This window comes from Amblyomma mixtum, chromosome 2 (genome assembly GCF_055824585.1).
Source record: "Amblyomma mixtum isolate Tamu chromosome 2, ASM5582458v1, whole genome shotgun sequence".
Classification (NCBI taxonomy): Eukaryota; Metazoa; Arthropoda; class Arachnida; order Ixodida; family Ixodidae; genus Amblyomma; species Amblyomma mixtum.
This window is the reverse complement of record NC_143013.1, coordinates 280,506,480-280,574,257: the sequence shown is the minus strand read 5'-3', so window position 1 is coordinate 280,574,257 and position 67,778 is coordinate 280,506,480. Positions and strand designations below refer to the sequence as shown.

At 45.7% G+C, this 67,778-nt stretch overlaps 3 protein-coding genes across 4 annotated transcripts in view; all 3 read right to left on the bottom strand.

Annotated features, from left to right (window-relative positions):
• LOC149364152 (ribosomal RNA small subunit methyltransferase NEP1) overlaps window positions 1-14,182 on the bottom strand; it is an 18,217-nt gene extending 4,035 nt beyond the window's left edge. The window contains exons 1-5 of the mRNA XM_089574144.1: window positions 14,032-14,182; window positions 13,815-13,916; window positions 13,176-13,317; window positions 8,216-8,274; window positions 2,338-2,490 (exon numbers count right to left, since the gene is read on the bottom strand). Of these exons, the coding sequence (XP_089430270.1) occupies window positions 2,338-2,490; window positions 8,216-8,274; window positions 13,176-13,317; window positions 13,815-13,916; window positions 14,032-14,166 (591 nt within the window). The 5' untranslated portion in view covers window positions 14,167-14,182. The remainder of the gene's footprint in view (window positions 1-2,337; window positions 2,491-8,215; window positions 8,275-13,175; window positions 13,318-13,814; window positions 13,917-14,031) is intronic.
• Window positions 14,183-26,490: 12,308 nt separating this feature from the next.
• LOC149364151 (uncharacterized) lies at window positions 26,491-35,309 on the bottom strand. Its single transcript, XM_089570038.1, has 4 exons — window positions 35,176-35,309; window positions 31,640-31,707; window positions 27,618-27,750; window positions 26,491-26,873 (listed from the first exon to the last, which is right to left on the bottom strand). Exons 1-4 carry the CDS (start codon window positions 35,264-35,266, stop codon window positions 26,677-26,679), a joined length of 489 nt encoding a protein of 162 aa, XP_089426164.1. The 5' UTR covers window positions 35,267-35,309; the 3' UTR covers window positions 26,491-26,676.
• Window positions 35,310-40,021: 4,712 nt separating this feature from the next.
• Window positions 40,022-67,293, bottom strand: LOC149364150 (proclotting enzyme-like). 2 transcript variants are annotated; one of them, XM_089574142.1, is made up of 9 exons: window positions 67,083-67,293; window positions 52,291-52,380; window positions 49,736-50,494; window positions 46,619-47,161; window positions 45,837-45,946; window positions 44,334-44,449; window positions 43,744-43,994; window positions 42,524-42,687; window positions 40,022-40,602 (listed from the first exon to the last, which is right to left on the bottom strand). In XM_089574142.1, exons 2-9 carry the CDS (start codon window positions 52,376-52,378, stop codon window positions 40,435-40,437), a joined length of 2,199 nt encoding a protein of 732 aa, XP_089430268.1. In that variant the 5' UTR covers window positions 52,379-52,380; window positions 67,083-67,293; the 3' UTR covers window positions 40,022-40,434. The 2 variants fall into 2 exon arrangements, with proteins under 2 accessions (XP_089430268.1, XP_089430269.1); XM_089574143.1 differs by having other exon boundaries at window positions 50,378-50,494; window positions 67,083-67,285.
• Between the last annotated feature and the right edge of the window lie 485 nt (window positions 67,294-67,778).

The following is a 67,778-nucleotide window of genomic DNA, read 5'->3' as shown; positions in this document are numbered from 1 at the left end:
TGTCAATGAGTAATTACTTCAAGCAGAGTCTCTGGTAACCATGGCTATAGATGCATTGGTGGTCCTGGACACTGCCTAAGAGTGGTCCTATGTCGAGTTAAACTGTTGCGTTTCTGAGTATGTAAACTCTAAATTATAAGAAATCCACCAACTGACACTAACAGCATTCTGCCATAGTACTAGCATTATTTTGATAAGGAGACTAATAATAAAACTGCAAGTGCCATATTACATTCTCAATAAAAAAAGGCTTTCAAGTGTGATGGCAAAAATAAATTGTTCACAAATTGGTCGTTCATCACAATCACGAAAGGGCTCGGGCAGTGTGAGTGCCTGGCTTGCGTTGTGCTGAAGAGAACATTTTGATATACGGTACTGCATTTACTAGAATGCAAAGCGAGTTCTTTAACCAAAAATCAAAATTAAATATTCCATTTTATAACCTAATAGTACACAGACACAAAGGCGCACTATTCACTTGCATATTGGTTGATGTCTTGCCACATGGCCAACTTAACTGCAAGAAGAAACAGAGACTAAGGGGAACTCCAAACCTCAAACATTCAACTAAGGCGATTGGCATGGCACATCACATTAGAGCTGTGCACGGGCTCGGGCCAACCCGAAAGCCCGTACCCGGCCCGGGCCGGGCTCGGGCCACGGTATATTTGTCTCGAACGGGCCGGCCGGGCTTCGCGATCGCTCCTGCGTGGCTCCAGCCGCCCTACTGTTGCAAGGTTCGAAACTAATCTGCAGGAGTGCCGCACTTGCCTCAAGCCGTCATCAATGGACGATTTGTTGTTTTTACATAACTTGGAGTGATAACTGTCTCACCAATTTTCATCATACTCACCAATTTTCATCTAGACCATGAGAGCTGAGCATTTTAAAAACATTGAAATAAACGGATTTTTCTTAAATTATCTCTTTCTGTTTCATCGTCACTTCAATTTCAGTTTTGCAGGTCGGGCCGGGCCCGGGCCGGGCCTTAACTCGGGCCGGGCCCGGGCGGGCTTAGGTTTCTTCAGTGTCGGGCTGGGCCGGGCCTCCGTCAGTAGTGTAGGGCTCGGGCCAGGCACGGGCTGAAATTTGCGGCCCGTGCACAGCTCTACATCACATGTCAGAGAAGTGGTGAAGCAGTGAGAAACTTGTAACCGGAAGCGGCACATTTGAGCTCCAACCACTAATTCGATGCTTGATTCCAATGAAAGTACGACAGGACACGCAAGTTGTAAACACCTTCATTTCATTCTGTGGAAGTTTGGCAGAGACTTCTCGAGGCTCTCCTCTGTATCGGAAAGGTGCTCTCAATGCTTTCCTTACTATTGTTATCTTTGGAAACACTGCACTTCAGTGCTGCCCCGCAATTTTTATACGGCTCCGTGTGTAAGACAATGGCATGACTCACCAAAGGGTTGAGCGAATGGGAGAAGTTTCAGTTTTACGACGAGGAAGTGTGCAGTTAAAGCAGTCATGGCGGCAACGATGGCATGGCAGGACTCTGCAGTTATTTTCGCACTGGTCTTATCTGAGATCCTTTTGCGCGACTCTCGTCTCATCTTCCCCATCTTCCGAAGAAAACAAGCCACAGGAAGGCCATTTTCCTAACCAACTTTCCACATGCTGCAGCCTCGTTCCTCCCGTTACTTTCATGTACTTTTCATTTTTCTCTATTTGCGCCCGATTACGTCACATTCGTGTGCTGTATTTTTGTCCCTGTTTGCATTTTCAATGTCGATCCTTGTGGCAGAATTGCGGTTGCATTACTTTCGGGTAATACAGTATGTCACGAAGGGTTTGAAATCCCAAAGCTGCGCACGAGCTATGAGAGGCGGTGTAGCGGAGGGCTCCAGAATAATTTAGAGCACCTGGGGTTTTTTAATATGCAGTGACATCGAAAAGCACATTGTCGTATTGTGCATTTAGCTGCCATCGAAACGTGGCCACCTCGAGCAGGATTCAATACCACCTTGGGCTCAGCAGCCATACACCACCGCCACTAAGCTGCAGAATACTTTGTGATTAGTACCTTGCAGAAGGTCTTGCACAACGAGGGACAGGTTTCTGCAGTCAATGCATTTCACTTGCATATGCCATAGCTGCATTAATGCATTATCACAGAATGATTACTTACAAGCTTCTGTCATACCTGCTGAAAACAGTATAATCTTTCCTTTTTCCAGCTCATAGGACAGACTTGCACAAAAAAAAATAATTTCAATGACTAGTAATTCTATATCAGTGGTAGATAGAATGTATAATAAGAAGGTGAAATCAACCCGGAGAAGAAAATGGCTACAAAATAGGACAAACACAGAAACTACCAAACCGACTTACCGAACCATGAGCCATGGCACCAATGACCACAACGATTGGCTCATCTGTTTCAGGAACAAGCTCTCGTGGCCTGACTAGTTTATCTGCATGTAGAGACATGGATATCTTCCGACAGCCCACAGGAAGCCAGTCTGTGACGGGGTTCTTGATTACCTGCAGTTGCGGCAAGGAAACAGTAACCATCCATTAAAAAATTTACACTCCCTCGTCTCACCAACTGCAACACACCCTTGACTGCTTATGATACATGGATAGACACCAGGCTTTGAGAAACATATAACTTAAAATACTGCCAGCAACATTTTCAACCTGCTGCTGCAGCCCATGTATCAAGATGAATACAAGAAAACTAAATCATTTACAAAATTACATAAATGGTCACGCCTTACCAAGTCATTCACTCAGCTGTAGGGAAGAAGAACTTGAATGCGTGATTCAATATAGTTCCCAACATCAGCAGTAACAACATGACCTCTGGGCTGAATACCACAGTGCAATTATTGAGGTTAAGTGCAACAAGCTTTTACACTGTGCATGGCAGTTTTATGAACATTGCAATGTGCAAAACTGTGGGGACTAGTTTAAACTTGTTATCCTGTTCCAATTTACCACCATGGCTGGCTACTTCTCCTGCAACCAGAGCACACAGAGAGCCGTGGCATTTTTACCACCCTTGAAGCTATGAGTGGCACCAAACTCAGGTAATGCCCAGCTCCAAGTCTTCACCCCTTCGATCTGAACTCTACCCTTTGGAATAGCTAAGTGGTTCTCTACACTACTCACAAAAACGCTGTTCCTTAGTCTCGAAGTCCCCAGCAAGTTTTATCATGTTTCTTAGAGTAAACTTAGCTTTGTTGCCTCTTTTCCCAGCCTGAACTACTGGTGTGCATTAATCAGCAAGACAACAGTGCCCTAAGGCAAACTAAGCGTAGATCCAAAACACAGACCACACTGACATGTGAATGCACCAGTAACTTGAATCATATTAGGCTCTCAGTGTCCCCAGCATGTAACTCTAATTTCAGCTTCCAGAACAACACCAAAACAAGATATTACAGTGAGAGGATGTACACAAAGATTTTGAAGCAGGACATCCTAACTTACAAGCAGGGGAAGACTAAGCTCAACACAAAAGAGCAGCTTCCTATACATGCAATAATCATTTCCTACAACAAAGCCGTATAAATTCAACTGCAAGGCGCGGCAATATGCCGAATACAGTTTAAAAATAAACTATAAGCTTGCACTGCTGATTGCATATCTTGTTCTTGTAGTGATACTGCCTAAAAATATTTCCTACAACTGGATGGCAAGGCTGACATGGCAGCTAACTAAAATTACCCACCTCTGCCCCTTTTGGACAGACGAGGATCCAGTTTCACGCAAATTCTAAGAGTGATGTTTCCAGTTCACTGCTCTGGCAGGTGAATTAGCACAGGCACCATATTCTGTAACATTTTTATTTGCTTTTCATTTTGTTTATTCTTCACTAAAATGAGAGCAACAGGAGATGGGAAAGCAAAAGACAATTCAAGTGGTCCATGCTCCAGTTTTTCATGTCAAATGCATGGCTGTGCTCGTGCATTTTACTGTACCATTACAGTTTGACCAGCACAGCACTCACAAAAATAATGCTACCACAGCCACCATGACAGAGGTAGCCTACCGAACGCTGCAGTTTTCAGTCTTTTCAAACAAAGTTACCCATCATCAAACTGGGAAACCCATTTCGATTTCCAGTAACCATGCCTAATAAAATTCCAGCATGGGTGTGGTCATGCAAACATCAGCATGATGTCATGCTCCACATCCTACATCATTGGGAAGCACTAACAGAGTCCTTCAATGGCCTCCTGGTCATGAAGCTTCCACGCAACACTTTGTGCACTGCCAGGAGTGGGCGCATTGCAATGCCAGCGGGGAAGGCGGCGGCTGCCATTGGCAGCATTGTGACGAATTGACATAGAATTTCTCCACTTCATTCTGTGTACAGTGTGCGAAAAGCTGCGTGGGATCGCGATGGCCAATGCCAAAGATGTGCTGAGCACCACGCTGCCGGGTTCGGCAGTAGGTTCAGCCGCAGGAGAATGTACGAAGATGTGTCACTGTTTGCTTTGCTGTATGACTGTGAGCTGCGTGCCGTGCTGTAATGGGCCACGCCACGGCAGGAAACCGTGGTTGTTTTTTTCGACACTCTGAACATCCACGACCACAGAAACCATCCTGACATCAGAAATATCATTCATGATCCAGGCTGCCATCTGTAGTAGTGCGAAAGCAGGTGGAACCCACTGCTCCAATTAAGAATTTAGGATGGACACACATTGTCCTGACTGCTCTAACTCATAATCAGTGTGCCCTCCCGGTGTGCTCCTCGAAGTCAGGATTAATATCCTGGCCGTTGACGTGCCAGCAACTCGAAGAATCCGTCTAGATCTGTCACCTGAACAGGATACAGCGAAAAGTAGTGCCTATTACGTGCTTGAATGTCCCCAGCGCAGCTGATGTAAACGATGACTAGCACCTAGCAGAGCAATAGCAGGAGCGTGCTTCGTTTCCCACTCGCTTATTTAATTATTAGGTTGGCGCTGTCGACACAGGAGTTGTTTGTGCTTGAGCTTGCTTTTTATTGCTGTGAAAGTGTACAGGTGAGTACAAAAAGAGATGTCGGTGCGGAGTGCCACGGCACTGCATAAATGCACAATGCAGCTTTACTGTGTAAACAGCGATTTCAACTCTGTCAAGTGTAGTGTTGTTCTAAAAAATAACAGTGTCATAATGTGAACACGGCAAAGTAGCACATCTACAGCTATGACCATCGTGGAAGACTGACAAGTGTGAAATTTTTTTATAACTCGTGAACGCTTTGCAACATGACATGGGGTGACAATAAACGAATCAGTAGAATTTGGAGCATACATGCTTGCTTGTTTTGTAACGTATCAGTATATATTGAATACATCTGCATTTCGGGGATAATTATTTATTTACAATTGTATAAAAACTCAATTCCTTCATATCTGCTGTCAAAGTTCACCTTAGAATGGTCGTACAGTACTGCGGCAATTTTGCTCAGGATTTCAAATCTCTGTGGCAAATTTTATGTTCCTTACGTCCGTTCAGTCAGGTTCTGCGAAACTTGTTTTTCTTAGAAATATTGCTTAAATTTAAAAAGCATGCCAAGTAGTGACCACGGCACTTCATAGCAGCACTGAGTTATGCAAAGAGTCTATTATGCATTGCTTGAATGCACACTTGTCTCCCATATTTCATTTCCAGACAAAGTACAATAAAATATTGTTCTGCAGATGTGGCTTTCCTATATTCACATGACAAAAGTTTAAGATATTAGTCATATATGAATACAAGCACCTTTTATAGCAGTAGCTTGAGCCATAACTCTTCAGTGCTGACGCCACTTCACTGCTTACTGACTTGCCATTTCGCACCTAGCAGCAGCTTCTGTCCCCACATCAAACTTCCTCGGAAGCTTCATGACCAGTAAAAAGGTACTAAAGGACTCTGGCATTACTGCACGATGCATTACTGCATCAATGTTAGATGCAGTAATGACGAGAAATTTTCAGCAGGCTTTGTAGGAGGCAAAAATTCAATCAGGAGCATCTTATTCATGTTTTGTGGCAGGAGACCAACAGTGAGATAGGAAAAATGCAACTGCAGTCAGAGTTTGAACTAACTTGTGCAACGGTTTAAAAAATGCAAACATGCAGCCTGACGATTTCAATAGCGCAGAGCTCTAGGTGGCCGCCTTGACCAGGTATCCGCATTTTTTTGGTTTGGTTTAGTTTATGGGGTTTAACGTCCCAAAGCGACTAAGGCTATGAGAGACGCCGTAGTGAAGGGCTCCGGAAATTTCGACCACCTGGGGTTCTTTAACGTGCGCTGACATCGCACAGTACACGGGCCTCTAGAATTTCTCCTCCAAAGAAATTCTAGCCGCCGCGGCCGGGATCGAACCCGCGTCTTTTGGGTCAGCAGCCGAGCACCATAGCCGCTGAGCCACCGCGGCGGCCGCATTTTTTTACTAGCACAAATTTTTCTTGGCAGAAGTTGCAGAGAATGTTGAAAAACGTCCACCTAAGTTGTTTTCTTCGATATCACTTTAGCCTGGTTTCTTTTTAAAAGGTTAAATAAAGCCTGCAAGATTTAAAAATTAATGCGTGACTGCGCTGGTGTGTCTCAATGTTAGACCTCTTAAACATGCTTCAACTGAAGGAACTCGATTAGGGAAAGCCACAATGAATAAACAACCAGCAATCATTTCAGGATGAGTGCGACCACTTTGCTTCTTTAGAGTTATGATCCCGAAGCAGGAGCACAACCACACCTTCGCCATCCAACAAGGCTGCACTTCTTGCAGCGAAGCATTCTGTCATGTATGTTCAGTTCTCGTCTCAAAAAGCGCCACTAATTTCCTCCACTGATGGGTTCGCAATTGCCGTGTACTTTCCATGAGCTCCACTGTTTCCTGCTCTAGTGGTTGCAACGAAAGGACTCTGTTGGGACTTTCTTGCCCTGAACTATAATTCAAGCTGGTGTGGCAGAAGATACCCTGCAACAACATAAGCTCGAGATCACGCGTGCATGTGTGCATTCATGATCTGATCATCATATGCCAGTCCGTGCAGAATGCCACCTAATCATTGGAAAGTGACTCAGTTTAGCTAGAACTCCTATTAATCAACTTTTTATGCTCAAGGTTCGTATCAACGTGATTCTACTGCACAAACAAACCAGAAGCAGAGGTGCTGACGGCACTTTTACAGCGAGTGCAAATGGGGGTCCAAGGATCATGGAGGTCCATGGAAAGCGTCCGAAACATTTATCGAGGCCTTACACTGATCTTAAGGGGCACGTGACAGTGCTGTGCAAAAGCCCCATAAATCTAGAAGGACTCAAATTTAGCAACATTTGAGCCTTTCAAAAGCAATATTAATGAAATAGCATTGAAAGCCACACTGAAGTAAAAACCCAGCGGCGGTCAGTGCCATCTCTCATAAAATTCACTGGTTGGTGGACAAGTGTGGGATGTAATGAGGCCTCATGACATGGCCGAGTTGACAGATGCACTGGCTACATGAGACGGCCGAGCGCGATGGCGGGCACGGCTTCAGTTGGCAGGTGTGCTTGGTAGTGTGCAAAGGTGTCCAGGCAACAATGGCACATGAGTGTATCGTAGTGCAAAATTCCCACGCAGAGAGGGCAACCGTAGAAATATGTTGCTGAAAATGGAGTATCAGTGGTTGTACAAGCTCAGCACATGTGGCGAACAGCAGCAACGAAGCAGAAGCAGGCCGAACTGACTTCAGACTTTAATGCTATCGCATTCTCAACAGGCAATGTAATTAAGAGCCCACTAAATGTTTTTTCATTGCATCTGCATTCGCACTGTTCATATGGGGCAATGTAGGTGGTGCCGCCAAAGCAGATGTGCAAGATGCACGCACATTATGTATTAATAGTGTACGGCAAAGGGCTAGAAAGTGAAACGGCACAAAGTCGGTTCCGTTGGCTATCTTTCTCGTCACACATCGAGAGAAGGAACCAGAGTCATGACTGTGCACATTAGACAGTAGCCTCAGTCTCTTTGCATTCACCACGGCTCTCTTGGTTGCTGGAATAAAATTTTGGCAGAGCCTTGGCGCAATTTCACCAAAAACCGTCAATCTGAAGCAGTATATAGCAGGCTTAATGCAATGGCGCAGGCTGGCACAATTGGCAGCCTTCCCACCGTTGTGACACACAAAAGAAAAGGAAATGATGTGCAACATTGCAACCAAATATTCAGCCAAATACCACTGCTGCTAAGTACAGAGTGACAAGGCTACAGTGGTTAAATGGAGTGGTGATTACTCACTTTGAGGAGCTTCACAGATCCATTTCCAGCCCGGATGCAAAGCTTGTGCAGGAGTTGAACTGAAAAAGCAGCAACAATACTCATGTAAGACTCTAGTGCATGTACATAGTCAATGCAGGCAAGGTGAAAAATAAACAGCTGTTAACATGTTAAAGAAATTCCTTTCCTCTTTGCCCTCAATGTTCCAACAAGTCGTAGATATAGCTGTATTATCTGAGAAAAATGTCTTTACAGTCTGCCAGCCATTTCTGACAGCCCTGGTGCCAAAGCAATTCTGCACATGGGTGATACCACAGCGTGTGTACATGGTTGAAGGCCCCCACTGTAATATGTGACAGAATTCGAGATCACGAAAGCGTGGAACTTCATTCTTAACTCTTTAAGCATAAAACATATAAACATACTGTCATTATAAACCATACTGTGCACATTACTATCAAAACAGCTCCAAATAAAGCAGTTGGATACAAAAAGGGAAACTCAGTGGCCGTTAGCCTTCGCAGCAACTCTGTCACCTCCAACTGCACGTTAAATAGAATGCTGTATGTCTGGTCACAGCTTTCTGCACAAATTTTTTTCAACCATGACAGCCTTCTTGACATGTGCAGTCTGTCTTTGCATCTGCAAGTGGCCTATCTCTAGAACAACTCACAGGGCTTGTCTACTTCCTTACAGATGCTGCCTGCCCCATCATTTCAAGATGAGCAGCCTTCCTTGCGAAGCCGCACCCAACAAAGATTCATTTTCAGGAATCAAGTGCAAGAAATATCCAAGAATCAAACTGCAAACCTTTATTCTAAAGCCAGCACTGTGCGGACTGAACCATGAGCCAATCAGTACCAGCATGCGCTATAAGAGAAGCTAACGATCCTCGCCAATAAAGTTTTAAGAATGTGCAGTAAGAAAGGTTGTAACAATGACATCAGTCAGTGCAGAAATAAGACCTCTACAGCAATTCTCAGCCAATCCAGTGCTCGAGTTCCGGCTATGGAATAGGCTGCAAACCTTTTGTCAAATCTATGGAACTGGACTGTTTGCACTTCACACAGAAAAATACAATTAGTGCATTTTCTTGCTGACATTGGCTCAGAGGTCATAGTCGTTCGTTCAATCAAAATGCTACCAACACCCCGCCAAGTAGAAACAATTTTCAAGTTTCGAAGAATAATACGCCCACAGAAAACTTGTCGATCGTTCTGAACCACTACCTTGAAGTCATTCCAACCCTCCTTCCTTCTTTTATCTAGGACACACTGCACTTTCTTCGAATAACAGAATCACACAATGATGCAGCCATTATCCCAGTGGATAGCATACTGGTCGCACTTGATGTCGCCACTTCATACACAAATATTGCCATAAATGAACAGATCAACGTGCTCTCGAACGCTCTAACTTAAAATCCGCACCTGCATGAAAATGAAGATTATCTCTCACTATACTTCAGTTGGTACTCACGCTCACCTATTTTGAGGTCGATTTTTATTGTTACCTTTAAGCACTATTTGGAACAAGTGTGGACACTTTCTTTGCACCGACCAATGCAAACATGTTTATGAGGTTAAGAAGTCTAAACTTTGAAATTCATTCTTTGAAATATTGCTCACATACCTTCGCTACATAGATGACATTTTCATGATATGGCAACATGAGTCTAAGACCGTAAAAGCATTCATCACGCATCTTAATTCATTCCACTCTAGCATTAAATTTATCTTCCCCCATTTTCTTGACACTGATGTTCGTTTAGAAAATCATCAGTTTAGAACCACACTCTACAGGCAGCGTACAGACAGACAGTAATACTTAGATTCCACTAGCCATCATCCAAGACACTGTAAGCAAAGCATATTTGCAAGACAGGGAGCGCGCCTTAGAAGAATATGTACCGACACCGACGACTACTTGAAACATCTCCACTCATTAAAAACGCACTCATTAATAGAAACCATTCCCAGAACTCCCTTAATAATGCTTTATGATCAACCAGTCTAAAAAAAGCGATGTAATTAAAGAAAGCCAAAAGTTAACTTATAATGAAATACTTGAACACCCTCATAACATAAATAATGTTCTGCAGAAATATCACCTTATTTTAATTAGCAGCAACCGTCTCAAAAGAATATTTGCCGAGAAACCAAGGGTGACATACATATGCAACACAAACCTGAGATATATCCTAGTACATGCTAGGCTTCAATATAAAAACTAGTTTTAACTTCGCATTGTCTAAAGTTATCTACATGCTTCAATGCCCCTCCTGTCAGCAACAATACATTGGAGAAATCAGACAATCAATGAGTGCGGGGCTAAATGGATGTCATGTTGACACAGAAAAGAATGTCCAAAATGCAGTTTTGGAACATTTTGATCACAGAGGTCACAACTTTGATGAACCTAGGCGACTGATTGTCTAATCAGGCTTCAAATCTGCAAGAGATAAAGAATACAGAGAGGCATTTCTAATCCACAAATTTAAAACCTTACAGACAGCAGAGATCAACATCTCCGAAAAGAATTTAGAATCTCTTAAGGCTGGTTCACATGCAAGGGACTGAGCAATCTGAGCGGCACATCATGGCGAAAAATTTCCAACTTGTTGGAACCTCGCTGCTCTTGCCGCTCGAGCCACTGCAATTGCAACAGTGTTTGCACCGTGGCAGCAGACATCGCAATCGTTTTCACTTGCATGTGAAACCGGCTCCAGGTATATTCCAGCACTGACGTAATTCTTTAAAAAGGTCTTGCACCTGGCCAGAGAAAAAATAACACCAAAAGATAAAAGCACATTACTCCGACCTTCCTAGTACTTCATATTGCCTCATTATTGTTCTTGTAGTCAGCTAGTTACAGTGTCTGTCTTGCCTACTGTCTCTATTTTTCGCTTGTGCTGTTCCTTACCTTTGATAGACCAATAGTGCAACCTATGGCAAGTAACCCTTTACAACCCCCACGGAGCCCGGAGAATTACCTTTAACATGTTTCCAGTCACTCACACCACTTGTTCAAATGCACTACCCTTACTTTCTTGCTGAAATGTAATGACAAGCAACTTAATGAAATCAACAAATCTTTAAGCCCAAGGCATACCATATCCATGCTTGGCTGCTTTGCATATCAGCACACTACCGTCTTCCACTCACAAGCACACTTGTGCTAATTTCTTTTCCTTGCTGCAGTCTATGAACTTAATGCTCTTGTAGCATGACTGGTCCACTCATCCTTTCAATGCCATCCCCATGTATCAAAATGGCTTAAACTGCTCAAACATGTGCTCAATCTCAGGATCAAGCAATTTTCAAGTGCTTGGCTTTTGGTTGTATGGTGCTTAACGTCCCAAAGTGACTGAGCCTGAGAGGGTTGCCACAGTGAGGGCTTCGGATCATTTCGACTACCTGGGGTTGTTTAACGTACACTGACACTTCACTGTATATGGGTCTCTACATTTCGTCACCATCGAAATGCGACCGCCATGGTCACGTTCGAACTCGCGTCTTTCAGGTCAGCAGCAGAGCACCATAACCATTGAGCCACCGTGTGATAGCTTCAAGTGCTTGGCCCTGTTGTACTTATATGACCATCAAGAGGCCACTCGGTGGCTGGCACTGTAATCGCTACTACTAGCACTTAACAATGACATTGTACCTAATCAGTAATGCCTCAACACAACACGAACTTTCCAAAGATATGGGCATAGCAACAGACACAGCTACACAACCTCAGGAGACAGATGTGCCACAGGGCAACGTCTCTCATGCTAAATGCCCTAGGGGATCATGAACTCAACAGTGCAAAAAATACTCATGAGGACATTGGCCTTATGGGAGAGTAGGATATGAAATTTTGCAGCTTTTGCAACTTCTGAAGACCCGAACCTACCTCACTGTTGCTCCTCTGCCCTGTTCCCTGCCCGAACCACCTGACATGACAAATTGGAACCTACGCAATTACCCGGCCTACCGATCCCACCAACCCGAGACGCACTTGCATGTGAAGACATCGTACTCCTACCCATGCCGTTCAGCACATCCAAGGGCCTAGGCCATCGGCTCCTGGCGACCTGCGGCCTGAAAGCTTCGTGGGCCAGGACACCTTCGCTCATCTTTTTCATTGTGAAGCCCAGCAATACACCACCTTGCCATTTCTGCATTTTTGTTGTACCGTCATCTCCAGCCCATCACCATTTTGCACGTCTTTCAGTGACTTTCATTCACTGTCAGGATGATCGCTCAATAGCTCAGTGTAGCATCACGAAGACGACGAAGCTGGCAGTGGCACAAGACAGAGCACTCGTACTAGGCCAGAGGCCATTAAATCATCTCTTTGCAATCGCTCATCATGTCAATCTTCAGTTGACTGCTATGTAACAATATTACAATTTTTTCCATGCCTCACATGCCCTGTACTCAGACGTCAGAGCCACCATTCAGCTGTTGAAACCAAAACAGCAAGGCAGAAAAAATTCCATCATAAATTGTTTGCCAGTCATAAGTAAATACCATGTGATGATCCAGTGGTCTCTGTACGCTAATGTCTTCTGCGTCATTAAAAAAAAGTAAACGCACAGCCATATCTGGTGGCCGCTCTCCTTTAAAGACTAACCTGTCAGGATCCACCACTGAATAAAGGCCAAAAATTGCACACGCTTGAGACGCAAAACCATAACGTCTGACCTTTTTGAGTGCAATCGCATAACATTTTGCACCCTCAGTTGCTTCCAGGCCAACCTAACTTTAGAACATTTCATCAACACTCTAACCTTTTCGATATTTTCGCATTCCGTTCAAGTATTACACCCATGAACATGGAATATCAAACTCCGAGACCTGTATATATATATATATATATATATATAAAAAGATTTCTGCCTGCGCTCTGGTGAACACAGCCCTGTACACTTGAAACGGCGACATTTTTCTTTTTTTTTTTTTGGGGGGGGGGGGGGGGGGGGGGTACTTGCCCATCAATCCGGAGAACCGCTTGAAGGTTCTTGGTATCCGCGTCTGAGGATTAATTTCAATGAGCACATTCTTCTCTGTGCGGACGTAGACCTGAAGAAGCCCAGCTCTGTTCAGTGGACTGTCAAACAGCATCAGCAGGCACTGCGAAGAGAAAATCAACGTCAGTGGCTGTCAAGCACAAAAAATGTTACGATAGTCCGTAATGCGAAATCTGAGTGCAGCTCTTCACGTATATTGAGCGTGTTACGCTGCTAGCCAACCTCCGGGATATTTCCGTGGCAGCCACCTTTCAGTTGTCCAATCCTCCGCTCTCGCCGTGGAAGGTGGCGTTTCGCCTTGCTGCTACCTGCCAACACGTCACCTGTCAGCTGGCATGTTACGCGGACTACGCCGACGCCGATGACTACGACAAGGAACGCAGGAACGGGCCCCTAAAGAGCTCGGCTTTAAAAGTCTGTTCATTCCAAGCAGAACGGTGGGCCGACAGAAGTGCCATGCAAATATCGGAAGGTTATCTCAACCACCTATGGCCGAGGCGCAGTGCCTACAGTGACCAGCGTCACATCAAAAACCACACCAATGGATATCTCGGTCAAAACAAAACCACGTCTTGCCCATGAAATGCAGTAACCACTGACCTGGTGAGTAATATCCGGCCTACAAAAGGCTGGGTCTTTCTTGAACTTTCGCATCTGCTGTATGTGGTCATCGCAGTTGAGCAACTCGAACGACTTTCCAACCTAAACGGTCAAGAGAAAAAGAAGCCCATGCCGGCGTCAAGCATCGTCAGTCAGTCCATGCTGTTCCCACGTGTATAGCGGGCACCGAGCTAGAAGCTGCCAGCCCATTGCTTACCTTAATAGACTCGAGGTTAGCCTTTTCCAGTACAACAATGAGACGTTTCTCCTGACTTTTTATGTGCTTGGGGACATTAAACTTCGTGAATTCCCCGTCGTCGTCGACGGCTTCACGCTTCCTCTTCGCCGCCATGACAACAATGCGCTGTCGTTGCCAACCGAAGTAATTGAAGCAACCGAAACTCGCTGATCTTAGCGTTACAATAATAAATGAGCTCTGAAGCGCTAAATTCAAAAGCGTTTCAACGCATGTTTTGACTTACTGCTAATTTGCCGAGGTTTTAAACAGTTTTGTGCCGTAACCAAATCACGGAGCACACCGCTCACTCCTTGATACAACTATCGAGTTTTATGAGTTGTTATGGGCCATTCTTTTTCGTTTTGCACTAACGGTGGTCATTGCAATCCAAGTAAATCATCTTCCATGTCGATTACAAACGCCCTTTAAGCATGCGAGGTGTCATAACACCAGTAAATAGTGACATACAGAGTGTTCCGCAATTCTCTCAGCTAAAATTGCGAGTTGTTCGAGCTCAAGTTTATGCAACATTTGGGATACTTGCCTGAATCTATCGAAAGAAGTCGGATATTCACATCGTCTGCGGCGACGTTGAAACGAAACTACCGTTATCTCAGCCATAGGCGCCGACTGCGGGGGGCTAGAGAGCTCAAGCCCCCCCCCCCCCCCCCCCCCCGCCGAAATTTTCGGGGGGGGGGGGGGGGTTACATAAACTAAGTGTGCTGAACATTGATCGTGGAGTTCTTAACTGGATCTGTGCAAGGGCGTCCGCAGAACGTTTTCCTGGGGGGTGCACCCGATGGCCGGGTATGGGGGAGGCAGTAGGTTAGCACCAAGAAGGAACTATTTGTGGTCTAAACTGCGCACATGAAACAAAAATTAGAAGCAGCAAATTAGTGCTAGGCTTGGAGAACAAATATTAGAATTTATTAATGAACAAAGAATTGAACTCAATAAGCAAAATCCGATAACTTAATATCACCTAAGCGTGCTAATCAAACTGTGTAGTTGTTTTCTACTAGTGCATAAATAATATCATTCCAGGGGGGATCAGTATTATGCGGCGCGCGTTTGATTGCGGAACACGCTGTAGAAACAGAACAAACTGTGCTGCTAATAGGCTCTGTTTTTCTCATGGCGACGTGTTTTCCTTTTTTTCCTCACACTTGGTACAACTTGTATGCGCGCAAACGACCTGAACGCTGAGAGTAAAGTAGGAGCGTTTATTAATAATCTTTTTGCGGCAGCTGGAGAATGAGATGATGTCATGGTTTAGCCAATCAACGCGCACACGACAGGTTGTTTTGCGACAGTATCCGTTACGTCATAGGATGGTCTGTCGTGACGTCATCGTTTGTTCGAAATACACTTTTTATTTCAGTTTGGCATATAAAAAAATTTACTCGTTGTCGAGAGTAGACGTAAGCAAGCATGAAGGGTACCGAAGGAAAGGCGTACTCTGGCTCATACCATATACACGTGCTCGTGTTTTGGGGTGCGTCCCACATAACCGGCTTTTCTTCCCTAAGCTTTCCTTCGCAGACGGCAGCGCACTCGGCTTTCCCAGCCGGTTTTTATGTATTGCGATCCGCGCGACCAGAGCTGAACCTGTGCCTCCTAAAGTCACTGGAACGGGACAGTGACTTTAGTGTCACCTAAAGCTTGCGCCTCTGTGGCTACAGGGCAAAACGGAAAAGCATAGGCCCCTTGGCGCCAGTCGATAGGTTCGCCCAACACGGGACCACGAAGATGCTGTTGTTGACGCATGCGCTGCTCCGGCGGCAGGTCATCCGCGGCGCGCAGACGAACGGAGCCGAAAACTCCTCATGCTTAAAAACGTTTTTTTTTTTTTTTTTTACCGGAGCTAGGGGACTGAAAGGAATGTGATGTGACTCTCAACTCAAAATGTTCAAAAATACTCGGAGTTGAACGCTGTAGTCTAGTTGTTGCTGTCGGTCAAAAACATGAGGTCTCTCTCTATAAGGAATGAAGCTGCGGAGCTGTGGAAATCAAATTGTTAAGCTTTAAAATTCAGAACTGGCGAAAATGATTGCATTCAAAATGAGATACGAAAATGAAAACTGGCTTTGAGGAAAGGGAATACGCAGTGACTAATGGTGGACAGCTCAACTGTGCCGTGAGAGAAGGGATGAAGGAGGGGAGGTAAGGAGGAAGGCAGAAGGGTTCTTGAGTGCAGGGCTGCGAACAAATAACAGCCACCTGCGGTTCTTTAATCTCACAGTATGCGGGCATCATGAATTTAACCGAAATGCGACCGCTGTGGTCGGTACTGTACCCGCGACTGTACCCGCGCTAAACGAACATCTTTTGAATGCGAGAAATTCCATCCAGATATCTGCAGACGACAATCTAGTTTGTCAACATGTTGTCCAAGTGTTGGTGCTGCCTTTCGTGTAAGGCCCGCATTTTTTAATCCGCTAGCAATCATGACTTTACGAAGCTACCAACCATCCCACCTAAACACTTTAACGGTATAGTTTGTCGGATATGCCCCGCCGCGGTGGCTCAGTGGTTACGGCACTCGGCTGCTGGCCCGAAAGACGCGGGTTCGAGCCCGGCCGCGGAGGCTGAATTTCGACGAAGGCGAAATTCTTGAGGCCCGTGTACTGTGCGATGTCAGTGCACGTTAAAGAACCCCAGGTGTTCGAAATTTCCGGAGCCCTTCACTACGGCGTCCCTCATAGCCTTAGTTGCTTTGGGACGTTAAACCCCAATAAACCAAACCAAACCAATAAACCAAGTTTGTCGGATATACATCTTATCACGTATACAAAATTTAGCAAATATATACTTTTCCAATGCCACATGAAAAATCATAAAAATTCGGTGAATACATTGAAGCGGGTAGACGACGACGACAATGAGCGATGGAACGAATGGGAGGAGACGAAGACGACAACGAAGTTCTGACCGTGTTCTCGGTGCCGCTCGAAGCTGTTCTTTTCTATCTGTAAATATCTGTAAATATATTCTTTCCTGTAACGATGTGTTCACGCTACACTTTCGAGACCTCAATTTAATGCTGACGATGTTCATTATCTCCAGGAGTTAACCTAGGCCACGTCCCAATCACGTGCTCTGTCCGGTTTTGAAAATCCCAAATGCGTCATTCCTTCCTAATATGAACTGCGGCGCACAATGCGTGTCGGCAATTTTTGTTATACGTGCAGTCGTCCTTTATTCAGCAGCGTTCATGGAAAACGATGCGGACATATCTAATCTGTTTGTTTGCTTTGGTTATCGATACCAGATTTTTACTGCCTCATACAGAGAATTCGAAATATGTGCGATCATTAAAACAAAGAAAAATCCCCGGGTAGTGCTGACAGTAGCGATGGGAATCACGGAAAGCTCGTCCGTCATCAAGGTCGAACACAGATCAGCTGGCAGCCATACGAAGCTTGATAATGATTCAAACGTGGCCTTTCGAGCACGGCGAAAATTGGTATCCTGATTAATCACGTGGATACAGTTTGCACAGATGACATTCTCGCATTCGGAAAGAATAGTGACTCTTACGGTATGAACAAAGTGAATATTACAAATGATTCTTCCACTTTCTTCTTTTCGATTTTATGGCATGCCGTAGTATATAGTCGAATGAACTGTACTGTGATCCGCTTACAGAATTTTAGAGCTTGGAATTGGGAACGATTGATTTGAAATTTGGACAGGGGAATGGCTAGGGTGCATAGCGGATACAAACGCACTCATGTACAAGGAGTGCAGCTTTTTGATAATTTTGGGACCTAAAGCTAGAATTTGTACAAAATAAAAAATACGGAAAAGAAAAAGTAGTGAATTCACATTCTAGCAGAGGAATCTACCAGATGAAATTATATAATCATGAATGTAATCGCACATTGGTTTCAGGGCATATTCCTTGGCGCTTGCCCCGAAGGAGAGGAGAACCGGAATAGGTATAGGAAGCCCGAGTCAAGCGAGGGGGATCTCCAAGTAAATTCTACGGAGAGCACCGAAGTTCTTCAGCGCTTCTGTTGTTAACCACTGTAGAAGCACTTACGCGTGACGATAGCAGTCTGCGCTCATCGATTTTTCTTTTTCTTCTGCCAGCTATTTCATTTTCCGCCGTGGTCGCGGTTCCTTGCATCGCGGTGCCAGCGACGAAAGAGACGCGTACTACATTTGATACCTGCTCAGTTTCCCGATCGCACGAGATAACAAACATTTCGGATAGCCTTGGTTCTAAGCACCTTCCCGTTGTTCGAGACTCCCTAACTGGAAGAAAGAAAAATGCTTTGCTTTGCTTTGCTTTATGGGGTTTTAACGTCCCAAAGCGACTGAGGCTATGAGAGACGCCGTAGTGGAGGGCTCCGGAAATTTCGACCACCTGGGGTTCTTTAACGTGCACTGACATCGGGCCTCTAGAATTTCTCCTCCAAAGAAATTCTAGCCGCCGCGGCCGGGATCGAACCCGCGTCTTTTGGGTCAGCAGCCGAGCACCATAACCGCTGAGCCACCGCGGCGGCGAAAAGAAAAATGAAATATCGCTTAAAGTCGCCCGTTAATGCGGCATGCACTCGATTAACATTCGTCAGTGGTACTAAATATGGATTGTATTTTCTGTCCAACGTCTCAGCAACCGCTCTTACAGCTCTTCTCCCTGCGTAAACTTTACGCTGGCTGTTGCAAACAATTTATTGTAAAGTCCCTTGAATACCGAATAATATAGTACAATAATAAAACATTAATTACCACGGTACTCAACCGCTATCAAAGCACTATGTTTTCATTCATGCTTGCTTATTTCATTTTTTAAATTTGTTTATACTTCTGCACAATATGCGTTTGGGCAAGTGGTGATCGCGGGTTAAATAAACAGGGCGTTTCATCTAAGACTGTCAACAATTTTTAAATCTAGGCTTTTTGGGTCATAAGAGCGCTCTCGTCTGCATAGCATTGTTAGAGGCAGTGTGCATCAGAATACAGCGCAGACTTGTTAACTATCAGGCTGGTTGATTATGAAATAGTGAACTTTTTAGCTATTGCAGTTAGGTTCCTCCTTTACTGACAGGTTTATACCCCACTGTTACAGTTCATATCAGTTTTTAGATTTTCAAGAATGCCATTCTCATAGCGCTGTTTCCGGCCGCACGGTTTCGGTTTCGCCCGTGCGTGGCCCGAAAATTTCTCGCGCTGCAATTTTGCGAAATCTAAAAACTTATGTGGATATCGCAAACGGTTGACTAATAACCTCTCTATAGATGTGGAGCTCGACAGGAATAGTTACAAGCGATCCATTCAATATTACTTAAGCAGCCTGCTAGTTAACCGTCTATTCAAATGTCAACCACTGCTTACAGTGCTCTGACGAAGACAGCGCTCTTTTAACTAAAAAGGCGTATTCTTTAAAATTGCTAACAGTTCTACATGTAACACCCTGTACACATCATAACTGCGTATAAAAGGAATGAGTGATATTCTGCAAACTCGAAATACAAGAAATAAAGTAAATGCGCCGCACAGATAATGAGGCACAACATATTTGATGGATTTCAAGTTAAAAATATCTTTCATTCGCACTCGCTAAGTTGAAATTCCTATTTATTTGAATTGGCGATTCGGTCCCTCCTACATGTCGGAATTATAAAGGTTCCCCTATCTTAATTCCGCGTGATACGAAGAAATTCTATTTATGCCCATCGAGTTCTAATTACCGAGGACACTTAAAAACAAGGGCCACAAGAGGTCACCACCATAAAGTAATGTGCGCGTGACGCTCCTCAGGATGTATGGGCCGTCATCCGACAGTAACGTACGGAAAGACACTGTGTATAAACAAACTGCGTTTTCCAAGGACGTCGTCTTGACTGCAATGCGCAGAGCGCTTACATGTTATTCAGCTTTGCTTGTTCATTGTTCGCACAAGGCGTATGGAGCTGCGCTGACGCTGTCATATCGCTGCGCAGACACTTGTCGCCATCTCTGAGCCCGTACCTCATCGCCAAGAGCCGTCGTATCGCGTCAACAAGACGCACCGTGAGTCATGTGACAACCCGCTCCTCATTACGCGCCCCCGCATTGGTCGAGGGTCGATGACGCACGCACGGGCGCTTCCCAATTAGGGATCCAATAACGAGCATATAAGATAGCCGCCGTTTCCTAAATTGGCAATGTCACATTTCTGCTGCTGCGTATACGTTGCAGAGAGTTGGCGATCACTCGACCATATCCATATCTGCCGTGCTCGGTTTCAGGCGGCCGTATACCGCGGATTTTGCGCGACTTTGGATTATTGGCGGTGAGCTGTATTTCGAGTGGTTGACTGCTCGGTCGCTGGTCAGGAAGCAACCCATAACGCTTGTGCCTTGGAAGGCGCGTCGCCTGCTTGCGAGGAGTACGTGCAACCGAGTGCGCTTCGAAATGACCGGCTTGACAAGGGAGTTCAGAGGAAGCAGGAACAGTCGTAGCGGCGCTGAGTCTTCAGCATCCTCCTGCAAGGACACGGAACGCAGGCTCTCAGTTATCACCGAGAATGTCATTCGGCTGAATCGATTTTTGGCCCTGCTTACGCTTCACCTGGCGACACCGAAAGGTAAATACGGTTCTCCAACGTCTACACGATCCAAATATCGTCATGTGTCCCCTCATTTCTGCGAGCCGCATCTTCCTTGAGCGGCTGTCTCCGTCCTAGTGACTTCTCGTGGAATTCGAGCTCTTTTTTTTTTTGCGATAGCTTACAGAGCAATCGAAAACGATAACGCGATTCTGCTCACTAGTGAGGCGATAACTGGAGATAGTTGGTTTCGATGCATAGTAGAAGGTATGGTGAATTTGTGATTAGTTATAGAGGACGCTAGGAACGAGAAGACATTCGGAACTTCGCACCTAATTTATTACGAGCGAAGTAAAAATTCCAATATCTATCTTGTTAGAAAAATTGCAGCAAAACATGTTTCTGAAAGGTCCGCAGAAAGATGCGTACTTCTCAACACACTTTCAGCCCCTCAGCTCCCCCGTATATCCTGAAAATATTGTACAGCATTCGGGCTATCTTTACAGGCGCTCTTGCATTTCACAGCAGTCTCTTTCACGCGAGGCTTAGGCGAATGGTTTTCGCATGTTATGTCGCAGTTAAAAGTCCGGAGAAAATTCGGAGTGATTGTGCGATTAACTTATTAATTCGTACACCACTGCAAACGGCAAGCTTGCATGAAAAATGAAGAAGTAGTGTCTCAGATAACACCGAAACATTACGATGTTAAGATTTTGTTTTGGTAAAACGTTAATAATACAGTATTCTTAACGTCCTTTATTTTCTAGCTTCTGTGAAACGCTACAAATAAACTTCGAAAGAACGTCTTCTTAAGATTAATTGAACTCTTGAACAGGTTATATGCAAGTTTAGTTAGAAAGCTTCAGTATAACCATGAAAGACAAACCAGCACTTGTTATATAGTACAACTTCAATCAACACTTTGCAGAGCATGGGTAACAAGAGTGACATGCAGCACGAGACGCCAAAGCTAATACCCGAGACACACACTCACCTTCTAACGGATAGCATGGCCTCAAGCTTATAAACTCGGGAGGGAAGGGGGCCATATATGTGATTGTAACATGCAAAGTTTTCTAATGAAATTTCTGGGGCAGTCCGTGGCAGGCATCATTTCAGATATTTAACCACAAGGCTCTGCTAGCTGAAAAATCTCACTGCATCAGTGCGATAAGTATGAGCCACAATGCTTGAAAATATTGGCAATATTGTGTTATTGTTATATTCTTAACGTTACAATATCATTCCGCACATATCAATAGCATGATGTTTAACTTCAACGTCAAACTAATCTTCACAACGCAACGAATAACGTTATTTCTTATTTTTAACATTATCGTAACATTCTAATGTAACAGGTAACGTTATGCAATTTGCAGAACAGTTTTATAACATTATCATGATGCTCGGTGCTACGTGAGATATATATAGCAGCAGTGTTACCGATTGCGTTAGTTTGCGGCTAAGCAGAACAAATTTCTGCGGCATTAAAATTTCATCGGCTCTTTCCTGTGACACTGTTTCGGAGTATTTAGTATTCGTAGTTCTTGAGCTCCGTAAGGAGATTTTGCGCATCCGATACTGTAATACACTTGATCGTTCTGCATAAATTACTGCATTTACCTGATTGTAAAGCGCAATTTTGAAATGAAAATCGAACTTCGACGGTGTACCCGTTACGTGCGGTTGAAAACCTAAATCACGCATCGAGCCTGTACGTGTTAGATCCGGGGCCTCCTTATAATCGGGTAATTACGGTTAATAACGAATTAAGCGATAAAAAGAATGGCCGACTCGCATCTCTGAAACTCCTATTATTTATTTCTTCATTAATATGTGTTCATGGCGGATAGCCCCTACTGTCCATAATATTTCTATACAGAAAACAGTTCGAAAATGACACTAAAAACTATATAAAACGAACAACAGATAAATAACAGATAACAGTCGTCAAGAAAATAATAGCGGAACTCTCATTACGGGAGCAAGCACGTCAGCAGTGGTGGCGATGAAGGCGTGGAGGTTATTTCCTTCTTTTTGTTTATTGTATTCAGCGCATTACGAAACAAATGAAATGTACAGCAAGGATCTGGTGTAATTTTACAGGCAGCTCGCGCAATTCTATTGGTGAGGGAGTGACTTGCGATTAATCGATCGATAAAAAATTAGGAATTTAAATAGCTAATTATTTCTTTGCTCCTCGAACGGAGACTCAAAAAGGGCTACGGCGCTGTTCTTATTAGCCAGCAGCTCTTTTGTCCTCCTCTAAAATCAACAAATTTGTACTGCCACCGCTGCAATTTCTAATGTTATTGTCGGTATTATTACTATTATGCCGACCCCTTTTTGTATTTATGTTGGCCCTACGGAGCTATAGGCCTCCAGAAAAACAAAAAGAGGCAGCGTTTTCGTCTGCGCAACAGTTTCATTTGCGTTCGAGTATACGCCTACCCCGTGGTAAGGGGGAACAGTGGCTGAACGGCATGAAGTAACCTTGACCTTACATTTTCAGGACATGGGCTCTCACCAAAAGGGTCTACAAGACGATCTTGCTGCGAGAAGCACCGGGATAGCTGCAAAAAAGCGAAGGACTCCGTCACATGATCGGATTGCGAACGCAAATTAAAAAAACTCGGAGTTGGTTTGACAAAGCCATCGCTGCCTGCCAAGATGTCCAGGTCCACTCGTCCAGGCGTCAGTGCTCTGATCAGAGATGATCAGAAGAGCGCTGCGTCCGATATGCAGGCGTTGCCGAAACCGACACCACTCGCATAATACGTGATCTGCCATCAGCGCACGCATGAACTGGAAAGTGTGAGTTTAGTGTTCTAAATGACTGTGACTGCCATGGTGGAAAGCGCACGAAATGTAATTACTCGCTACGGGCTGGTAAATGATGTCGAGAACCGCATTGAGCTGTAGTGCTTCTGCACCAGCCGACAGCCTTGAAACCACCTCCTTACTTCTTCATGGCAGTGTTACCAAGCATGATAACGTTAGCAGAAAAAGACGGAGCATGTGCCTTTTAAGTGACAGCACGTGTCAGTGATCGATTCTTCATACGAGCGTCGGTCCCACGGCAGCGATGAAAATTGAAATAAAAGCCTTCTGAACCACAAAGTTGCCTTTGCATTTACTTTCCGTAATCACCTGTTGACAATTTCGGTTTTCGTGTAGTGAACAGAAAGTGGATATCTTGTGGTTGGCGGCCCTTCGGTTCGACTGACCTGTGAAAACTCTAAATGAAAGTTAAATCTAGAAAAATGGAACGAGTGACTGAGTGGTCAAAATTTTGCACGGTTTCCTCAAGCTGGACGTGTTCGATAACAAGGCAAACTAAAACCTGCGTTCCTGCAGCACCGCCGAATGTTAAACGAAATTATACGTATTTAAAATTCTTGCACACTGTGACCTATCATGGGCTAGCACATGAGTGAGACAGGAAGAGGTTGAAATAGCACTGGTACAATAGGGTAAACACATCTAACAGCTTTGATGGAAAATACCTGAAGCAGCAAACAATTATTTTAAAGCTCAGAGCAGTCGGAGGCTTATATGAATTTGTAGAAGCGCAGAGACCAAGCTTAACCAGAAAGACGGCTTTAGCATTCATGCTTCTCGGGGAAAAAAAATCTCTATCTAAATACACCAATGTGGAGGTGAAAGGGCAAACTATTGAGTCTATGGTTTCTTCTCCTTGACAGGATCCGAGCTTGGTAAATTGTCATTTGGGGTAGCTTAAATACTGGAGTTAATAAGGGTGTACAGAAATTTCAAGTGAAACGCTCACACCAAGAGCTAACCCGGTACTTCGAGATAGTGTGTCCACCATTGACAAATGAAGACGAAACAAAAGCCTCGCAACTTCAAGCGCGGATACAATGACCGATCGTTGTGTCGTCCAATCTACCAGCCTGCACCCTATTATTACTTCTTTTCCCTCTCCAAACGCTCCTGTTTCCAGCAGTTCACCGCCTGTGTCTTGGCCACCCGCGTAGTGGTATGTGCCATCTTTATTTGAGGCCAACCGATCAACCAAGAACAGCCGGTTTTGCTGCTTTGGCAGGGCATGCTATTAAACACCGCATAGGCGCGCAAAATATGAGACAAGAGAAGTCAGGAAGGGGCCATGATGAATGCTGTTAATATGCCAAGTTTACTCCAATGTCTTGCGCCAGCAAATAAGGCCACATTCCTCTGTCTTTGAAGGACACACAAAACAACCGTGATGAAGAAATAAAAGGGCACGTGGTGAAACTGAAGTACTGTTGTACGCGTCTCCCAATTCAACACGAGGACATGTGACTTTTTTTTTTACTTTACTTTCCCTTGCCGAGTTGTCTTTCCAGGCCACCTGTTCTCCATCCATTGGAAACTATAAGCGTGGCCATGTGCACTCTGCAAAGCTCGATGACGTGGCAGCTATATAAAAAGCTGTTCTCATTTTTGGTCTCAAAAAAGTTCAGTGCAAGCTTTTTCTTGTCAGAATATGTATTGTATTCAAGGATGCAGGCTAAAAACAGTGAGTTAGCGTGCCTTAAGACAAAACGCGACCAACTGGAATTTTATATCCGGTTTGATGTGTGCAGCGTGGACTTTATGCAGTTATGGCCAACCACAAGCCTATTATCTCGTTCCATTGTTGTCAGTCATTTTTATCAGAGCTCTGGCAGCCGCTTGCATAACTCCACCGATGGCCTTTCGCATGTGAGCAAGATCGAGCATCGTCACCAGCTTATACGGTTCAACAGCTCAGGACCGCATTCGTTTCTACTCCATTGAATCTATTACTTAAACAGAGTGCTACGGTAAGGGAGGTTCGTGGCTTGAAGTCGAGTCGAAAGAGGCGATACGAATTTTCGCACTGATACGCCTGCACGCAGTCAATACGAATGGAGCGAAAAATATTATCGCACCATTTATACTCAGCAGGCTTACTGTTACCGATGTTTTCGTGCCCAAAGTTTCCTGAACTGTAAAGGTCACAGTTAGGATGTACAAAAAATTAGGTGCATTAAATTAGGCACATAAATTATATTTTAGATTAAAATACATTAAATTACGTTCACTGCAATTTAGTTATGCGGAGTTTGCAGGGCGCACCGAAAGCGAAGGCTTTCGATGCGATTACAACACTTAGCGACGATGAAACATACATGCATACACAAGCATGCACCATTCCAGAGCACTTAAAACCGAAGGTAATAGTGCGTTCAGAACTATAGAGACAGATTTGCCTTTTAAGCGAAATCCTCAAGTTGAGAGCCCGGGACTGGAAATCGGTTCGTAACTTTTCTGCCTCCACGGTATTTCACACCGAGGATATGTGGAATTTGTGGCTCCTCCCATGGGTAAAGGCGCAGCCTCGTCCACGTTTATGTGTTTCTTCCTTGTTTCTCTTTTAAGGCGAAAGCCTTTAATGGCTCATACTGTCGTCCGTTAACAAAGCGTGTTACACGCGTTTAACTTAGGAAATAAAAAGATAGAAGAAAACCAATGGTTGCTTCAGATAGAAGAGGAAAAAATGAACCTAGAAGTCAAGTTTGATGACTGTAGATTAATTATTGAATTAATTACAGGCAAAAAATGTCGAAATTGGGTCGAAATAGTGCGGACGTCGATATAGCCACAACAACAACGTGACGTCACATCCACCGGAAGTCGTCACGGCATAGTGAATATTGTCACAGAGTGGTCGGAAAAACGTCAGGTTTGTGTCAAATTAGATAGAAAAATGTGGAATTAAGCGTAATTAACACTTAAGATCCTCGAAAGATGTATAATTTGGGTATCAATACAGCCACGGGAACGGTGTGACGTCACATCCACCGGAAGTCGTCACGGCGTGTACACTTTAGTACGCTTTCAAGCTACTCAAAATGACGTCCGCATACTCAGAGTGCTTTTTATTGCCATTTCACATGAGCGAGCGGCATCTTTATTCACCAGTTAACGCCGTACATATACTACAACCGGAACCTGAAGGTGATCGTTATAATGTGTGTTTTGCTTACATACTGTGCCTATACGTGGTACGTTTGCTAGGTATTCGAGGCGCTTTGTTAATTTCAACACATCGAGTCGCTCTACGCTAGTTCTAGCCGGACCTGCGTCCATGGAGAGCTGTGACGTTTCTTCTGACCGCCAGCTGCTGCTGCTGCTGCTGATGCTGGCCCACTTCTAAACGGGGCACCTCGTTGGGAGGCGAGGCACGGTTGCTCCGGTTGTTGCTGTTGCTTCCGGCGATGCCGACGCAGCTGCATTGAGGATGATGCTGCTGTGCCTAGTGCGCGGGACAAAGGGAAATAAAACTGGATGAACAACTGCACTGCGCGAGCACGATGGCACTTGATAAGCTCAATCACTGCACTGACCACAGCCTAGCATAAGGGTTTTGTTGGGCACATTTCAAAATTTCGATCACCTGGGGTTCTTTACCGTGCACTGACATGTACTGTGCGATGTCAGTGCACGTTAAAGAACCCCAGGTGGTCGAGATTTTCGGAGCCCTTCACTACGGCGTCAGCCTGAGTCGCTTTGGGACGTTAAACCCCCATAAACCATAAACCAGTCAAAAGCCTATTCTTGGGCAAGACCGGCCTTTGGCTGGCCGGCCCTTGGATACGCTGGTCAATTTACCCTGTGCGCCAAACATTAACTGATGTTGAATAAAGATTAAGTGAAATCGGAATGAGATCCGGAGTATAAGGACGTGGTATTATTCCTATTATAGAGCGGTTTTCATTCTGAGTGAGAACTGTACGCACATAGAGAGTAAATATTCAGTTCTCCTGTCCCGTTGCCCAGTAAGCCACCCACTAACAGTACACTTCTGCCTCGAAGTAGACATGACCGGCATGGCTCACCCTTGATCAACTGCTAGGAGACCTACTGACCTTAGTGACTCAGACGCAAGATATACTCGACACCTATAGCGCTACGCTGCAGTAAAACTCAATGGAAGAGATAGGCTAGCATTGCTGTCTTCGTTCTTTATAAGTATCGGTGCTGCATAAGTGGCCCTGACCTGGTGGTTTGTCCCCTGCTGGTTGGTCGTCGTCGTCGTCGAAGTCGCCGATTTCCTCAATTGCCGCAATCGGTGCACGCGTCGGTGGTGGTTGTGGGCGACCAGGGTGCCCAGCCTTCCCACCATCAGCACCCTGCGCGGAGTGCGGGTTTCAACACTGTATGTGCCGGAGACAGCTGCGCAACTCGTGCGGGCGCATGTGCGCATGCGCAAGCGTAGGCTCACATCTGCAGAGCCAACATTAGCAAACAGCTAAAATTGGCTCAAATAATATTTGAGGCGGCGCTACGGCACTGTCCACTAGCTACTCGCAAATACTTCAAGTCCCCGAAATTGTTGATAGTAAACAGGTGTATTGGGCACCCTTGTCATATCTGCAGCTTCACTGTAAACAGAAAGGAGTAAAAAGGGTGGAAGCAGCTCAGCTTACTCCCCTATAAAAGGGAGTTCACCAGAGGACCGCTTACTCTCTTTTCACTCGCATACCGCCAGTTCCGCATTTATCTGTCCGTGTTAGATAAAATTCTCCTACGCAAACTACTGGACTATATGGGCTCAAACGCCGTCTACAAGGTAGCTTATGATAGTCTTCGCCTTTCGATATGTAATTTAACTTCTAAACTTGCCTGCATTTTCAGGAATCGGCGAAAAACTGCATTCGGCTGCGGCAGAACTTTTTGTCCAGGCGAGCAAAAAAGCCACTTTGACAGGCTGCGCCTTCTGGCGAGCGGTGAGGCAACCGATGTCATGGCTTGGGGCGGGAATGCGCACTTCGAGCGGTTTCTTCGGATGTGCGTGTCGTCTGCTTCTTGAAATTAACACCGCTCGCCAGATGGCGCAGTCTGTCACACTGGCTTCCTTGCTCGCCTGGACGAAAACCTCTGCCGCAGCTGAATGCAGTTTTTCGCCGATTCCTGAAAATGCAGGCAATTTTAAATGTTACATTACTTATCGAAAGATGAAGACCATCATAGGGTACCTTGCTGTAGGCGTTTTGAGCCCATATAGTTCAGTAGGTTGCGCAGCGGAATTTTTCTTAACAGGGACAGATAAATACGGAACACGCGGTATAGGCGCATTCGTGTTTACAGTGTGTGTACAGTGCTGTAAAACAGAACACGCGTCTACTGCCCCCTGAGGCAAGACGTTTTGTTCGAGTCAGTGCGTCACTCCTTCGTTTGATGAGCCTTTTCTAGCAATACACATTTAACGTGTTATCCCCCTTAGTTAATAATTAAGCGGGAAAGTCTGCTGTGATGATGTAATGACACGAAACCATTGCGTAGCGCTAAGGCGCTCAATCGCTTATTCTTGCTCAAACACATTGAACAATTTATCTGTATTACCTTTTGTTGCTTCTCCGATTGATTGCCGTCTTGTTTCATTCTGTATTACCCGTTGATTTGTGATATTTTTTCATTTTTTTTGTGTAAGACTGGCCGTCATCCTGCTGTCATGCCAACTAACAAGGGGTCGGGACCTCGTCAAGCTGTTCGAGCTTTTAGTCCCGTACTCCTCCTTTTCTAAGGAAATAAAATGATTGATTGATTGATTGATTGATTGATTGATTGATTGATTGATTGATTGATTGATTGAAAATGGTGAGGCGGAGGATACACGCGGTCACTCGCATTAACTGCACGAAAATGCCTCCGTGGCGCCTTTCATTGAAGCAACAAAAACCAAGTGAGAAGCAATGCGTACTAGTCACAGGGACGTCAAATGACGCGTGATTTAAGTCTTAGCAACGTTTTTCATCAAAATTGGTAGTTTCACTAAGAAAATGGTTAGTATACCCGGAGCCAAGAAAATACCTTGAATAAACCGGCAGGTCCTGCAGAAAACAACTGTCGTAGCGACAGGAGACTGCTGCAGCAGATTTTTAAAAATTCTGTGCGTAACAGGTCATCTATAACGCCGCAGATTGGCATAGCCTGTTTAGTCGGGACAGATGTTGATTACGATTTTAAGACAATAGCTACTTGCTTCTATTTATCTGTCGTGCTTAATGAAGACGGGACATTTTCTCTACTTCTAAGGCAGCTATTCATTGGCCTTTGTCCCCAGACGGATTCCGTCAAGCTACTGGCTGCTGTCCGTCTTAATTGTTTGCTGGGATTAGTTGATTCTTTCCTTGTTTATCTTATCTCTGCTGGCAGGCAATCATTTCATTTCATTTTATTTATTTTACCCTCAGGGCTTTCGCATTACAGAGGGGGTGGGACAGTGAAGAAAACAATACATAGATCAAAAACAGGGCTATATATACGAACAATATTGAAAGATCCTAGAGACAGAGGACGAAAACATTGACAACAAAAGTACAGGAGTAAAAAAAAATAAAAGGATTACAAAAAAAGAAACCTTATATAGTCTATATATGGTTAAACAACATATCACAATTGGTCTGATTCTAACAGTGCGAGTAATTTGCTTTTAAAACGCGCAGTGTCGCTAACACAGGTGGCTGTGGGTGAAAGATTATTCCAGTCACGACATGTTTTAGGGAGGAAGGAATTAGAGCAGGTCACTGTGCGGCAGTGTGGAACAGATACTTTTTGATCGTGGTCTATGCGAGGCGAGATGAAAGATGGTGCCTTTACACAGATGGCTTTCAGGCAAGGATTGTGATAGTAAATTTTATGGAAGAGGCAAATGCGTGAAAGCTTACGGCGAGTGGAGAGTAAGGGGAGTTTAAGATTAGATTTCATTTTTGTTACACTGGCAGTGCGATGGAAGTTTCCATCGATGAAACGGACGCTTCGATTCTGCACGGCCTCGAGTTCATTTGTTAATGTGATGGTGTCAGGATCCCAAACTGAACATGCGTACTCTAGTTGCGGACGAATGAGTGTAGTATACAGTAGCATTTTCAATGAAGGTGGAGAGGATGAAAAATTCCTGCGGACGTACCCTAGCATGCGGTTAGCCTTTGAAGTAATGAACCTGATATGAGCTTTCCAAGAAAGGTTAGAACAAACATTAACGCCAAGATACTTGTAAGACGACACTGGATTCAGCTGAGTGTCGTTAATAAAATAATCTGGGCTCGTTTGCTGGTTACGGGTTACGCGCATGCATTTGCATTTAGATATGTTTAATTCCAATCCTGCATACCTTGAAGATATGATTCTTTTAGTGCAGTATATTTACTCTCCCACTCTTGCAATAGCCTCTGTGCGCTATAGTATGTGAAACCTAATAACAATAACTGCTGGGATCGAACACAGTTAAAATGTTTTCCAGCTGTCAAGGACTATCTTCTTATCTGGGGAAGCACAACACAAATAAACATGATAAACCTGCTTTTGCTACGACAAAGAACTCTACGACTTACCGAAAACGCTCCGCACTAAAGCCACGCTGACCCTCTATTCGAAAAACATCAAATACTAACCGTGAATAACGAACTGACGAAAAAGCTACCTATGGTTATTTATGTCCAATTAAAATGCGATTCAGTACCTTTGCGCAGCAATATCTCGCGAGGGAACACAATTATGACTTGAGCCACACTGAATACACAAAATGCAAAATACGTACTGAATACATGGCACTCAAAAACTGACCTACAAGGTAGCAAACCTACTTAACCAGCTTCCTGAAATCATACCTATTATAAATGTAACTGGATCTCTAGGAATGTTCAAGAAGCGTTTTGATAAATGTGTAATGTCCCTTGATGATTCCCCATGTTCTGCCAACAACGCTTGTAATTAGGTGATTTCTTTAAACATTCATAATTACTGCGAGTTACATCTCCTGTACATAACGAATACGTTTGTGCATGCAGCTGTACGTATATTATGTGACTTCTTTTTTCTTTTTTTTTTTTTGATATACTCTTTATGATGTGTCGCCTGTTATTGGAGGTTGACGCTTAGTCAGGCATATTATTGCCTTTCCGTCCACCTCCTTGACAAATGTCCTGTTGCCAAAATAATACTAAACTTCATGCAACTTCTATAATTTTTTAGTAAATGCAAAGTTCAAATTACTTCTTACGCAGTCGACATACGTACATTTTCGATCTTGCCTTCCAAGATTTCCTCGTCAGATTCTTCGGAATCTTCTTCAAACGTAGAGAAATCTGCAATTACAATACTTGCATCTTAACAGTGAGATAATTAAGGAAAGCGGATTCATTATACTGACAAAACAACAACGAAACTACAGAAACAACAGATAAAGTTACCATGAGGGTTATTAGGACTTTTTCGCAATAAAGAGAGAGAGAGAGATACTGAATCGAGTATAAACCTATGCTCACAATTAAACTCCCGCATATAGCGGAACAAGCCTACTCGGGCGTCAGTTGAACGCCAACTACTACCGTTAAAGACAGCTCGTAGTTCCTTTTTATATGAATAACAGTAAAGTAATAACAAGTAGATTACTAAGCGTCAAGGCCGAGGGAACACATACGGGGCATTCTGCATAGTGCGTGGAGGGCCTAGGGTTAGTTTTGAATATCAGGGATTTTTTTCTTCTACAGTGCAGCGGTAGATGTCGGTAATCTTTTGCTCTGCATTCCAACGGATCCAGCACATGCAGCCTTCAAATAACAAGCGAGCGCGCGCGCGCACGCACGCACGCACGCACGCACGCACGCGCTTTCACTCACACACACACACACACACACACACACACACACACACACACACACACACACACACACACACACACACACACACACACACGCACGCACGCACACACACACACACACACACACACACACACACACACACACACACACACACACACACACACACACACACACACACACACACACATACATACATACATACATACATACATACATACATACATACATACATACATACGAGGGGGTACCCAAAAGAAACCGGACTTATTTTTGTTTGAACTTATTTGTTCACATTTTCAGCACAGACCTTTAATATCCTTCAAAGTACTCTCTACTTACAATAATACGTTTGTCGAATCCTTCATTCCATTTTTCAATACATTGTTTAAATTCATCTTTTGTGATGCTTGACAGTCCCTCCGTCGTTTTTTTCTTCACCTCAGCAACATCAGCGAAACGCTTTCCATTCACATGTCTTTTCATTCTACGAAACAAAGAAAGTAGCACGTGGCAAGGTCGGGTGAGTATGAGGGTTGAGGAACAGAGGTCATGTCATTTTTGGTCCGAATATGTCGTAGAGACAGGGCTGTGAGCAGGGGCATTGCCATGGTGGAAAAACCAGTCACCCGTCTGCCACAAATCAGGCCGCTTCCACCGAACACTCTTGCCCAATCTTTTCAAAACATCCAAGCAGAGAGCCTGGCTAACTATCTGACCCTGCGGAACAAATTCTGAATGGACGAGTCCTCTCACGTCGAAAAAACAAATCAGCATTGCTTCGAGGTTTGGTTTCACCTGACGAGCTTTCTTGAGGCGAGGTGAATTTGAAGTTTTCCATTGGCATGACTGTTGCTTTGTTCAGAATTTAATTCAGGAACACTTGAGTTGTCCCCATAGCATCGTCCTTGAACGTCTTTCTGAATATTTCAAGAGTTTCCGTTCCACTTTTTCCGAGAAAAAATCAGAATTTCACCGGCGCACGCTGTTCACGAACATCAGCCATTGCAAAAACGACGCTCACACAAAACAGTCGTCACTCTAAAACTCTGCCTGAACTAGTCTGACCTCCTTCAGCGATGGCACTCGGCTTACTGACTCTGAAATGTTCGTTCTATGCGCTCCTAGCGGCAAAACGCGGTACCACAGAAGCTGTGCCGATTCAAAAAATTAGTCCGGTTTCTTTTGGGTACCCCCTCGTACATACATATGCGCCGCGGTGGCTCAGTGGCTATGGTGCTCGGCTGCTGGCCCGAAAGACGTGGGTTCGATCCCGGCCGCGGCGGCTGAATTTCTTTGGAGGAGAAATTCGAGGCCCGTGTACTGTGCGATGTCAGTGCACGTTAAAGAACCCCAGGTGGTCGAAATTTCCGGAGCCCTCCACTACGGCGTCTCTCATAGCCTTAGCCGCTTTGGGACGTTAAACCCCATAAACCAAACCAAACATACATACATACATACATACATACATACATACATACATACATACATACATACATACATACATACATACATACATACATACATACATACATACATACATACATACATACATACATACATACATACATACATACATACATACATACATACATACATACATACATACATACATACATACATACATACATATATATGAAGGCTTTGGAACCCGTTGGAATGTAGCTTCAGCGAAGCAAGGGCAGACACGTGCGAAAAACAGTTTTATTGCTAACCTTTCGACCAAGGCCTGACCTTCACTGTGACAAGGGCAGATCCCCGGCCTAAATGTTAGACGTTAGAAGTGAAGCCTTTGTCACACGTGTATGTACGCCCACGCTTCGGAGTTGTCTTACCTTTTCTTACGCTGTGATCACTTTAGCGAATATTTAATTCTCATGAAATATTTCCGCAATTCGAGAGGGCGACTCTGCACACTTACATTTATAGAGAAGCAGCCAAACAGCTACACTCTTATTTTATTTAGGCGCGGTCTGTACAGAGCGAACAGGGTTAGAGTGAAGGTCCGCTGAGCTTTCGTTTTATAGCTGAGGTGAAGCGATTACCCTCGCCGCTGTGGCTCGACAAAATTTGACTATTTCGACTAGTCACGTGCACTGGAGGGGTTGTTTTGCCCGCTTTTTAAAAGCGTATGTATTTTGGCACGATGCAGCAAAAATTTGTTGGACAGCAGCGGCGAAGGCAATTTTGCATTTTAGAAATTATAAAAAACTGATTCGGTTATTACTAACGGCCCACTACAAATCTCTAATTGCAACCAGGCGTCTAACTCTAATAGTTCAAAAGTTAATTATTGGAAACTAGTTAACCAGCTTACTATCTAAGATGATTCACAAGTTTCCTGGCGTCCGCAAGCATTGGTAATACTACGCCGCAAAAATCCACACCTTTACTCCAAAAAGCCTTTTTTCTAAGTCTTCCCAGAAACACCTAGCATAGTTGAAGAGGTCAAGCACTTCTAAGTGAGACATTTATTGTCGGCATTTCGGCCGGGGTCCAGCCTTTCCCCTGTCAGTTCCGCTTTACTGTTGTCTTAGAGCAGAGGTTCAGAACAGCGGGTAGCTCATGAGCGTAGTAGACATGAGCAGTCCAGAAAACATATTACGCGTGAAGAAAGCTGCTGAGAAGGTTAAGTAAAGGTCGGGCCCGGAACGAAACGTCGACAACAACTATCACACTGAGAAGTCCTCGCCTTCTTGCCCTGCGGAAGCCAACGCAACCTACCTTCTTGAATTCAGCATACTGCATACACATACATGCCTCAACAGTTCGCTGCTACGAAAAGGAGACAAACAGATATGCACCTACGGTGAATGCAGCTGCAGCCGAAGGAGTGAAAAGCACGCGCTTCACAAGTGTTGTTTTGGTTAGCTTTTTCCTCTGTCTACGTGCTTAAATCATCCATAGATGTCAGTGACGTCACCGGCATGGACAAAAATGGCTGTGTGTACTTACTCAGCATGAGCAGTAGCGCCGCCGCCAGCATAGCGGCGTCGCCGCTGCCTGTTGGCGGGGGCTCGTTGACAATACGGCAGGCTCTGCCCATCGCCGTCACGTGCAGTGCTGGCAGGCCCAAATGGGAACGGACAGCTCCCCTCTAGATGTCCTAGCCGACAGTCGGAGCGAGTGGAAGCAGCGGGAAAAAAATGCTCCAGCGCTCCGATATTAGGACAACAGGCAGAGAGACTGTAATTACATCCGAGGGGGAAACACACAGAATTAAGAGATTCTGTTGATGCCACCTGCGCGCTCACTGCGCTGACTCCCGAAGCGCTGTCTGACGGGCATCTGCTTAACTAGAACGATAAAACACACAAACAAAGAGCGGGCCGGCGGAGGTGGGATGCGTGCATGTTGTCGTGATGACAGTCGCGCTATCGCGGGCACACCTGGGCCTTGACGTCGACAGCTGTGCGAACACGTACCCTGCGCTTTAGCAGAGATCAAAAACAATGTAACAGCTTGCAAATATTTATTCGTGAGGCTCAGCTTGAATCATGCGATCAGTTTCAGTAGACGAGATCACTGAAACAAGATAAAATTATAGTGAGTTAAAAGCCTTCCCAAAATTCCTTGTCCATGCTCACAAGAAAAGCTAATCGGGCTTTTTGGTTCGGGAGCTTGAATAGGAATGGCGTGCACAGATGATGGACGAAGGAAGGACTCAACGCCAGCACTGACTCACAACAAATTTATTGGATAGAGTATGTACACATCAAATATACTCCGGGCATAATAAAGAAAAGCTCTCTCAAAGGCGAAGGTAGGAAAAGGACAAGCCTTACTTATTTATATTGTTACGTGGCGGCCAGCCGAAGAATGAGACGTGATGAACCATGGCTATGAGATGATTTAATGGCCGCTGGCCTAGCGCGAGCGCTCCGTCCCGCACCACTGCCAGCTTCGTCTTTGTCACACTACCCGGGGCCTCCGAGCGATCGTCCCGATCGGTGACGAACAGACGGCGAAATGGCGATGGTCTTGAGTGAATGATCGAACAATAGGTAGAAGATGGTGCAGTGCTGGCCGCCACGATGAGAAAGATGAGAGAATGAGTCCCGGTCCACGAAGCATCCGGGCCGTAGGGTGCCAGGAGCTGACGGCCGAGGTCTCTGGACGCACCGAACGGCAGAGGTAAGGGGACGGTGTCTTCACGTTTGGGTCTTGGGTCCGTGGGGTCTTGGGTCGGTGGGGTCTTGGGTCCGTCGAGTCTTGCGTCGTCGTGTAGTGTAGTGCGATGGTTGCGAGATATACGCCAGCAACTCCCGCATCGGCGCTAGGGTGACCGTTTCTTCAGCGCGTGACGGTTCAAGTTCGCGGCACGGCCACATGCCTATCGCTCGACGCGAGGTTTCGCGTGAAAAAGCGCTCCATGCTAGCCGCGCTTCACTTCCATGAAAGGCAGTGCCCGCTCACTTTCCATGACGCATAAGCAGTTCCTGGCGCATATCTCGCCACCACCTCGAAACGCCGAACCCTGTTCGGGACAGCGTTGCAAACATAAGCGTATGTAGTTGCTTGATCGGTCATTTGGGAGCGCTGAAACTGCTTTCCGATCACGTGGTTCTTTTTGTATTTCGCGGGCTTTCTTTTAAGTCAAATAAAATCAGCTGTATCTGTGGTACTTGGCTGCAAACACGGCAAACGATTATTTTTCTATGGGATCTACAACTCCTGCATTGACACTTTCTTCCTGAAGGCAATAATTAAAAAGTTAGCTAATTATTCTCTGCTAATTAATCACGTTTGCATAATAAAAAATACTGCAGATTAGGACACGCGACTGTCAACAACCCTCAGTTGGTCTCAGTGGGCTAGGTTACATCCTCTTTTTTACAAGCTTGGTTACCTTTAGCTGGGACACCCTGTATAACGGACCGAAAGTATAGGCATAAAATGAGGCGCTACGTGGCCACTGTTGCTATGTGATATAGTGTGGTCGCGTGATTACTGTTTGGTCAGTTTAACCTCAATTGCAGACTGACGTGTGCTTGACAAACTAAAGCAATAAGAGCTAACGTTCTTAAAACTCTGGTAACGTTCCCGAAAGGTAACCTACTAGTCTAGCGTATACTTCGGCTTTCGTTCCCGCAATATTTCCCTTTGACTTAGTACTCTCAAAGAGCGCATATATGTAGCCATGTTCACTTTACTTAATTCTTTTCTGTGAAGCAACTATGCGCACTTGTTCATTAACTGGTCAGAAGCGTTATTAATAGGCTGAATAACATCCCCAAGGATTGCCAGTAGATGTTTTATTTAAGTTTCTCGGCTTTTAAAGGGTTAACTATTCCCTATATGCTTACTCTTCAGAAGAAAATGTTCAGCTCGTCGCCTAGTACCTGCGCGAGGTCTGTGCTGTTGAAGTTCTTCCCGGTTGCCTGGGGACAGCCTCTTTCAGACCTGTCATAACGTTCCGACAGCTGCCATGCGCATTGGTCGTTCAGCTGCCTACAGCTCGCCGTCATTCTTCATCGGCGTTGATGTCATTGACAAAAGGCGCGCCCATACAGAGGTAGTTGGATCCCCAGCGTACATGCGCGGCCTCAGTACACAGGTACGGCTGTTGATCTGCGCAGTAGGGCATTTAAAGAACCTCGCAAGCTGCAATGGCCCGTGGGGATCTCACATTCAACAAGGTTGATAGGTACTGTACGGGCCCCACTGTATGGGTCGACAGGAAGGCCTTCGCCCTGAGAACTTCTAACCTTCGCTGTATGTCACCACAGCGGGCGAGGACATCACTAGTGCTGTACCCCTCATATAAACGCTAGCTGGCGGTACCCAGAGATCGTCACATCGGAGGGAATCAGAGCCTGAAACTGATGCCTGGAATGCCTGGCATCTTGTTACGTCACAACTCACACTTGTCATTCTTGCTATGAACGGCTCAAGCTTCATAGCGATAGTCGTTTCGATCAAAGACTCGTAGTCTAAGGCTAAGAGGATATTTTTGTTCTTTATTTTCACGTTCAGTTTGTGCCATTGGTCATTCGAATACCAGATGAACAAAAAACGATAAGGTACGCGTCACACGCTGCTCAGTTTCGCTGCTCAGGTTAGCCTTGGTTTTCTGAAAAGCGAAGTAAATTTTCTTCTGTACTACCTATTGTTTACTTTCATAAACTTGTATTTTCTATATTTTTTGTTGCTTGCCTTTGGTTTCATTTCCTGACTTAGCACACTTTTCTAGACACAACTTCTTCATCTGTGGTCGCGCATGGTGTGTGTCTTCTCGTAGCTTTATAAGTTTTACAAGTTTTGCGTTTTTCTTTTCATCTTTGTTCGCTGCGTGAAAAAAAGTTCTGCGAAAATGGCACTTGGTGAGAGGTTTATTTTCATACAGTACAAGATACACTTATGGGTCGTTCAACCTGCACAAAACACGCACATCAGTTTTCGTGTTTTAACACTGTATAGATAATTTCAAGGAGCTTGCGCAATTTATGCATAAAAGTAGCGCGGAAGTTGGTCCACTGGCCGGTTGCTTGAGTGGAGAAGTTGTTTGGAAACTTAAAAGGTCGAGCTAACAATCTGCTGGCAATCATTTTCAATATGCTTCAACGGTAGCCGTTTGTTAATTTTTCTGTCCAAGCATATATAGTTGCCAGTTTCTAGGTGTGACCTCTTTCAAACATTACATACAGCATTGAAGCAACTATACTACAAGAAATAAAAATGAGTCGTTAGTGTTAAATAAGAAACGTGCACATTTGGCATGCCATTTACAGAAATGTACAGGAACAAAAAATTGTAACACAGAAACACTCAAAAAGAAAAAAAAAAACGCTTGCAACAGAAATGCGAAAATAGACAGGCAATCACACAACAAGCACCTACACGCTATGAACGTTTTATATATTATACAGTCGTACTGAAAAAGACATTGCAAACCCAAAGCATAGAAAATGAAAGCGCCAGCATATAAATGACAGCAGCAGCAGCATGCTTGCTGTCTTCCTAAAGCATTGAAATGTAACTTTTAAAACAGAAAACAAGCGAAATGAGCGCCTTTTCTTTTTAGCTTTTAATACATGGCTGTTTCACTGTAAAATATGTACAATAAACTATCGGATGCTAATATCACAACTTCAACAGTATGCCTCTGAATTTAAACCCAACTTTAAATTCAAAGGGAACGTAATGACTTGAACGTCAAATTTGGTTTATCGAAGGTCTAGATAACAAATTTGACGCTATACTGACCTTATATCCTAGTAAAAACGTGTAATACTTAATTAATGCACAAGGATTCCTAATTTTCTCGATAACCTCAACTCCTCGGGATTTTTATAAAAAGACTGCCCGAACGTACGCACACTTCAGCGATATAAAATGTGTTGCTTCCTCCAGATGTCTCAGTAAACGACTAAGCTAACAATGCCCACGGTGAACGGGTGCCCGAAGGCAATCGTATTTGCGCTATTCGAGCGATATTATGGCAATGGAAGTGGCCGCAGATACAACTTCGTTGCATTCCATCTTACTTTCGCACATTTAATTGATATAGCTTCGAAATTAAAGTAGCACTATACTCGCGAAGTGTACAGCATTTCTGTGTTTACATTACCTGAAGTCATCGGTAAACACAAGCGAATCAGACCGAGAGCAACTGTTTACTATTCACCTTTTGATTGGCATGAAATCTTGCTCACGAATACATTGCATGGTCTGCGAATTATGCATAAATATTGGACGTTAGTGAACTTTGTTTCTAATATTCATGGATGGACAGGTTATAGAATACCTATAGGCTTCAGACATCTAGGAAAGCTAAAAAGAGCTCATACCTCCGCCCCCTCCCCCCCCCCCCCCCTTTCCTCGTAATGCAATGGCATTTGCGCCTTATTTATGACTTTAGAAGTAAACACTGGTGACGCATACGCGTTTTGTGGGCACAAGAAAACTGCCGATCTGAATCTACTCACGTTTCTTCCTGGACTCGTTCAGGACATCCCGTTGACTATTGGTGAACTTTCCATACACTGTTGCTAAGAACTACTCAAAGTCCGCCGAACGTTCATGAACATGACTACTGCAGAGTGGACATGCTCAGATTATTCTTATTTCTCTCACGACCGCGGAGAAGTTCTATACCCTCTTTTGACACTCTCCAATGTATGTGCGACCAGCGCAATGTTCAGAGCACGACGGTGCGCTCACTTCCATTAAAAATTACAAATATCCTAGGAATCACACGACTGGATCCACAGATCACGCCGTGAAGTTGACGTTCTTCCGTATCCAGTCGAGGTAAGAGTCCGTCCTGGTGTAGACGCCCGGGAAGTTGGGACTGGCGCACGAGTGGCCGAACGACACGATGCCCACCAGAGTCCACCGCTTCTGCTCGTCGAGCACCATGAGGGGTCCTCCGGAGTCGCCCTGTGAGTAAGCAGGTGGTGAGGTTTCGAAGCATTTGGTTTGCGAGGGATTGGAAACTCTTAAAGGGTCACTGAAGGCAAATACAAGTGTTGGCTTGCTTCGACAGAGTACTGCGTTCTGATCACAAGAAGACCACTCTCACGGAAATTGGAGCTTTTATAAGTTATAAAAGACCAAGAAGCGAAATACAGGTGTCGCCATCTGCGGCCGATTACGGAAGTAAAATGCATGCATTGACATCGTTTTTTTGGCGCGGATCCCAGAGGCTATGCTGCACCCTCATTCACTTCAAAGCCGTGGCTACCCGTCATTTTCAGTAAGAACGCTACGAGTTTGAATCGACTGGTTGGAAGATTTTGAAATGCAATTTTTTCGCCGATAAATGCGTCTTTTACCGCCGGTCAAACGTCAACATTGCCAGAAAGAGCCAGCGAATCCATATTTGCTCAGAAGAATAACTGAATGGAGTGGTCCTCATTGTCCTTCCAAGGTTGGAAACGACGCGCTGCTACAGACGGCCCAAGGAAGCAGAATACTAGGGGTGCTATAATGTTTTCGATGTGGCCAAGGTGAAAATTATCTAGAGTAGTTAAACATTTAATTTACTGAAGACATTTACCTCTAAGTTTCATGCATTTGGCACACTGCGTCTGAGTTTCGTTATTCATTCCGAAAAAAAAAAAAAAAGTTGACCACGGCACTGAAAAACTTCTCCGCTTCGGCAGCCTCTTGAAGAACATTCAGATATTGTCAAGCCTTCAAAGTATTATTTCAGGTTTGGAAACAGAAAATAATCAGGTAGCGTAAGCTGTGGTGAACAGGAAGGAAGTGTGGTCTAGACTCCGGAACCCAAAATTTCAAAAACATTCGTCGTCTTTACAACCATATGAGCAAGTGCTTTGAATAGCAAGAGGAGGACCCGTTATCTCAGATTTTCTATCCTTTTCTTTTCTTTCACCGCTTCCTTTGAGTGGCCCTCTGATTGGCCAGTGAAATGAAGCGATGACTGGCCTTCTGAAAGATAGCCCGTAATTACCATACTTTCTTGATGCCAAAACGCGGTGGCCATAAGTTCTCCGGCTGGCTTTGTGGGCTAGGATTTCTTTGGTCTTGCAAACTCAGTGTTGTGCTATAAACTGCTCTTTTTTTCTCAGTATTACACTGACGGAACAACATTTCACCGACCGTCAGAAGTAGTTTCCGAATATTTATTTATTTATTTAATATTGGCGCGATCTCGGTGAAAATGCTGCAAATTAAACATTCGTGTCTACTAGACGCCTTTTTTTTTTGCACCATCGTTTAGGCACCAACTGGCTGAAAGGTTGTGCGCGCACTGTTTCTCGGGGATAATGAACCTAACGGTTTGCATGGATATGTGTAGCATTTCAGCAGTTGCAATAGCCGATATTCACTGATGCGACGAATCAGGCCATGGTCATGGTCGACAGTTTCTGGAGTTCAAACTGATCAGAGTCTCCCCGATCACATTCAACCGAAGCTTGCGCCCAAATTTTTCACAGTTGGGTAAAATAGGAACTTTTTGTTCAGTGCTTTCAAGGTGCATGTCACAATTCTCTCTGAATTTTTCCAGGACTAAACAAAATGGTTTTACTGTTGGGAAACTTTATCAAAACTGGTCCTGGAAATAAGCCATTTATACGTTATAACATGAGGCATCGAACTTTTGAACTACACTGCAAAAAAAAAAAACGCTCAGATTTCGGCAACATGGTCCAGCCTCTAACCTTCCAGCACATTCTCGAATATATCCTATCGTGAAAGATCCTACGGCTGTTACTCCAAGGACAGCCGTCAGGGCAGTTGAGTAATTAGCTTCTGGGCTGCGGCGCGAAATGCTCCCTACTGTGCAGCATCAAAGGCGGTCGAATAAACGTGCAGCCAAATCAGCATCGCTCACCTGGCAGGCATCGACGCCTCCCTCCTTGCGACCCGCGCAGAGCTGTTCAGGCGTGATGCCGCGGTCGATGTGTTGCGAGTTGAGCGGATCGTACACCTTCTTACACTCAGCGTTACCCCAGATCGGCAGCGTCACCTCGCGCAACTCCTTGCTGCTGGGTCCACCTGTCGGCAGAAAGAAGCAAAATTCAGTGCATGCGACAAGGAATGACGATGGCTCGGTGGGAGTGAGCTGCGATGCCTAGTCGATTCAGGAGCAGAAAGCACAGTAGAATATGGTACGCGTGACACGTTTTGCCGGTAAGAATGATGACCGCTTACCCAGTGGTTGTCAAAGGGCACCTATGGGCATGAGAAACCCTCGCCCTTTAAGGCTAGGGGAAAGGTCCGAATCAGGTTTGTATTAATTACAGCAAATAATAAGTTGAAATAACCTTTGGACTAGGAAATAAGCTTGGGGAAGTAACACAACGCATTAAATATTTCTGGAAACTGCTTCCCAGAATGTCACCACTATTTTGTGGCTGAACATTCATAGTCGCAAGAAGAGCGCACTCCGTGCGGTTGTGTAAAAAGAGGCGAAAAGGCACGTCTGTTTCTCTCCGGATGCCTCAGAAAATGTCAAATGCCTTCAAAATAAGAAGGTCCACTCCTAAGCCGCAGTTCCTAGTGAATAAGATGGTGAGTAGAGCAACCTCAACATCTGCATAATGGCGTTTCTTATATCGATTCCGCTGCTTTCTCGCCGATACTTCAGAGGATCCGCAAGCGAGCCTACATGGCTGTTTTCAGGTGCTCCAAGGATGGCCTCCGCAATACAACCAGTTCGCCACAACTATTGATGTTTGACGTCTAGCACGTCAGTGTTCCAGCATGGGTTCCGGGGCATTTAAGGCTAATTGTCATAGCAGTGAGGTATTTATAGTAATTTCCTTCAGTTCACTTTACTGCAATTAGGAGCTCATCAGATTGATAAATAGAGGTGCGATAAACATTCCGGTACTATGCACTATGGAAACATCACTTTGCGTTGTTCATGCTCGTTCCCTTTTCAGAGACATTGGAGAAAAATGGCCTTATAGAGAAAAACGAAAAGGCTTTGGACTCGAGGTTGTTGATGCTGGGCTCACATTTGCATCGAAAATCCCATATCTCGCTTTTTTCGAATCGTGTCTGTGAGCTGTAGATCTGTCTCTGGGTGAAATTTAGGAGCACACTTACCGAACTTGGTGGAGCCCCATCCAATGACGTAGGCCTCCTGTTCGGCGAGACTACGTCCAGTGAATGACGGCGTAGGCAAGCAGATCGGCATGAAGGGTCTCAGCAGGTCGCGGTTGAACCGCACCGCCGCGATGTCATAGTAGTGCGAGTAGCTGTTGTACTTGTCGTGAATCACGATCTTCTCCACAATGCGCTCCAGGGTGAAGCCCGGCCGAGGGGAGAAGAACACGACGCGGTAGTTCTGCGGACGCCTGCGGACGGACGAGGGTGGATTAGCTGTTGAAGCTCAGTCCGGGCCAAACTAATTGAAAACCACTACCACGAATTCGAGATAAGCGCTTCTAGTTCCCTTGGCTGCCACCACGCGGCGTATGACTGACAATGAACATTTAAAAATAGCGCTTTGGCATAATTCGTGACGCAAGACATTCGAGAATGACTGAGTGACAGCAGAAGAGTACTCAACAGGTCTAGGCTTAGCGGCACTGGCTGGGTGCTGTCCCGTACTCCTGGTAATGACCGAGTTCTTGCACGAGTGAGGACAATAGGGAGTAATAAGAAATGACACGGTACAACGGAAATACCCTTACTCTGGTATGGGGCTGAAGCAATGGGCAGCGGTGATCATGTAGCGGGCGCTGATAAGGCTTCCTCCGCAGAGGAACTTGTACGTTATCTCGTCTGGATTGAGCACTTCCAGTTTGGCCTAGGAATAAAAAAAGGGAAGTAAGAATAACAGATATATACCCAAAACTGAAATATAGGAAGAAAAACAGATCAAAGCATGTGTGTTCACCTGAAGCCTATTTAGATTATTTGTGACATCTGGGTTGAAACAACGCGTTTTGAAGCTTAAGCTCACCGTCTACGCTTATCAACATGCCGAGTCATCAACCTCTATTGTACTTTAAAAAGCGTGATTTTAGAACGATTGTAGTGCCATATGGGTGGTTGATATACTTGCATCATTCCGAAGCTAACTATACACGCTATTTTACTTTGAGATAACACGAGGCTAAGATGGAAAATATTCTTTTGGAAAGTGTCATCACTCTTTTCATATTTCGGAAAACAAAGTTCAATTTTTGCCGCATACACAGACATCCTGTACTCTCGCTTCTTCGTCAACGGGTATTCCTTTTTGTTATGAACGCTGGCTTGAAGTGCTCACTAGCCTGAACCAACGCTCTGCACACATAGACCTCCATCAGTACTTAATTTTTTTTTCAGCTGCGGGCGCATAATTGCGGCAGTACGCGGAAGTACTTGTATGTGTGGATCATGGGCTGCATGATATGCATGACGCCAGCATAGTTGTAGGCACGAGGTAAAGTTGCCGCTGTAGGAAATCACTTGCACCAGAGGAGAACTCAACTCTTGAATAGTTATAACTTCATAAAACAGTTTTATTTCGAAGGGGGCAGGGAGGAGTGTAAAACACACGGCCGATTGTGTCACGAAGCCAAACCCAATATGTTGCTGTGTTTTGTAAAACAACGTTGAGTATTTGAGATGGAAGCGTTACAGCGAGTTCATCTCCGCTTCTACTTTTATCGTAACGTACTCTATAGGGGTTTAACTGCTAATTAGCCGGCAAAGCAGCATTGCCGCATTTTCAGTATGGAGAACGCTGTCGGCGCAAGCAGTTGCCATCAGCAAAGTCTCTACAAGACTTCAAGATGGGTTTACTGTTGGTTCAAAAACGCAGAGCCAATATAACGCGGACAAAGACGGAACAGGCACGGCGGGCGCGAGTTCCGGAAAACCTCCCCTACATAGCTATCGTTGTAAAATAATTAATCACCTCTCGTGTCTGTACCCTTCTGCACGTCCACCGGTGGAAGGCAGGTCCTGTTTCTACAAAACGCTTCTTTAGAACAGCGCAATTTAGCTATGACGGTTTGTCTGCAGACGGTGCTTTCGTCAGCCGCAGATGATAGCAGACAAAACTGCGCTTTACGCAAGTGGTTCTCCGGTTAGCGTGTGTGAAGTAAGGCAGCAAAAAGGCGTGACGTAAGCCAGCGTCAATAAGCGAGGGGGGTGTGGATTCCGTGAAAAGTTACGCCGCGATGACCGAACAACTCTTTACGTACCATCCACGGCCAGTTCCGGTGGGACGTCACATTACCGCCCACGATGAAGGGCACCGTCTGGTAGTCACTGGTCTTGTCTTCCGCAAACGCCAGACTCCTGACTCCACACACTGCAGTGACAAGAATCGAGATCAAAGGTTATATATATATACAGTATATATATATATATATATATATATATATATATATATATATATATATATATATATATATATATATATTCAATTCTCTTTCTCTGAAGAAGGCAGTGAAGGGTATGTTGCTGAAAGAAACGGAGAAGATCGGCAGAAAAAAAGGAAAGCAGGCTGCTGTTTGTGGTAATTAAAGTATGCTAAACACCCACCAACAGTTGGCTCACGAGGGCTAAAAATAAGTAGAAAGTGGGTCACTCATACTTCACTCTAACTCATTGAGAGCGGAAGCGGTGCTCTTAAGGGTCAACTGCTTTCTGTGTTTTTTTTTTCATTTGATCAGGCGCATTGATCATGCATTTCTTTACATTCGTGCTTTGCTATCTATATCCACGTCGTCAGCCATTATAACCCTATTTGTTCTCGTCTCAGTGCAGAGTAGCAGGTCATAGAATTAACTCAGGCCAACCTCCCTGTCTTTGTTCGTAAATGCACGTCTCTCTGATCCAGAGCCTTGCTGGTGGAGAGTGTTGAGTTCATCTCGCTGTTTTCGGTGTGTTAATTAGCTCCATATAGAGAAAGCAGTGAAGAAGCGATCATTCTCTACTTTGTCTGCGCCTGGAAGTTACCAAATCCTACGTTTTTACTTACGCGGCTGCAAATCTCGCAGATTCTGAGACGGGTTCCCCAGGCTGGGAACATCCTCTGGCGGCTCCTCCGGCTCGTTCGGGTCGTAGGGAAGCGGTGGCGTGGGTCTCTGTGGCGGTGGTTTCTGCTGCGGAGGCTCGTACTGGTCGTGCGTCTGCGGAGGAGGTCGCTGCGGTCTTGGCCTCTCTTCTGGAGGTGGCCGTTGGGGTGGTCGCTGCGGTCTCGGCCTCTCTTCTGGCGGTGGCCTGTGGTGTGGCGGGGGTGGTCGCTCGTCATCGTACGGGTAGTCGTGATAGCCGTCGCCACCGCGTGGGGGACCTCGGCCTCCACGGCCTTCCTGAAAGTCGTCGTAGTCCCATCCTCCACCACCTTTTCCCCTCTTGCCGCCACCCCTCTTAGCGTGGCCGGGTGGAACTCCTCCGTGGCCTGGTGGTCCTCCGCCGCGGTGGCCTGGTGGTCCTCCGCGGTGGCCCGGTGGTCCTCTACCGCGATGGCCAGGGGGCCCAAAGTCATCTCCACGTTGCCAAGGGGGCATTCGGGGCACTCCTGGAGGCAGGCGAGACAAAGCTTTCTTAACGCTGGCCGCTAGCTTATTCTTCATGCTGAGGTACATAAGGGTGTTTGCGACCGCAGTTTAATATGCCCTTCAATGTCATGTCATGTGTATTCTGATTCAAGCTATTTGAAATGCGACGCTTAGTTTCACAGTGATAGTTGTTTCTCCTGGTGGAATGTGACAGCCGTCTTCAGCATGTGTTCGTTTTGGAGGCCAAAGCTTGGAATGGGGGAATGAAGGACATATGGGTTAATGAGGGAGCTGTCCCTAGAATGGGCTCTCTGAGATCATGTTGTCTGGGTGAACTTGAGGAATGAGTACACTTAGTGGTGTAGGAAAGGGAGGCATGTGGGGTATAGGGCATAGAATTCCTCGATATTACCTAGAGGCAAAACAGGTGGAACCGCACTTCACCCGCCATGGAGAGGCGCAGAAATGCCGGGACGATGAGGTTTCATACTTTTTGTGGCAGTGTTTCGCACAGAACATGGATTCAGCCATAACAATACGACTCTTCCTGCGGCAAACCTTGAAGAAATGCTGTAAAAGTTTCCGTAGCAGCTTAACATTAAATTTACAAAAAAAAGTGAAAAGTGTGCTGTTAACAGTTGAAATTCGTCATCATGAAATTGTTTATAACGAAATAACGGATATAAGGATGGAATGACGATTCCCCTTGAATCTCGGTCAATACGGGCTGTAACGAAGTTACGGCTATAACCAAGTAATAGCCGGGCCTCTTCAACGTTATTATAACGAGATGCAGGTGTAAAACAATGCCATTCACGCCAGAGGAGAGCATCGCGGCACACAGCGGCGAAGCTGCTTATTTGGAGGTAGAATCCACGTGTTTAACCCAACACTAGTTCAGCCAAATAGAGAAACATCGTCTTCCCGGCACTCCCGCAATGGATGAAGTGCTCTTTAAGAAACTCGCATGGACGGTGGTGCCAGCTTTCCTTCTAGGTATTTTTCGAGAAACTGGCATAGGGAACTTTCACCGACATCACAGTGGCCGCCATTTTGTGGCACGATCACGGAAGAAGGCCGCGCGCATGTATAACCGGCCTATCGCGGACTGCTCCACCTTGCACCACTGGCGCTCCTCGCTGTACCACAAAATGGCCCCCGTTACGTCGCGTGAATTCGTCCCATACTGTCGCTACAGTCGGATACAGCTCACTAATGAAGCGGCTTTCCCCCGTCAAAGGACCCCCCTGGCGTCGGCCGATTTTCATGAGTCTGCTGGCATGACGGCATGACAGTGCAGGGAGGGAAGATGAAAGGCAACAGTCCCCTCCATACATTGTCACGTCACTCCCTGCATTGTGACCCTAGTAACTTCGTACGAAATGGCCGACGCCTTTGGCTTGGAAGGGGGCCCTTTGACGAAGAAAAGACGCATATTTCTTGACATGTAACCGACTATAACACTGCCGTTTGTTTGTACAGATGGGGACGAAAAGCCTGACTCTTCTAATCATTCTTTAGGTTTATCGTAATGGAGGTTGAAGTGACAAATACTGAGGGGCATTCCAGGTACTATTGATTATAAAACAGACCTTTGACGGTTGCATCTTAAAGAGGCTTTATTATGAGCGTATGGAAAGTGCGCTACACATTAGCTTAATGTTTGCAAAACGATGAATGCATACGCATTGCGCTGTGGCAGTTACCTCTGCCGTGTTATGTTTACACTGTTAGCAGCAATTAAGTTAAACCTGATGCCTTGTCATACTCAACAGTTCTGGACAAAAGAATTTTTGAGCGGGAAACCTTGGATGAACGCAGTTTCTTAATATAGCGTAAGACTTCACTGTACCAATCAATATATCCGCAGATCATCCGATATCAGTCTTGAATTAAAAAAAAAAAAAACGTTTCTGCTTCCGTTAAAAACGTTACCCTTTGTTTTTCTATGGGAGCCTTAACTGTTCGATGCGTTAGATGGAAACACTTTAGAAGAAAGATTTTGCTACATATCAGAAGAATGGACCATTATCTTCGACATTTCAGTAAAAGCACTTTACATTTTTCTAATTTTCAAAATTTTTGTCCGAAACTATTTGACATGGAGTGCGTCAGATGTGAAGGAGACTGCATGGGCAAGTAGTATTGTGATCTTTTATCTTCGATGGGATGTAAATGTGTTATTTTTCTTCAAGGGAGGTGAGCTAGCGTCTTGCCGAACATTGTCTTCGAAATACCACATCTCTCATTTTCTTCGCAAAAATGGACTTTGTTTTGTTTTCTTCAACGTTTGTCGCAATGATGAGCTGCTGATTACGAGAGGCGTGGTCGTTAGAAGCGTCTTTTTCTCAAAACAAGCCATACCATCCTTAGAAAGCTTTCACCCGAACCTTCTACTGCTACAACCCGCGCCCACGTGCAACTGCAATGGCGAAGCGAAAGCGGTAGAGGCGGCGGCGGCAGCAGAAGCAGAAGCAGCGTGCAGCTAGCTCCTCCCGAAGCCCCTAGCCCAGAACCGAGGTAATGCGCCCAAACAGCAGCCGTAGCGAGTGAGCAGCAGGTACTCCCAAACACCCGCTAGTAGCGCCACCTACTTTCGTCCTTCTCGTCTCCATCCTCGTTCGGGGGCACCGCCTGCTTGAAGGATAGCACCAACTTTTCTTCGCCCGTTTTCTTGTCACCTGGGCTGCCCTTAGGTTTGTGAGACCTCTCCGGACCGTTAATATCTTGCGTAGCTTCGTCGTGAACCGAAGCCGCAGTGTCTGGGATTCCAGCACCAGGCACAAGCTGAGCATCGCTACCCACTGGGTATGGCTGCTGTACGGGCGCTCCTCGGCCCGCCGGTCCTGCTCCCACTGCCGGCACTGGTATCACTTGGGGTCCCGGTGCTGCCGGATTGACCGGCTGCACTCCCCCGACTAGAATCTTTGTAAGCGCGTCTTGCAATCCTGGAGGAACAGCGGCTCCCGGAGGCAGGGGGCCGCTGGCTCCCGTAATCCAAGTGATTGCTGGCCCTGTCGGCGTCAGGCGACGTTGGTTTATGGCTTGATCGCTACCGACGACCTGCTGCTCCGTACGCTGGGCCCAGCGGCCCGATCCGTCCGTGTACCAGGACTGCTGGAAGGTGCCCCCTTGAGTCTGGTATTCGGACCATCCCACCGCGACGGGAGGTGGCGCCTGCCGCGCCTTTCTAGGCTGTGCTTTGAGCGCATGCTCGGCCCGTGAGTTCAACTCACTGTGCTTCCTCGGTTCAGCAGCGGCTGGCGGAGGGTCATCGTCGCTGAGCGCTGCTGAGCGCTCTACCCTCGCAGGCGGTCGACTTTCGTTCGGCTGGGCATCTGCTCCTAATAAGCCTGTGGTCATGAAGGAAAAAAAAGAACGGAAGCATCTTGCAAAATCGCTGTAGGAAAATGATTTTGCAATGCAATGAAAGCAAATCGCCGCGTCCGTCAAGTCAACTATGTTGGGTAGTGTATTCAAATTAGAGAAGACTGACAAAGTTGAATTCTAAAAAATTGGGATGTCATTCAGGTGTAAAAACGCGGTTTGTCAAGCCGGTAGCAGGCATCTGCCATTGCCAAGGTTCCCAATCATATCATTTCCACGATACCGTACTGCCACGCCCTAGTTTAGTACTTGATATACCGCTGCCGTGACCCGCCGGTACTCTGTTTTTCATGTGACTTAGATAAAGAGATAGAGAATAAACGTTATTTAATAGCGAAGACAGATACCTTCCCGGGAGGGCTTCTGAGTCCGAAAGCCCTCTGACCTTCCCCTCAAGCCTATAGTCCGGTGAACCAGCTTGACAACAAAACTAGAAACTAAGACTTAAAATACTGTTATGAGCTATCGAGCAAATGAAATGGGCAAAACGTAACGTACTTAACTGTTACAGGCACCACTGACGATTTCTCTTAAGAAATTTCATTTTACTATATTAATAGTTTATGTAAGTCTGCATAAAGACAATTAGACTGGTTTGCAACGGATAACAGCAATGGTAACTGTGCTATTAGCATAGAGAAAAGTGTCTCAGAATAGTCGGAAACTGTAACGTCAAGATACCGGAATTCTATCTAATGAGTACTTCAGGGATCAGGGAATCCATATTGTTTGTTTCAAAGATGAACATGACGTTAGGGACGCGGAAAATATGTTATTATTCCTGGTCAGAAAACCTATCGGCACAAAAATGTTGCAGAACGTGCTGCTAGGCTCACTGTTCTGAGAAATTTTATTTACTGTGTTCGCTACTTGACATAAAAAATGCAGCCTATTTTGCATAAAAAAAGAGTCCAAAATTCGTCTGAGAAAAAGAAATCACTGCTCGCTGTTGCACACTCGCAGACAAAGCTCAGAATTGGCAATAATAAATAAAACGTTAAAATAAATTGAAAACACAATATTTTTTTGTTATGTTGCCTTCGTGTGCAGTCGGATTGCTGCTCTTGAGTATAGACCAGGTGTTTTAGGGAACACTTTCAATAATTCTCAGAAATAAGTGTTTTGAGGTAAAAATATGGCTTTTTTAGCATAGTGTTGGCGGACACCAAAAAACCGGTGAATCGACTTAAGTAGCAAGTTGGTTGACTAATTTTTAATAATTAGCTTCTTAACTGCTGCAGTTAGGCGCCTAGTTGCAATTAGATCCATATCAGTTTTTAGAATTTCGCAAACGCGATTATCCTCGGTGCGTTGGCTGGACAAAATTTGGCTACATAATGCCAAAATACATGCCCTTTAGAAAAGCATGCAAACAAAGCAACCTCTCCAGTGCATGTAACTTGTAAAAAAAGAAAGCCAAATTTTGTCGAGCGACAGCGCCAAGGATAATAGCGTTTTTGAAATTCTAAAAACTGATATGGCTATTCCTAACGACCGGCTACAAGTCTCTAATTAAAACTACGCACCTAACTCTACTAGTTAAAAAGTTAATTGGCAAAAATTAGTTAAGGAGCTTACTGCTTAAGATGAGTCACCGGTTTTATGGTGTCCGCCAACACTGGTAGTAATACTGTGCTGAAAAAGCCATATATTTAATTAAAAAAAAAAAAAACACTTTTGAGAATTATTGAAAGTGTGCGTTGAAACACCTCGTATAAGAAAAAAAAAAGAAACCTCTTTGAACGCCCAAAACAACACTCACTTTTCTGTGCAGCAGCAGGTGTTTGGAATAAGGAGGACAGGGCAACGCCCAGGAAAATGGCAATAAATAGGTGGTGGGAGAACAACATGACTGCAAAGAGACAGAAACAATGGGAAGCGCGCTTTAGTTTGAGGAATGAGATCACAGTATCGCTACAAGAATAGTGAGTAAGATGGCACGTTGAGGCCAATGCCTTAGCAGCTACAGCTGTGTTTTTCCGTTCGGTATTAAGCCGATCAGGGATCACGCCTATTGCACTATACAGGCAATGCATCAGGCTACGAGAGGACTGGAAGTCAGAACCTTGGCAGGTTGCTCGAATTGAACCGTTATGAATCCAAGTTTGTCTATGAACTATTCTCTTTTTATTTTCTAAGAGAAGTTTCGTTCATATTTCATTATTGGTGCTGGTGCTCTGTCAGGCCAAGCCCACAGTCTACACTGAGAAAAAAATTGGAGGGTAGAGTTAAGCTCCGCCTTTAGGCTATGACATGATGGCGTAATAAGTTAATCCCCATATATGCAGAACGTCACTCTCTACATAATATTCATAGATCCCTGGGAGTCCTCGTACCCCTCCTGGCGCAGTGGTGCAGCGGTTAAGCGATGCGCCATAGCCCTGCGATGGCAGGTGCTGCCAGCGGTGGGCTTTGTGCGGCACAGGTTTCTCTTCCCGAGTGACCACTCGTTAAATTAACTGCCACCTGCGACGGTGGGTAGTATGCTCGCTATCCGGTGTGAAGGTTGTGATGACGCCACAAGGTCACGTGACCTAGGGTGCCCACCTGCCACCTAGGTCGCTCTCTGGGGACCACCTGCTAGAGTCATTCCCATAATTTCTTGCTAACAACGCCGACGCCGACTACACCTTCAACGGATTTTCTAACGGACAGAGCCTTTGACGCTCTCGTCTTAAAACATTATAAGGTGTATCAGTGAAAACACAAACTACCACAGAGACAAATCAGTTATCCTGTATAAAAGGGAGTTGACATATCTAGACGAGCTTCATTCATTTCTTCTGTTCTGCTGTTGTATTGTGTTTACTGTTCTTCAGTGCATGTACATATTTTGCGTTTTTGTGAATAACGCTCAGTAGTGAGTTAGCGCTTGTGATGTCTATTCTGCATAAGTCGTCTTTTAGCGCAGTTTTTTTTCCCGAGATGTTGTATCAACTAGCTCACATGTCGGTGGTACTCCATATGAATCTGTCCAGTGCTCCATATGACGTCACACATGGAAATGCTGACATCCGCTCCCACACTCAGCTTGGCTGTCTATCACTGATTGGCCGCAAGGAAAAATTCGGCCTTTTACTCCATTGCACTCACATTCCCTTTTTTTGCGGCTAACAAACTGCAGCCGCAAGACAAATAGACAGGAAGGCACTGCGGTGGTTCTTTCGAAAGGCCGTGATGAAATGTGCACTCGCTAATCACCTCGAGGAGACGCATACTGAGGCCAACATTGCAATGGGTTCTTTCAGCGCTCATCCATTAGGGGCCGGGAGCCGAGTTGAGGCTTTTTTTTTGTGCGTCTTTTCTCGCAGTGAAAGCCGGCGTCCAAGGCCTTTGGAAAGAAAACAACCCTGGAGACTTCGTGCGCAGACATCATCCTTGGGCGTTTCGGAGATGTCCGAGGAAAGTACGAGGTTAATATAGGAGTCGAGACACGTAGTAGGCGCGCATGTGAAGCATCTACTCGCTGCGCGAGTGTGCGTAATGGATGGCCTTAGGGCGAGACATCCATGGAATGCCCGGTGCAGAGGGAAATCTGGTCAGTTCTTTCGTTACCGTTAAGGGCGAAGACTTTTTTCGACGCTCAAAAGTTTTATTTGTTGCTCTCTTTTTGCTGCTTGCGTAAGGCATACTGTTGGCCGCTCAACCTAGTTTCGAAACTTTCTTCTTGTTCAACAAATTTTATCGACGCCTGCAGCTTTGAACCTCATCACCTAAATTCCAAAGGCGATCTTCTTCAAATGTAAAGTTTGTTTTACCTTGCCAGGCGCGTACGTCGCGGTCCGATTCGTAATTTTCAGACGGCCTTCGTTTCTTTCGCAGATAAAGTGAAGCTTGATGAGAATTAACGCCTTACTAAAACAAAGATTTTTTTTTATCGCGTGCCATCAAGGCACACAGGCGCGATGTTCTTGCGAATAATTCGTACAGAAACCTCACTGCTTGCTCGCTAGCTGGTAGCAATTCACATGCACACAGTTTGTTGTAGCTGGCGTCAAGGACCGTTGGCGGGAGTGAGAAAAAAACGGCGTTACTAGACTAGAAACGTCCTTATGACAAAGGAAAAATGAGTCACATCCGAAGAATTTGAGCGAGTGAAGGGAAGGGGACTTGCTAACGTCATCTGTTGTTAGCAGCCGTTGGTCAGGTGTAGGGCACTTATATTTTTGTGTACGTCGGATGGGGCGGGGTGGGAGAGTGAAGGCGCCGACATGCATTTCGGTACACGACATGGAGATAGAAACTAATGATCTGGTACCGCACTCCCCTGTTTGGCGCCGACCCGCCGAACCATGAGTGGGGTTGCAGTCGACCACCTCACACTGTCTCGACATCTGATGACGATGATGCGGTGACGCCCAACGAACTTAGCATTGTAGAGGCTACAGCCTAAGGCAAGACAATACTCGAAGTAACAATAAGCAAAAGGTGCTCACGTCTCAGGTAAACATGTTTCATCGATTCAGTTTCCGTTGCTTCTCTACATCCCACCACCCTCTCCACTACCTCAATTGTTTCGCTTGGTTAATGGCCCCGACTCACAAGGCAGCACATGTATCGGTGCTATCAGCAAACCTGTTTTGCTTGAATATTGCGGATGCTTGGCGTCATTCTCGTATATTCTTGAGGGTTTTTCCACGTGTCTATATATTTACGCCAGGCTCCGCAAGCCACAAAAAGAACGCATCTGCACGTAGAGTTCAGGGTTTATTGTTGCTTTTATTTTCCAAATTTCGTCACAGTGCAAATGTAAGTGTAAGGATCCTGTGTTTCCCTTACTTCTCCTATAGCTCCCGTATTACATTTTTAAAACATCTACACTGCCAAGAGTTTCAGCTATTTCCTGCTTAGAAGTAGATATTTTAAGAAAGCACGATCGTCTAGGAATACATTACGGTAGTTCAAAAAAGTGGCTGTGGCTCAACTTAGCTGAGCCAGGATATACTTAGCGAAAGCTCTGTTAAGCATGGTTAGACACGGTTTAGCTTGGGTTAATCTTTATTGTTTCAAGACTTCAGCGAGAGGAAATTGTTTCATTGAGAGCAGATCACGGGATTCATCACGTGCCACAAGTGCAAGAGCGAGCGTCCAGAGTGGCGGTTGGCGCAGCGGCAGACGTGACTGCCAAGTGCAAGAACGAATCACGTGACGCATCACATGCCACAAATGGCGAGGAGGAGCGGCCGAGCAGCCGCCAGCGCAGCGGCGGAGATGATTGCCAAGCGGGCAGCTGTGGCGTCGATGAAGAACAAGATCGAGGCACCTGTCACGCGTGATTTTGCGCATGCGGCGCGCCTCCCTTTAGAGGTCAAATCTAAGAGCCAGTTGACCTTCAGGCTCGGCATGGGAGGAGTAGAGCTTTTCGCTCTAAAAGCGAAATCGGCGTTTTATGTAGCTCATAAGCTGCCTTCCTCGACCATTGTGCGAAGGGAGAAATTGCTGAAATTGCTAATTGGAGACCTCGCGTCGGCCCTTGATACTTAGCATTTTTTCGGTGTACCCAGATGGCGAAAATATTGAATACAATTACACAAGTGTTAATGCGGAAAACCAGCGCCAGCTGGCCCGCGGTAACTATTACGCACCAAAAGTTCTAGCCCCTGCTAGATGCAGTGCGGGGTACGTGCCCCTCCCTTACCCCCTTCCCAAGTTCACGTAAGGCCATGTGCTAGGGTTGGCCACGTGATCACGTTCCCATGGGCTGGTACCCCTTGAGGGCTGACTCCTTATTCTCCCTTTCCACCGGCCATGCTGGACTGCACAGACGCTTTTTGACGACGACGACGACGACAGACCCGCTTTGCCCGGCAATCTTTGCTTTAACAGCTAGCGCTGTAAAAGGGAGACAGGTGACGTAGGGCCATGTGCTAGGGGTGGCCACGTGATCACGGTCCAATGGGCTGGCACCCCTTGAGGGCTGACTCCTTACTCCTCTTTCCCCTGACCACGCTGGACTGCATAGACGTTTTTTTTGTGACGACGATAACGACAGACACTCTCTGTCCGAGAAACTTGGCTTTAACAGCTAGCGCTGTAAAAGGGAGGCAGGTTTGAAAGAACTGGAGCCTTTACAGAAGTTGTTTGCAGCTTCAGCTCGCTCTCAAGCATGGCAATAGTTCCCGCCACTGTGCGCACCAAATGTGATGTAGCGACCGAAAACAAGTCATTTCACCATTTGATACATCAACTTATGGCCACACTGGCGTAGCCAATTTCCTCCAGGCTTTCGGTCTCGCACTGCTTCTCAGAAAAGTGTCCAGGTACGCGGCGCTCTGTCCTCGCTATCTTTCGCCTCTTTTTGCCTTCCGCGTAGCCGAGTCATTCGCGTGGCCTCGGAACAGCAGAGCCGAACACTGCCTGTTCGGAGAAAGGCCAAGGCCTCGTCTGTGGCGGCTCGTTTCAAAGCATCGCCTCGCGCAATCTATTCTAATCTGTCCCTTGGGAGCTGACGGGGGGCGTCTTCTCCATGGAAATCAGTTCCGCTTCGGCTACGCGGGCGGCTTTTGCGCAAGCCGGCAGGTGGGCCGGCCAGCCAGCCGTGCCAGGAGCCATGTTTCATTCGCGACCCGGCAATGGAGACGGATGGGTGAAGTAACTAAATGTGAGAAGTGGGAGATTGAGGGTACTATGTGGGCTGCGTGTACTTACACAGTGATCGCTCGCTTGACAGCTACCATTCTGCAACGGCTTCAACCGAAAGCGAACTGTTCCCTTCGTAGTCAGAGAACACTTCATGGTTCTTTGCACCTCTCAATAGATGAAAGAACCAAATGATATAAATAGTATCGTGCTGCAGACAGCCGTGAACAAATGCGAACAGATGACAACGAAAAGAGAAGAACCTTGGCTGTATACACCTGCCATTTTTTGCAAGTCGACTTGAATGCAGTTTTTTTCTCGCTCTTTTTATGTCACGATTCAGATAAAAGGCCCTCATGTAAACAGAAATAACACTGCTTACGGGGCAAGTTGGTAAGTCTATACATAATGGAAGCCAGCCAAAGGAGTGTTCAACAAAGAGACAGATGGATGACAGTGTGTCCAGTCTACCTCTTGCTCTGCTCTTCCGTCTTTTATCTGGTTTCCATCATACCTGTTTAAAACATCAGAAATCATAGTCCTAGTTTCATGTCTTGAAAGTGTGAGGAAATAAGGGCGCAACTAGTGGGAATGAGAGCCTGCATGCGTTATGCAGAGGAAGCCTTAAAAGAATGAAAAAGGAAATCCCTTCGCCAGCACCGGGCTTTTAAACGAGTTATAAGAATAAATGAATCTCTCATAGGAGGGCAAGTGGTAATTTCGTACAGTCTAAGGTGAAAATCAAATATTAGGGGAGATATTAGGGAAGGTACAGAGTTCAGATCGAAATCTAAAGAGGGAGACTTCGTGCAGTCAGATAAACCTCAGGAACGAAGCAGCAGACGCTCCTAGAAGGAGGTTCTCGGCCTCCTTTCATCACATCGAGGGGCAACCACCTTGCAGAATCCACGGCTGCTACGGCACGTGTAATGAGGCAAATCACGATGTGATGTCTTAACAATAGGTCTTCGCCATTGGTAGGAGGGCTCATTTGAGAGGCATGTGTCACTTCGTTCTTGAGTTGTATTCGACTGCAGCGTGCAACTGACGGCATTGTAAAGAGTACTTATTGCAAGCTGTGCACTGCGCTTCATTGATAGGAGGAGTCAAATTCTTCTGTGATGCTTACAAGGGAATAAACAAATCACCAGGGACATAGAGCGTGCACCCAGAACGTTCGTGGAACTTTCCTCGAGCGATGAGTACCTACGACTCGTCCGCATAACGACCGCGAACGAAGGTCGCAATAAAGAGAAGGACACACCGTGGAGATGGCGCACCCTTTCCACTTCTCTATGCGCAAAAGTCGCCGAGGAAGGCACTACTCGTAGAAAGAGCGCGAAAAGACGCAGAAATAAGACGAAGAAAGAGGATGGGCGCTGATGATCACGAATTTTACTTCGTAACAACTTGCTCAAGTTGCCGCTTTTCGGAGAGAAATAGATACCATTCCTGTAGACCAGTTGGAAGCAGCTGCTCAATGAACTATCCTCGCTGGCGTTGTTGATATCTGAAAAAAAATTTCTGTCAAGGCTGATGCGCGGACGTGCATAGAATGTATCATGAGCGGTATATCGCCGTCCTGGTGAAGCTGTGGTTGCGGTGTACTTTTCAACTACTCAGTCTGCTGGGTACATGGCGCGGTGTTGCTTAGTCGGAGATCAAGGAAGCTTGTTCAGTGAAATCACGCGAAGTGTGACACGTGTGGGCGCTCACTTGCGTTTATCCTCTATATTTTTCATGGGTCAGCCACGGGGTCCTAGTTCGTCGCTGCAGCTTTTTCCTGCTGTCGATTTGGAGATAAAGAAAAAAAGCAGTAGAGTAAATATTGCCTTTTCTTTTTATAGCGTTTCTTTTTCATTTTTAAAGCAGGGGTTTGCTCGATTTAGCTGCGCCAGAAAGAAAATAATAAAATGCCTATTGTGAACTGCGGGGCAGCTTCGCCCAAAGGTGTCCTCTTTTGGAAAACCAGAGGGGTGAATTAAATCTTCTGCCGATTCGGAAACCGGATCGCTATCAGCCACGTACAAGCAAGGAAGTGTAAAATCCTCAATCGAACTGTTCAGCGAATATAATGAGCACACGCGCTCGGATATACTCAAAAACAAAAGCCGATCGGCTGACCTGTTCAGGGGGTTTTCACAACCTGGACGCATTTGATAATGTCCAATAACGACAGGCCTTGTTCTTCGGTCGACGTGGCTCTTCATAGGGGCGTCGCAAGATTAAACGGAGTTTTCTCTATGTTGAAGAAGGAAAGGAACCGCTACTTGAGACAGAACTTAGGGCAGATAGGTGTGCGGTACAGGCGGAAGTGGGCGCTTACCACTTGTACAACCCACTTCTCTGCCCTGAAGTCCTGTCTCGAATCACGTTTTCTTTTCTTCTTCGACATGAGAAAACCAAGGCCTACTGAACTACAGACCTGCACATTTGGCACTGCTCCAGCGCGCATGTTCTAGTTCATGCCTTTTGCCGCTAGGAAAAGGCACCTACGGGAAGCGTGGCGCTACATTATACCTGTTGAACAAGATGGCCTCCTCCATCATTTTATTTCAAACAAGGCAGTTTCGTCGTTTGTCCACGTAATCAATAACATCCATTTATCTATGCTAGGCACGGTGGTGCTGACGAAAAGAAAGCGGATAAAAAGAAAGACGTTTTCTATACTTATCCAGAGCGAAAAAAGTCGTTATTGTGGATATTTTTATCGTTGATGTTAAGATAGCAGAAGAAGACGAAACAAATGTATTAAATATCTTGCTCAAATTGGCAAACGATGATGATGATGACAGCAGACGAACAGGTCAACCGAGCGCCCTCAACGGCCAATAAGCTAACTAAAGTTGGCGCACGCTGCTCCATAGGACCCCGCCATATGTGCAGGTCTGTAGTTCAGTGGGTCTTGGAGAAAACTGTCCACTTTTCTGCCCTAAGTCTTGTCTTATGTAGCTGTTCTTCTTCAACATGTCGTACCAACTTACCCAAAACTTCAACCTGTCGAGTTATCACCGCTAACAGGAACGACCTTTTTGTCCCTTACCACCGTACAAGGGCAGCGGAAAAATTTCCGGGTGAAGTTAAGGTCTTCGCATGCGGTTAATTCAAAAGTATTTGACGCGCTTTTAAGTGCTATAGATAAGTAGATCAAGTACAACAAGCGAACTTGACAGGTTCTCTCAGATCATGAATGGCAGTTTACCAGTATCCCCTAAGAGAAAAGTATATAACAGCTGTATCCTGTACCGGTACTCATGCGGGGGCTAATGAAGAGAGTTAAGCTTAAATTGAGGAGAACGCAACGAGCTATGAAAAGGAACATGGTAAGTGTAACGTTAGGAGACAAGAAGAGGACAGAGTGGGCCAGGGAACAAATGAGGCTTAATCCCGCCCTATTAGAAATCAAGAAGAAATAATGGTTTTTGCAGGGCATGTAATGCGTAGGGCAACAAGAGAAGGTAAGCGTAGCAGGGGGCGGCGACAGTTAGTTCGGAAAATGAGAGCAAGGAGTCTGCGGTAATAAGGTGGCCACAGCTGGCAAAGGAAATTTGTTAACTGGAGAGATTTGGGAGAGGCCTTTGTCGTGTAGTGGTCGTAAGTAGGCTGATGATAGTGACACCCTGTACTGATTAGTGCCAATTAACTATCATTTACGTTGCGCTGGCTGGTAATTAGCGTATACTAATTTTCTATGGATGTTAAGTCGTAATAGCTATTGACCATAAAAATAATCAGTGTTTGCTAATTAGTTCTTAGTGCTAAATAGTTATCACCTGGGTATTTTTAACTATCATATATTAGTTGTCTATCATCTGCTGACTACACTAAATATCTTTCACTATTGATTGGTTGCGACGTCATCAGGTCTTGTGCCGCCACTATTCGCACCCATGCTGGGTTGGTGGCTGAATGGGCCTTCGAATGCTTCCGCATTAACAAAGAACGTGTCTGGCCCTTGCATGGGATTTGCTGGCACTGTCAAAAGCCAGAGCGGAGTGCGCCTACTGGGAATTTAGTGACATAACGCTTTGTAGCGCTATCGCGGTGTAATCTTCATTTTACAAGCAGCATCCTTACACCGGAAAATATGCGGTGCAAGGTACTGGTCGCTCCTATACCAGCCGGTTTAATGTGGGATACCCTCAACCGTCACGCTCTCCGCGGGTACTGTCTATAAGGGCTTAGGTGAGCACCATAGATAACAGATCAGGAAAAAAACCGAAGGGCAAGCCGCTTACGAATCGTCTCTGATTAGGCGCGGGGAACGTGCTCTGCATTGTAGAGGCACAAAAAGCCAAAGAAAACGCAAAACTGCCTCATTTGAAACGCTTTGGAATTTGCCTGACAGCTATAAATTCGCGCCTAAGAACCGTCAGGTGCCACTGCGCTCGAGATCACAGGTGACCCGGATAAAGAACATGCTTTCCACTTGCTCATTTCTTTAGGCTTCAGATGGAACTAAATAAAACAGAAATGAAATTGAGGCACGAGTCGTCCGTGCCAGAGATCGCCACGCAGAAGGAAATGTCGGACGCAAGAAGTTCGTCGTTAGCAGGTTGTGTAATCGACCAAATGACGACGCCGCGGCGTGCACGGGCGACCGAGTGGTGTTCCTTGCCGGGTTTTTCCTTATTGTCACGTCGTCAACGTCTGCGAACGTCCAAGCAAGCTCATGCCGCTACTTTTCTTCGCTTCTGCAACTATCGTGCCCAGCCGCTAGACGGAAACAACCAAACAACACGTTTGCTTGTCGCCATCAAAGCTGTCGCCGCCGACAGCGCTCAGCGCGTGCTTAACCATTCCGACGCGAGCGAACGTGCATGGTGGTGGCTGTGCCGTATAGTTAAAGGTTTCTCGTGGGAGGATGGCGATGCGAGGTCTGCGAGGTCGTAAGAGGCATTTCTGCTTATCCTATGTCGTACCGGTACTGCCTTTTTAAGACTAGCAGCGTTGCCGTACCTTCGCTTGTATTTCTGCTTGTTATCTCTGTCGAACTGCCTTCGTCGATAACAGTGGTTAGTCTGGCTTAATCGAAGGGGGTCTAATGATTCAAGCACAGGTAGAGAGGGAAATTAAAAGGGAGAGAGAGAAAGCGGCTGTCGGCCTGATTTACATACCACTTTGTACGAAAATGGGAAATCATTCTTAAAGATTTCTTTTTTTTGTTCAATTTGGACAGACATGAAACAAGTGATTCCCACGCTCTCAGTATCCACGTGATAGACGCTAACTGAAGTAAAACAGGTCACAGTGAAATGAAGCGTCGTCACTTCTAACGTATGTCATATTATTCGCGAAACCACTATATTTAGAACTCTTGACATCGAGGATGAAGGTTGCGTTTCTGAACAGTCTCGACGGGCTGAGGCGATGGAGACTTTATAAAAGTGAGCAAATTTAAAGTCTAAAAAATAGTTACCTTTAGCATAGCGCGTACCGCTACAGCATGCCGTCTACCACGTGCCGCCACTGCGCCTGCGCAGATCTCCCCGAGGGCGACAGATGGCGCCACGTCCCTGTCAGCGGCGCGTACGCCGCAGCGTCGGACCAATCAGCGCGTGCGCAGTGGTGGGGCGCGGTACATGGTAAGCGGTAGAGGTATGCGCTATGCTAAGAGTATATAATGTGTTTTAATCACACTTAATATAAAACGCGCGAGTTTTAATTACACTTTAAACAAATAGTAAATGAAGAGAGGAAAAGCAGTTAACAGAAGAATTGTTCGGCAAGTGAACGAAACGAAAATTAACGAAAATATTACAAGAAGAAGGCTGGTATGCTTGACAGGTGACAGGCACAGCTTCCCAATTTTTTAAAAACATCGCATGAGCGTCGACAATTCGCTCAATGACCCCTTAACCTGGCGAGAACTTGCGAAATCGGCAAGAGCTAGCATGTGCGCAGTAAACATCAGTCTGAGGTCGTCTGCTCGTACAGGAGTGATTGGTCGCTTGCCGTGCTTGGTGTGCTTGGTGCGCACGTGATAATTCTTGCCGATCTCACTGTCTCCCGCCGTTATAAGGCGCTGGGAATTGTCCAAAAATTTGCAAGCTATACGCTCCAAGTTTATAAGTGAAATTAGCGGGATGACAACCGTGGGGCCCATTCAAGGCAAACAGAACACGACACAATCCTCGGCGAAACAAAGCTAGTCGCAACAGTCTTAAACCAAAACTTCTAAGAACTTCTAAAATCATAAAAAAAGCCTCGACCGTAATCCACGTCAAGTCCCCGAATAATAAACGAACGAAATAAAAACAGTACCAAACAGCTTTCTACGCATAATCGGAACGGGTCCAGATGCTGGGCAATAAAATTTGGACGAACTTGGGTCATCTCTACATTGTGCGCGGGGGTCTCAGATCCCTTGTCAATTGTCAATACTGGCTGAGGTCAATACTGGCTTGACATCGTTTGAAACTTCAATTCACTTTCACTCACACATTTCTAGACAGTGATAATAGCATTAGGCAGCAGTGTGCGCCCTCCTGCGATCAGACAAATGTTTTTTGCTCCATAAGAATCATTAAAGGCCTCTGGGAGCCCAGATTACAGCGGTAGCGTCATGTTGAATTTGCAGATTGGCAATGAATGATAGCGGACTACAAAATTAAGATGTCATCTATGATGAGAAAATTAACAACCCGTTCGGACAGGGGCTTGACCTAACAGGCGGCGAATAACGGAAACAGCGCATTTATACCCCTATCTTGGCATCACTCAGCAGCTGAGGTCGCTCAGAGAAATTAAGTGTAGTACGTCACAACATTCAGTTCAATGATACGGGCTTGGGTTGCGAAATAATTAATTTTCCCCTCTCTCTTTTTTTTGCTCTTCCCGCGTTCTATAATGTCTGATATTCAAATGTGTATGTCTAACATTTTAGTGTTCAAGTGTCGTGACATGAACGCCGTGCGGAAATCGCAATCAACGATGCGGTCACTTTTCCTAAAAATGACCAAACCGCGCGCTGATGCAGATTAGCGTTGAGTAGCCGGGAAAATTTGTAAGGGCTCAACGGCTTCTCCTAATTATCGTGTTCATTCTCCCTGCCGGCACAAGGCTTACATATGAAAAATGGTGTCTGGGAAACCGTGGGAGGAGTGCTGGCTCCCGCCCAACCGAGTCAGACTCGCTACGTCAGACGTATCTGTTTCGTGTCGAGGACAGAGGGTCTATGCGGTTGTTTCTTACAGTGGTCTTCCCACAGAAGCCTGATTCGTGAAGTGGACTTCCTAATGCAATTGTAGAGCGCGTTATTAACACGCAGTGCAAGCTTAACTCGCATCACTATTTTACAACAGTTATATCACGACCGTTCTGAGGGAAACGAACATCTTGGATGCCGTAGATTGTTGCAGGTGGAAACTGCTCTATATGCATGAGCAAAGTGGATGTAGCTCAGGAGGGGCTTAAATACAATGGCCTGGCCATGGTAGTTATCGAAATTCTCAGCCGTTTTCATTCCGAGACAAAGAACGTGGCAGCGTTCAGTCAACGGCTATTTTGTTTTGAATCTTGCAATAACGTTGCTATGAATCAGGACAGTTGCGACATGGCTATTGTCCAGGCGCAGGGGTGGAGAAAATTGTTAGACAGGCATAACCTCAACAAAAGTTTTCTCTACGTTAGGCTATGTTGCGACGGCAGTAGTAAATAACAGATTTTTAGGCGCGTGTGAACAATAGTTTTTCAAAACCTAATCGAATACGAATATTGTAGCTTAGCTACCGGGTCAAATACAAACAGTGCAGCTAAAAAGCCGAATCGAATTCAAATCGCATAGTGACAGAAGCGAATCCAATACGAATCTAATATCGCTAGGAATATCCGCTAATTGTGCGGATATTCGTACAAAATGAATAATCATGCGAAATGGCGAATCGTAGTGATGGCGCTGCAGTTCGCTGTTAGAACTTTCGAATTTATAGCTACGGCTGTGAAAAGACGCAACTGTGATCTCCACTGAGGGATACCAAACATGAAGCCAGTATATTAACTTCATCACCGTCATGTCATAGGCATAGGAAAATTACGTTTTGCTGCATATGACGACAGCAAATACACTAGTGCCCTATCTCTTTAGCTGAGAGGAGCAAGAGCTGCGTAGGAGCCGTGACCTCCGAGGTCAGGCAAGAAGGTCGCCAATCTTAGAGGCCATGTATGAGCATTACGAACGCCGCCACACGAATGGCCCGCGTCGCGGCGCTGAAGCATGCATCCCGGCAGGCCTATCGCCGTAGCCTGCCTTGCGGCGTCTGAATAGATCACGTTTTCCAGAAAAAACGTCAGAGAAACCTACGGCGTGTCTTATTCGAATTTCGTGCCGACTATTCGAAAATTATGCGGAAACTACAGCACGTGTTCGAATCGCTTCGAATAACTTTGAAAGCACTCTATTTGTTTCGTTCAGCGAATCGAATTGCCGGATATTCGACACGCTGTCCGAAAATTTCGATTATTCGTACTCCTTTAAAATTTTAGACGAATAGCTCAACGGAACTCAGTTCACAAGTTCCTATTGTTTAGCACGTGGAGCTAAGCAACTTTCTGAAGAATTAACGGGCGTTGCGACTCTTGTTTAAGCCATGCTTATTTGGGCGAGCTCAAACTGTGTCCCTTATTTTGCCCTCCAGGATTGCTAAACGCAGCCTGCCCAGCGTGGAAAAACTTTTAGATTCAAGTCTTCTTCTTCTTCTTCTTCTTCACCTCATTTTAATGGAGATTCAAGTCCAGGCACGCACATCATCTTCATCTTCATGACTATCATCACCATCATCATCAGCCTGACTACGACCACTGCAGGATAAAGGCCTCCCCATATCTCTTCAATTAACCCTGTTGGCCGCCCTATCCCGCAGGCTTCATAATCGCATCCGCCCATCCAACTTTCTGCCTCGTCCATTCTACACTTCTCTTGGTATCCACTCCGCTACCCTTAAGGACCACCGATTATCTTGCCTTCGCATTACATGCCCTGCCCAAACCCATTATTTCTTCTTGATTTCAACTAGGATGTCATTAACCCGCGTTCCTGACCCGCTCTGACCTCGCACACGTACAGCCTTTGCCAAATGCAAATAGTTCAAAGGGTTCGTTTCTAAGCCAGGTAGTGGAGCTCATGTAGCCTACGTGGAAGGCGTAACTTTCAGGGGGGCTAGGACGAATGTCCTTGTCCCCTTCAGGAGAGTGTGGAAGTTGACAACAGGACGCTGGCGATAGCGAGGTACACAGCACGGACCAGAAGCAAATCCATTGGCCTTTATACTTTTGACAAGGGCTGTACTCACCCCTATATTGAAGTAAAATAATTTGGACTTCCGCACGCCCCTGTTACACATAGCATACCCTTTCGATCCTCTTCCAGCTCTGCCAGATGTTAAATGACGTTTGCCACCAGGGAGGCGCTACTGTCAGCCTGCCTGGATATGGCATTACAGCGTTAACTAGTGTAAGTTTTAAGCAGCTCACCGAATGTCAAGCTTGTTTTTGTTGCACCTTTTATTTGACTTGCTGCTTTTTATATTCGACTTAACACCTTTCCTACCGTGCTGAGTATAGCTTTCTGCTTCCCTAAAAGAGGCCATCACTTCCAAGCTTCGTACAAGTACGAGAAAGGCATAGCGAAATGACACTTCAAGTTTTTCTCTTACATGCACTACCTAAACATAACAACTGCGGCCTGGCACCCACGGAAATTAAAGGCAAGTCATAATTCCTGCGGGAAGCGTAGGGCAGGGCGAGCTCGCAAGCATCGACCACGAGATACGCGGGACTGCGGATTCATATACCACGCCCTTTCCAGTTTCCCACTTCACTTTTTGATAGGCCTTCGAATGAGCATATCTCTCGGCCAAGCCGGCAATTTTTAGTTCCTGTCCTGCGTTCAAGACCCGAGTCACGCAACAACAAAGTTTGATTACTTTATGGCTAGACGACTCCGTGCTAAAATCGGCGCCATTCGCCGTCACTCACGCGGTGTGTGTGTGGTATCCTTTCAGCTGTTTCGTAGAGGCAGCGTCCAGCGGCAAATCATCGAAGCGTTGAACGGCGGAAAGAACCGTCGCCGCACTTTCTTCGCTGCGGGGGAGCACTGGGTAGCGGATCGCGCACGTCCTTCTCTGCGCTCCGGTGGCGCGGGCACACGGCGGGCTTTGAGGAAGGAGAAACGCGAGCGGACCCCTGAGAAAGCGTGCGACTTCTTCGTCCATGCGGTGACGTCATAACCGGTTGGGACTGCCCGCAGGAGCAGGATGCCCAGGAGGCAACCTTGAGAAAGAGATGAGCTTTTGTTATGGAGCCCACGTGCGCCGCGACGATGATCTGCCCTACCGGTTTGCAAGACGCACTAGGCGCGACGTTTGTAAGCCTTGCGCGCCGAGGCGACCGTTTGGAGGCGGAGACAGAGGGGAGGCATCGAATCGGGCGTGCCTTGGAACTTCATCGCTTGTATCGGCAGTGATCTCTGGAAGGCACAGAGGGCGAGCATGCCATTGTGAATTTTTTTTTGCTTTGTTTCGGTTCTTGTGGGAACTTAATTAATCCTGGTATTCCCACGACTTGGCGACAGCGCAGGGCTTTGGTGTTAAATACCGTCGACATCCTAGCCCACTAAATTCCTATCAAAATTTTCGGTGGAAATCTGAAGGTAAATTTAACAGATTGCAGAAA

What these genes read in the sequence shown, in the direction of transcription:
- LOC149364150 (XM_089574142.1), bottom strand. Translation starts at nt 52,378, where the DNA reads ATGTTGTTCTCCCACCACCTATTTATTGCCATTTTCCTGGGCGTTGCC. An exon ending in TCTGCGAGATTTGCAGCCGC is followed by an intron (nt 45,947 to 46,618) that starts GTAAGTAAAAAC and finishes TTGTCACTGCAG; the next exon opens with TGTGTGGAGTCAGGAGTCTG. An exon ending in ACCGGAACTGGCCGTGGATG is followed by an intron (nt 44,450 to 45,836) that starts GTACGTAAAGAG and finishes TTTTATTCCTAG; the next exon opens with GCCAAACTGGAAGTGCTCAA.
- LOC149364151 (XM_089570038.1), bottom strand. Translation starts at nt 35,266, where the DNA reads ATGGGCAGAGCCTGCCGTATTGTCAACGAGCCCCCGCCAACAGGCAGC. An exon ending in GGCGCTACTGCTCATGCTGA is followed by an intron (nt 31,708 to 35,175) that starts GTAAGTACACAC and finishes TTGTAATTGCAG; the next exon opens with ATTTCTCTACGTTTGAAGAA. An exon ending in TGGAAGGCAAGATCGAAAAT is followed by an intron (nt 27,751 to 31,639) that starts GTACGTATGTCG and finishes CACTCCGCGCAG; the next exon opens with GGTGCTGATGGTGGGAAGGC.